Source organism: Cryptomeria japonica, chromosome 5, assembly GCF_030272615.1.
Source record: "Cryptomeria japonica chromosome 5, Sugi_1.0, whole genome shotgun sequence".
Taxonomy (NCBI): Eukaryota; Viridiplantae; Streptophyta; class Pinopsida; order Cupressales; family Cupressaceae; genus Cryptomeria; species Cryptomeria japonica.
Window position 1 is genome coordinate 559,617,301 of NC_081409.1, and position 72,089 is coordinate 559,689,389.

Sequence of the window (72,089 nt, forward strand, 5' to 3'; positions counted from 1 at the left end):
TAAAAGGTGAATCCCCCTAGCTTAAATGTTCATCCTATGGCTCGTGTACGTCTACCAATCACGATTGTGAAAAGAAGCCTAAGTGCGGAATAACGCTTCCAAATGCTAAATCTAACAGGAGAAGTGATGCAAAAATTTCTTACAAACTTTTAAACAATTACAAATTAGATAAACAAATAAAAAATCAGATTTCACAAATAAAACCACAACACCAAATTTACATGGGAAAACCCTTTTGGGAAAAAACCCACACTCCAAAAGCCAGACTCAATTGTATTATTCAGCAACAACAACAGATACAATGCAATGCACAGAGCCAATGCTCTTCAAGAGTAGTTACAACAGAGATTTTGAGAATAATTCCAGCAGCATAACAACCCTTCAACTTGTCTCATACAAAACCACTAAGGCATCAACATATTTATAGAGCTCATCACAAAGTGGTTTGTGCACATGGTTTCCAAAACCAACTTCAAAGCCCACGAGGTAAGTTGCGTCACAAGAAACACCTTGCTAATCCAATGACACGTTGCACATAGCAACTTCCGAAGCAACAATACCTATCTCTTCCATAATGGTCATCTTGTCAAATGTAAGTACAACATAGAAGTTACCATGACCAAATAGGTCCATTCCTTACCTCACACCACTTGTCAAAAGTGAACTCAAATAATAAATGCAAACTGCCAAAATATAACTCTCCATGACTCTTTCACCGAACTAGAAACCGCCATAATCATAATAGAAATTTTATCATAAACGCAACATAGCAAAAAATGACACTAGTTCTCAAAACTTCAAGTCTTCCAAAGTGGAAAAATAAAACAAATAATTAAATTAGCAAGTTTGGACTCAAAGGGTGAGACACCTTAATCCCAACATTCTCCCACTTGTCGAAGACCTATCAAGTGTCAAAACACTCTGCCAACTGCTCAAGGCCCCAAGGCCCATAGAACTGGCACACCATCTGAACTTCTCAGTGCTCATTGGCTTTGTCAGTGCATCTACAACATTCGCCATACTTTCAACTTTCTCCACCTTTACCTTTCCATCTTCCACCATATCATGAACAAAATGAAACTATACATCAATATGCTTTGTTCCGGCATGGAATGTAGGATGTTTCGCTAAACATATAGCACTCTGGCTATCACAACAGATAGTAATTTGTCCTGCATCAAAACCAATATTCGAGCACAATCTCTTAAGCCAAATGGCTTCTTTGCAAGCAAGTGTAGCTGTCATGTACTCTGCTTCAGTTGTAGACAAAGCGACCACAGCTTGTCACTTGCTCATCCAATTCATTGCACCACCAAACATCGTGAACACATATCCACTGGTGGATCTTCTGCTATCTATGTCACCTGCCCAATTAGAATCAACATACCCATGAATACTCAAGGAATGTCGAGGTCCAGAAGGATTACCATGGAAACAAAGGGAATAGTCGGAAGTACCCCGCAAATATTTGAACACTCTCTTCACAACATCCCAATGCACCTGTCCAGGATTAGCCATAAACTGACTAAGGACTCCCACTGCTTGTGCAATATCTAGTCTCATACAGACCATAGCATACATCAAGCTACCAACAGCACTTACATAAGGAACTTTGGTCATGCTAGGAGACTTTGGACAATCTTCCACAGAAAGCTTCATCCCTTGTAGAACAGGAACAACTAAATGTCTGCAATCTGTCATGTTGAATCTCTCCAACACAGAGTTTACATACTTTCTCTAGCTGACCCAAAGCTTTCTGTGAGATATATCCCTTTTGATCTCCATTCCCAAAATGTACCTAGCTGCACCTAGATCTTTGATCTCAAACTGTGTTGACAACTGAGACTTCAAATCTGAAATCATTCTCTTCCCATTTCCAATGAACAACATATCATCAACATACATGACAATAATGAGAATATGACCAATCTCATCTTTGTAATAAACACAATGGTCAGATTTAGATCTCAAAAATCCCAATGAAAACACATAGGTGTCAAATTTTTGGTACCACATTCTAGGAGATTGCTTAAGACCATAAAAAGATTTCTTCAACTTGCATACCAGATTCTCTTTACCTTTCTCCATGAAGTGCTCTGGTTATGACATGTAAATCTCCTCCTCCAAGTCACCATGAAGGAAAGCTATCTTCACATCCATCTGCTCGACATCCAAATCATAAGCTGCTACGAGTGATAACAAAAGTCGAATGGATGTCAGCTTAGCTACATGAGAGAATATCTCTCCATAATCAATTCCCTCCACCTGGGAATATCCCTTCACAACCAACTGTGCCTTGTACTTCTCAACACTGCCATCTAGACCAAGTTTCTTCTTGAACACCCATTTACAACCAACGGGTTTCCGTCCTTCAGGCAAAGCTACCACATCCCATGTAGCATTCTTCTTCAATGCAGCCATCTCTTCATTCATGGCTTTCATCCAGGAATCTGCATCACGCATACCCATAGCCTCTCTAACAGTCCTAGGCTCGTCAGTGTTAATAATCAAAGCATAAATGCAACTAGAATCTAACATAGAATATCCAAACCTTTCAAATGAATAGCCATATCTGTCAGGTTGTTGCCTTTCATGCAGAGACCTCAAACATTGAGGTTGAGGATCTTGTTCCTCTTCTAAACTTTCCGAGTTGCTAGAGCCCCCCTCATTATCAGGTCCCCCAGGAGTACGTAGTTCAACTCTCTCAAAAGTGAGTGGAATCTGAACTACCTCCTTTTTATGTTTCTCTTCCTTCTCTGGCTGCAAATCTATTATGGAAGGTTTTAACTCACAGAAGATAACACTTCTGCTATAGAGAACCTTCTCTGCAATTGGATCCCAAAGCTTGTACCCCTTCACACCGATACCATAACCGATGAAGATACATTTCAATGTCTTGTTCTCCAATTTAGATCTTTTTTCACTAGGCACATGAGTATATGCCTCACAGCCAAAGACTCTAAGATGTCTCAACGAGGGCTTTTGCCAGACCATGCCTCCATAGGGGTATTTTCAACAAGCGCCAAAGTAGGAGATCTGTTAATCAGATAACATGCGGTGGCTACAGCCTCAGCCCAAAACTTTTGTTCAAGCCTAGCACCACTCATCATACTCCTAGCCCTCTCCATCAGTGTTTTGTTCATCCTCTCTGCAAATCCATTTTGTTGTGGTGTATACGGAGTTTCCTTATGTCTTTCAATCTCATGATCCTTACAAAACCTGTCGAACTCAGCAGAACAAAACTCACCACCATTATCCACCCTCAAACACTTAATTTTTCTACCAGTCTGATTTTCAACCAAGGACTTAAATTCCTTAAACCGACTGAAAACTTTAGATTTACTTCTGAGGAAATAAACAAATGTCCTTCTAGAATAGTCATCTATGAAAGAAACAAAGTACACAGATCTATTTAATGAAGGCACATTAACAAGACCAAACACATTTGAATGAACATTGTCCAAAACCCTGGAAGACTTATGACAACTGGAATACAAAGAAACACAGTGTTGTTTTTCATATACACAATGTTCACAAAAGTCTAACTCGAGATTACAATCATCAAGGCCTTCAACAAGGCTCTTATTTTTCAAGGCTTGTAAGCCCTTTTCACCTATGTGGCCAAGTCTTTGGTGCCACAACATTGTCTTCACAACTGGGAGCTTCATCTCCAAAGCATTAGGCACCCTTAGGTACCCAAAAAGCACGACCATCAGATGTTGAAACAACAGTCTGCTTTTCTACTTGATCTGACAGTGAGGAAGAAGAATCCAAAGCCCTTTTCTTGGACTTCATAGAAGCACTATTGTACTTGTAGAGTCAAAAATATCACTCTCATCACCTTTATTGGCAATTGCAACATGTGGCACCTCCCCCACGTTGCCTGGAGGACAAGTTCGCCAACTTGTCCTTTTGTCCACCGAAGAAGTCCATGTCAGCTTCCCCGGAGGCGTTACCAACTCTGTTGATCTAACATATTCGCAAGACGCGGACGTGGCACAGAGACGTCTGCGCAACGCGCTACTATCCTGCCAACCTGCTAGATAGCAAGTGGCTGTTGGGAGGTTACAACCCGCGCCAGGAAGGAATCGTAGTGCCTCCCTGTGCAGCCACCAACATTCAAGATCGTCCCTTAGCCTATATCCTTGGTTTTGGGAGATTTCCAAAAGATCTTTTGGCAGACAAGAGACTTACTCTTGGAAATTGAAGCTCTTGGAGACACCACCACCATTGTTGCAGCATCATCAAGCTACCAAGTTCATCAAGCATTCCAACACTTGCCAAGCATTAGGGGAGTAATCTAACTCTATCTTCCACTTCCAATATCTCGTTTATTTTCCAATTACCAAATAGCATAGCATTGTCTTTGTATTTGTCTTTACATTCTTCTTTATCAGCTTCTTCATTATCTTCCTTTCCCGTGGCTTTTTGGGTTGTTCGTGGAGGTGGAAACACCAAAACGAGGATCTGACTTAGACAGACTCCAAAACACAACCCCTAACATTTTCTCTCTTGCATCTGTGTAGGCACAGCTTCGCGAAGAGGAGATTATCTTGCAGGAGGCTTCACAGCGTGGACCGGTTACGGGATTTTCCTATCCTTTAGCATTTCCCTTATTTTGTTTCGTAATCTGTGTTTTCCATAATTTCCAATATTGTTTAGCTGGTTTATAAGTTCTGTCAGCACGTCCAGGACTTTCTGCTCGGACTCTGCACTTCGTCTGTACAGGACAACAGCACGCCACGCTGGTGTCCCAGCTCTGCGCGCTCGTCCCAAGGACAAAGGCTCTGCAAAGTGATCCAGAGATGCTTCTCGGGTGGTTGACGCTCGTTGTATAAATCTATTATCCCCTAGCTCATCTTAGCGCCAGTTCACAGAAGTAATCGGAAGGACAATTTGTCCTTGAGGATTCGTCATCCTTGAGGTGACAAATTCCCTCCAATACATTTTGGTGAACCCGACGTGAAAGGGGATTCGTGTGTGTTTGCTTTTTCTAGTATAGCTTAGTTGCTTTATCTCATTTCCTTTTCTAGTTTAGTATAGTTGTTTTACTTTTCATCACATACATTCAAAAACTTTAAACTTTACATTTAAAAATAAATAAAAATTAAAGAGAGAGAATAAGACAAACCAACAACAGCAAACATATTTTTCTCTTTCACGTTTTTTATCTTAAACACATCAAAGCAAAATAGTCCTACATCTTTTTCTAAAGACTTGCATAGGTATCCTTGTTTTGTGATTTGGTTGTCGATCAGCTTATGAGCTTTACGACCCAGATTGCGACAGGAGTCGTAGTCAAGAGGTCGTCCAGAAGGAGCTTCCCTCTTGATCGCTACAATCCTCCTCTACCCAACACCATGCAGGGTGAACAGTCATCCAATCCCAATGAATTCTTGACCTCTCATAGTCTAAAATCTATTCTAACTGGGGGGGCTTCCCCTTCTAATTCGCAACCTAACTCTCCTAGAGGTTCTACCTCATCTTCCCCTCCTGCTAATGATCACGATTCTGTTGTCTCTATCGATTTTGAGAAGATCAATTCTTTAGAGCAGAATCTGAGAGATTTTGAGGGATTCCTGAACCGAGAGAACGTCCTCCCCCAGGCCGAGAATGTCGTCAGCATGTTGAGAGACATGTTGATATCCGATAGGATAGGCCTGGAGATGCTGAGGCCCCTATCCATGATTGTTAAAAACCATGTGCCCCTAGCCGAGGTACCCCTTGTGGACACCCAGTTTGATCCATTCGGGTCCCAGGTCGGTGTTAGCATCTCGAGGTTGGGAACCCACACGGTGGATTCCACCATCCCGAGTATCAGTGCCTCCTCTGCTCCTTTAGGTTACACAGGTATGGCCAATGACTCGACTGCTATTTCCGTTGTTGCCCATATTGCAGTTGTCTCTGCTAGTACCACATCAGTCGACATGTCATCTAGCAAGGGAGTTGGCACAGCTCCACCACCTCCTCCGCCCACGAACCCGGTTCTGAATACAATACTGCAAAACATGGGCCAGCTTTAGTTGCAACTCACTCCTCTAGCTTCGGCTTCCAGCCAATCATCTGCACCCGCGTACTATAGGAAGAGCCCTATAGACATCATTGTCCTGAATACCATCCTTTCAACGGCCGCAAAGTCGTTGAAGTTTGATAGGTTCAGTGGCGATGGTGACCCAAACACTCACATCGAATCATTTATGACCATGTGCAGTGACTATCACAGTGTAGACTTTGTTCTCCTTAAGTTGTTTGCTCGTTCCCTCAAAGGGACTGCGTTGGAGAGGTACAATTCTCTATCTGAGCACTCCATCCACACCTTTGACTAGCTGATGGATCTCTTTCTCAAGAGGTTTCACGCTAACATAGGCAGCAAGGTCACTATATCCGACCTTGTTCATTGTAAGCAGAAACCAAATGAGAAGGTGACGAATTTTATCTCACGATATCAGGCGATCTCAACTAAAATCCCCTTTGCCCTGTCAGATAACGACTTACAGCGTATGTTCATACGCAACTTGCAACAGAAGTTGTCCCTAAATCGTTATCAGAACTTTGCCACCATGTGCTCTGCCTTGACCGATTATAAGCACACTGTGACGCAGTTCGGAGACTCTTCTTCGAACCCTCGTGGTGGGTCCTTTCTTGGCACGTCCTTAGATGGGTCTCGGAGGAATCAGTCATGGCTAATGTAGCGGCTACTCCTCCGATAGCTGCCTCTCAATCTTCACAAAACTGAGTCTTCACAAAATTGAACAACTCTTATTTGAGTACCATGCAGCAGTTGTTGTGAGACAACCTTATCACCCTACCTAAGCCTAAACCTCTGTCAGATAGCCGACCCTACCCCCGTTGGTTCGATGGGCCGAAGTATTGTCATTACCATCGTGTGCCTGGTCACGATACTGAGAAATGTTATCGTCTTAGACACATTGTCCAAGACCACATCGACTGTGGGCCTATCAAAGTTGACGCAAGGAAACACAAGTCCGTAGATAAAACCAACAGTGACTTGCAGATCTATACCAACCCGTTTCCTCCGCACTCGACAAATGTGATTTCTACATCCGATCCGGCCTTGGATGGTGGTCCATATGTCAATAATGTGACCGTCACCCCTATCATCTCCCCCCTACCCAAATGGGGAAGGTATCTGCATTCTCCTCTCATTCACATCGCTCGATGCCCCATATTGCAGAGAGCCTACTCCTCTCTATATCCCTGCTCGATTGAATGGTCAAATTGTCACAGGTGTGATGGTTGACCCCTTCAGCAGAGTCGATGTAATCACGGAGGAGACACTCTTTGTGAATGGATGGCATAGGCCAATCTATGACGAGTGTCGCACTACCTTGCGGACCCACCATGGATTCTCTATCAACCCATTGGGCAGCATCACCTTGACAGTCATGGTAGGTCCCAAGGCAGTGTCCTAGATTTTTACTATCATCCCTCAATCTGATCTCTTTCGAGTCAGACTTGGGATCCAATGGTTGATCGCCATGGAGGTGGTTCCTTCTGTGGTTCACAAGTACTTAAAGTTTCCTCATGAGGCCACAGTGCATGTCGTCCAGGACACTGGCTATTGACCGTTGATTGCATGTGGGGACTTCTCTTTAGATCACTTATGGCTTGCCCCGATTGGGCCCATGCTTCCTCGTGGTGACCTTTTATACCGTGTATTATAAATACAAGATGGGGGAGTCGACTTCTACGTTGGCGTAACCTGTCATACCTTTGTCGCCTCCTACATCAACTTTTGCACCCGAGATCTCGGTCTTGGAACGAGTTGTGCTACATGTCCCTCCATCACAGGGGGTCGAGGCTAAACCCACTCCCACACTGATATTTCCTCGTCCGCCTAGGACCATGCAGACCCCAGTGGTGTCCTATGTTCCTGCGACTGCACCTAGTGTAGCCAAAGGAAAGGCACCTTCACTGCCGAAGTCCACGGCCTGCCCACCCTTCAAGCTTCCCATCATGGCCGATATCCCTAGGCCATCTCGCTATGTGAAAGGGAAGCGCTCGTCTCGTGTTCCTTCGTCTCTACTAGCATCTACATCATAGACCACATCGACGCCTCCTATTCCTCCACCTGCTCCTCGAGCGAAGCGAGATCAAGCGCTCGTCGTTGTGAATGTGGTGCCCATTCAGGATGTCCCTCCTGTTTCATCGATTAGGCCTCCTCTCCTTGAGTCGATCTCGGAGGCCTCTCCTATGGAACATGATGCTCCCGATCCATCTCAGACTGTGGTTGGTGGTCCCCACCATCAGAACCAGCGTGCGCGCGAGCGTAAACAGTTATGACGGGCCCAGGCTCGAGCGCTTGACGTTGCCTTACAGTCCGATGGTGCATCCTCCAGCGTTGTTGTTTTGAAGCCTGTTCCTTTGGTGGCTCCCGCTTCTACATCAGTTTCAATTTTACTTCCCACTGCTCCAAGGACCTTTGATGACCCTCCCCCTAAGTAAATGCAGGTCTTCATCAGTCCTTCCTTGGAGCCTCCGCTTATCAATTCTCTATCGGACACTCCGCCCTTGTCAGTGACTTTGGATATGTCACACATACAGGTGGTTTCCAACGCAGCTTCCATTGCTCCACCTGTTCTGCCACCACTCTAGCATCTGAGTTTTCTCAAGGTCCTTCAGCCTGCTCCAGTTGATAGGAGGCCTGACACTCTTATCCTATGTAAACACAAGTTTGAGTAGGGCCCTGTTTCGAAGTTTCGACGGCGCAAGTCTTCACAGGTATGTTCTTCATCCCTTCCCTCGCTTGTCTCAGTGCCTGTTGGTTTGCCTGTCTCTGTTTGCATGATCGAGAAGGCCTCTCCTTCTCCCGAGTTCGTCATTGCCCCTCTTCCCGAGGTCGACAGTCCTGCCCTTGTTCCATCTTCTCCAAGTAAGTCACATGCTACCTCCTCGGAGGCCTACATGTTCGACTCCTTAGAAGACATTCTGGCCTCGTCTACGATCTTCACACGATCATTGGCCCTCACCTCCTCTGAGCTTGCAGACGAAGACATTGTTGTTGCTTCGTCTGTCTCATTGTTGGTGAGGCACCCGGTGCGGCCCTTGCAATAGTCCCTCTTCGAGCTCGCCCACCCTCTCCCTATGACCTCAATTGGGAGGACGAGGCTCTTCTTGAGGACGATGATCTCCTGCAGTATGATCCCTTCCTAAGGGTTGATCGTTAGGACTTTTCTTTTTCATCTCCATCTACTTGCATGTGTGTGTGGTTGTGTTCCCCCATGTTTGGTTTATCTGTTTCTTCCCTCCCAGAGGACCCAGGTCACTCCGTAAGTACTTGGATATGGGAGGTTGACTGATTTTATCCGTTGTGCTCTCCTGAAGGACCCGACTTACTCCATAGGTGCTTGAATACAAGGGATTTTCCCTCATACACATTCCTCTATTTGTCCTCCTGCATTGCATCTTTTGATGTTGTGGACATTTATGTGTCACTATCTCTTGGTGGCATTCCACGGAAACATCTCGCTATGTTGACGTGCCACAACTCTTCTTCTCCTTAGAATGACATGCCTTCCATGCATATCATTCTAAGAAGGGGAGGGGGGGGGGATCATATCATCATTTCTACAATTGTGTCTTTATTTTTATGCGTTTTCATGCATTTGATTTATCATTTGCGCCTAGGTGGTGGCCAAACCACTTGATCTGTTCCAAAGATTGCCTACATAGGAGCTAAACCATCTTTCCAATCTGCATCATCTTTCTTGCCTTGGTAGAGGCCAATCTACTATGTTCCAATTCCAAATGCCCTATCGCATGGCAATCTAGCATGTGGCTACCCATGTCGGTCAACCAATCTGCCCTATCATATGGTTATCCATATCGGCGTTCTAATTTGCCCTATCGTATGGTCATCCATACCGACTTAGCACGCCCTATCATATGGCTCTCGACATGGCGCATCATCCTAACCATATCGGCGTATCTTGTACCAATGACAGTCGCCCTATCTTGTATCTTTTCACCATCAAGGACTTTCCTCCACAGTGAGGCTTGTTCTTGTTGTGCTTTGTTCCAACTTCTTTATCATATCTTATCATCCATCAGGCTAAACTGTAGCTAGAGTGTTGTCGATGTTCCAAGGACCGATTTCTATTCCAAAATTCTAGCATCATATCGTCGAGGGCAAGTTCATCGCGATATTTTCTCCTCTTCACCTCTTCTACCTTTCCTACTTTAGCTTTGCATCTCTTAACGACGACATGCTTGCTAAAGTAAAGGCAAAATGTAGAGTCAAAAATATCACCTTTAGTAGCAATTGCGACATGTGGCGCCTCCCCCACGCTGCTTGGAGGACAAGGTTTGCCAACATGTCCTTTTGTCCACCGAAGAAGTCTATGTCAGCTTCCCCAAAGGCATTACCAACTCTGTCGATTTGACAGATTCGCAGGACGCAGACGCAGACGCAGACGCAGAGGCAGCGCAGAGACGTCCGCGCAACGTGCTACCGTCTCGCAAACCTGCCAGCCAGCAGGTGGTCATTGGAATGTTACGACCCGCACCAATAAGGAATCGTAACGCCTCCCTGCGCGGCCACCGACATTCAAGCTCGTCCCTTAGCCTATATCCTTGGTTTTGGGACATTTCCAAAGGATCTTTTGGCAGATGGGAGACTTACTCTTGGAAATTGAAGCTCTTGGAGACACCACCACCATTCTTGTAACATCGTCAAGCTACCAAGTTCATCAAGCATTCCAACACTTGCCAACCACTAAGGGAGTAATCTAACTCTATCTTGCACTTCCAATATCTCGTTTATTTTCCAATTACCAAATAGCATAGCATTGTCTTTGTATTTGTCTTTACATTCTTTTTTATCAGCTTATTCATCATCTTCCTTTCCCGTGGCTTTTTGGGTTGTCTGTGGAGGCGGAAACACCAAAATGAGGTCTGACTTAGGCAGACTCCGAAACATAACCCCCAACATTTTCTCTCTTGCATGCATGTAGGCACAGCTTCGCAAAGAGGAGATTATCTTGCAGTAGGCTTCACAGCGTGGACCGGTTGTGAGATTTTCCTATCCTTTAGCATTTCCCTTATTTTGTTTCGTAATCTGTGTTTTCCATAATTTCCAATATTGTTTAACTAGTTTATAAGTTTTGTCAGCGTGTCCAGGACTTTCTGCTCGGACTCTACAATCCGTTTGTATAGGACGACAGCGCGTCGCGCTGGTGTCCCAACTTCACGCGCTTGTCCCAAGGACAGAGGCTCTGTAGAGCCATTCAGAGACGCTTCTCGAGTGGCTACCGCACCTTGTATAAATTTGTTATCCCCTGGCTCATCTTAGCGCCAGTTCGCAAAGGTAATCGAAAGGACAATTTGTCCTTGAGGATTCGCCATCCTTGAGGTGACAAATTCCCTCCATTATAGCACTGAACCGCACATGCATCCAGCTTATACAGAGTGCCAATCCGAACACCATTAGCAAGAACCATAGAACCTCTAGTCATCTTACATCCACCTTGTGAGAAAACAACCTGCACTCCCACATCGCTCAACTTGCTAACTGAAAGGAGGTTTCGTGCCAAACCAAGGATATGCAGGACACCATCAATCCCCTTCACTCTACCATCAGGGAATTGAATCTTGACTCTTCCATGGCCAACAACCTTCAAGTGAGAATCGTCACCCAAGTCCACCTTCCCATCATCATATTCTTCATACTTCGAAAACCAATCGCTGTGAAAGGTCATGTGGAAAGAAACACCTAAGTCAATCAACCATACATCTTCTGATGCATGGGTTGTCAAAGCAGCGACAAAAGCATCCACGTCATCTTGAGAGGATTTATTGAAATCGGAATCAGAGGAATTCTTGTTTTTCTTTTTCTTCTCCTCTTTACAATCTTTCGGGAAATGACCGGATTTGCCACAGTTCCAACATTTAGCCTCGTTCTTTTTACCAAGAGACTTAGATCTCCCCGAAGACTTTGATTTACCCTTGTCATTTTTCTTGTCTTTCTCCATCGTTCTACCACGAGCAACTAAGGCAACCATCTCAGAAGATTTCTTCGCATCTCTTCAAATAACAACGAACCAACCACATCCTCCATTTTGAAAGTGGTTGTTGTGCTCTTAATGGCCATCACAAAGTGATCCCATGAGTTTGACAAAGAACATAACAGAAGAATGCATTTATCTTGCTCATTAATCTTATCATCAACAAAATTCAATTGAGCAACTAGCATATTGAACGCATTTAAGTGATCTGCAACAGACCCTCCTTCCTCCATCCTCAAAGAATACAGCTTCTTTCTCAGGAATAACTTATTTACCAAGGATTTCCCTTGATAAATATCACCAAGCTTCTTCCAAAGTGCAGTTGCAGTCTTCTCCTCATGGACATTCAGGAGCACTGAATCAGCCAGACAGAGTCTTATCAAACCCTTGGCTTTTCAATCCTTTTTGTCCCATTTATCTTGCGATGTGTTTGGGGGTTTTGTCGAGGAAACTGAAACCCATAGATCTCTATCCACGAGCATGTCCTCCATTTTGAGTTTCCACAACTCAAAATTGTTACCATTAAATTTATTCATCTCTATTCTGCTGGATGTACTTGCCATATCTAACTTGCAACAAAGTTATGAAATTTTCCACTGCAAAACTCCCACTGAAACTAGATCAACACAAAAATCCCGTCAACCCAACAACAATAATAAAGCTAACCAGATTCTGATACCAATTGAAAGGAAGCCTAAGTGCGGAATAACACTTCCAAATGCTAAATATAATAGGAGAGGTGATGCAGAAATTTCTTACAAACTTTTAAACAATTACAAATTAGATAAACACATAAAATCAGATTTCACAAATAAAACCACAACACTAGATTTACGTTGGAAAACCCTTTCGAGAAAAAACCCACTCCAAAAGCCAGATTCAATTGTATTATTCAGCAACAACAACAGTTACAATACAATGCACAAAGCCAATGCTTTTCAGGAATAGTTACAACAGAGATTTCGAGAATAATTCCAACATAACAACCCTTCAACTTGTCTCATACAAAACCACTAAGGCATCAACATATTTATAGAGCTCATCACAAAGTGGCATGTGCACATGGTTTCCAAAACCAACTTCAAAGCCCATGAGGTAAATTGTGTCACAAGCAACTTCTTGCTAATCCAATGAAACGTTGCACATAGCAACTTCCGAAGCAACAATACCTATCTCTTCCATAATGGTCATCTTGCCAAATGTAATGTAAGTACAACATAGAAGTTACCATGACCAAAAAAGAGTCTTTCTTACCTCACACCACTTGTCAAAAGTGAACTCAAATAATAAATGCAATCTGCCAAAATATAACTCCCCATGACTCTTTCACCGAACTAGAAACCGACGTAATCATAATAGAAAATTTATCATAAACTCAACAACATATGACACTAATTCTCAAAACTTCAAGACTTCCAAAGTGGAAAAATAAAACAAATAATTAAATTAGCAAGTTTGGACTCTAAGGTTGAGGCACCTTAATCCCGACAGATTGCAACAACAAGCCTTTGACCACAAGCATATTTAAAGGCATGGAGTTATGCTGACATTTCTATGGTCTTGAGGTGGCACTAGGAGATGTGACAGGTAAATTTGATAGGATCAACCCCATGTCACCAAGTTTGATGAATAGCCCATTGGTCATGTGTGCTTGCAAGTTTCTATTTCTTCATGGTGTTTCTCAAATGTATGTAGTTTACATTCTCAAATTTAGTTATCCCTTCGGTCTAGATTGTGGCTTACTTTACTATGTGTCTAGGCTGTGACCTTTATGGACAGTCATCTTTTTAAATACTTAAGCAGTGATCATAATAGAATCCTTCATTCAACTATCAAGAACGTATTAGGCAACAAAGCACTTTGATAGTAAATAACAAATCGCTCCACTGACATGCTAATATTCCAATTCACTAGTATCATAAATACATCCTTTACATGAATTTTTTTCCAATACTACATCCTTTCCATGAACTTTTTCCAATACCATATAAATTGACCTTCAAAATTTCAAGATAAAATAACCAACGGTTAAAGCAATTTGTAAACATTAACTTGCATCGTAGATTGCTTCAGAATTACCATACAAATAATGTTGGTAATTTGTAGACTATCCTTAGATCAAGTAAAATATAGTTACCATACAAGTAACGTTAGTTATTTGTAAATTATCCATAGACCAGTAAAATAATTGGACGAAATCTCTGGAGAGAAGCTGCATCACATAAGCGGTGCCTCATCAAATCAGTCTCAAATTTAATTACAACCTTGAAAAGAACTACCAAATGACTTAAAAAAATTGATTGTGTTTCTAAAAACCATTTTTCTCTTACCTTTTAAAGCTTTTCTTTCAAAATGTTGAAAAAGAGAATACGCCTCAAGTAAATGTAAACATAGAGAACAAAGATAAGGGACCCTCACTTGAGATTATATATGTAAAACCAAATGGGTGTTCTATCAATTACTGCATTCTTACCAAAGAAACAGAAATATATCCCCAAAAATATGAATTTGATTTTGGTTTCATATCTCAGCAAGTATCACAGACCATTTCAAAGAATTGCACAAGACAAACCATAGGCCCTATATAAACAAAATACAGCACATTAACTCATCAAACACATACTTTGTCTCAAGATTCAGGGAGATTTGTCTTCCTCTTCTTTTTCTTGTGCTTTTTCTGTCCTTCGCCATTAGCAAGCTGAACAGATTGTAGAGGAGCTGCAATGTACGACTCTGGCCCAGTATCAACAGCATTTTGATTCTTACCAAGGTCTTTGGCCTTTTTCTGCAAAAGAGCATAACTCAAAAATTCAAAAAGTAATGAAATGCTACGGTAAATACCATGTTTCATATGAAAAGGGAACTCTTAAGGATAGAGATATATACATGACAGAACTGTTGGGCAAAACAAAGTACTCGAGACCATGCAACAATTACTTTAAAATAAAAACCTTTTAAATAGGAAATTCTGAAGGATAGAGATATATACATGAAAGGAATGTGTGGAACTAAACAAAGTACTCGATAGACTATGCAACAATTACATTGAAACAAAAGGCATCAAACTATTCAATAGACTAATAAGATGCCACTAGACTGTAGAAAGAGATTACTTGCAATTTCATACAAGTATTTACATAGCTGGTGAATCTTTCAGCTTTTATTAAATAAATAATTGAGAGCATAAAAATCTGTTAGTCCTTGCAATTTTTGGTGGAGATCCATTTTAAAATGTTTCAATGGCATGGGCCCCAACAGATACCCAAAAAAATAACAATCTAGAAAAAAGGCCAGAGGAATCAAAATGGAAGCCAAAGATAACACTACAAAACAGAAGCTAACTTACAAAAGAGAATCTCTGAAAGTTACCTTTACAGATGCTGTAATGGCTTCCATTTCTTCCTTTGAAATCTTAGCAGATTTATTGGCATCGGAAAGCAATGCTTTTGAACTGCTTGGCTCCTGTATGAACAAAATGTATTTAGAAGCAATTCCGAGAATATGCTTCCAGACAAACATTGTTCATTATTGGCATAAAAGTAAACTAATGTTATCAGACCTTTGGAGGGACAAATGCTGCCTCCCTCTTTCTCTTGTTTTCTGCTGTCTTCTCTGATTGTTTTTCTTGCTTCTCATGCCACTTCTTTGCAGCTTTTCTTTCTTCACTCAAAAAATATTCTCCACTTTCTAGTTGTAAGTCAATCTGCAAAAAGAATCAAGATGCTCAATATAAAAAGTGTGTACAGATCTTGCACACTTGCATGAGGTGCAAAAGGTATCCAAAGAAAAGAAAGAGGTGTTTCATAGACAGATTATAACTAAAGAAAACATTACTAATTCGTATCAGATTCAAAATTTAGTATATCTCGATATTAAGCCACTTACCTTGACATATAACAAAGACTAGACAAAACTGAAACGGTTTCATAATTTAGTTCTATTTGCTGTGCAATATCTGATAAGAATGTCCATTCATGGTTGGCACGTCAACCATAGTTATTTAGTTATAACTCATAAATTGGGCAACTTAATATGCAAGTGGATTGGTGGAATTATTCAGACTAAGGGTTGATAGAAACAAATTAAAAGGAACGATGAAAAATGGAATTTGAAAATAGGCATTGAAAACATTAGATGTCTTTGTAATACTTCTATACACTTCTCTCATGTAAATAAATCATTCGAAAATAGAATTCATTCTCCTCCTTGGTAAACATTTGTTTGTGACTGTGGATAAGAGAAGGTGCAATTTCTTGGTTCTTTCAAGATGTTGTTTTATACTTCACTTGTGTCTGCTCACTACACGTATGGTAAAGATCTTGAATTCTAATATTTTTACTTTATAACACTCCAACCCACCTTGCTAGGTTGCTGTGGTGGAGGGAATGGCGTGTAAGGCTTCTTCTCTTTTTGCTTCACCTTCCTTTGCTTTACATTTCTCCTGCTTGAGGGAAACATGGATATCATTAAAATCATTACTACAAGAATAAATACATAATTGCTTAAGATAATGGTATCTTGACTTAGAAAATAGAAGCTCATCTTAGTACAACATCCCGACTCTGCAAAATCTAGACCACAACCATAAAAACTTGTGAGACAGAAAGGGATTAAAACAACTCACTTCTTAAACTTAGGCAGAAACCTATCCCAATTCTCTCCTGCAAGCTCTGCGTTCTTGGCAAGTTCCCGCTTGATCATGAGTTCCTGATAGCATAAATATGCCACACCAATAATCAGGATATAGTTCAACAATTTTTTATCAGTTCTATACCAATTAGCAACTAAAAAATTAAGAAGCTTTTGGAACCAAGATTGTGTTGTTACCTTGATATGATAAATAGGATGTATATTACGAATGCAATCTTCAACAATTCTGCGGACTTGTTTCAATCCCTTAAATGATCCCATAGCTGCAACAGTGTTTCCCTGCAGGATAATGTTGCATTTACATCACTTAAAGAAAAAAAAATCTACTAAATTCAATAAGTTAATTTTATAACAGCAATGAAGAGAGATTACCATTCACTAGATTAATCAAATGAAAGAACCTATAAACAAGAAAACAATCAAAAAATATCTCACCTGAACAAGAACATAGCAACCTGTCAAGAGCTCAATAGCCTGTAGCACAAACAAAATCCAGATCAGATCTTTAAAAAATCAAATTTACATGTTAATTAACTGCTCATTCCCTCCCCTGATTATTGCCACTGTTATAAAATTGAGAAACATATGGAGACCAAAGCCATATTAAATTCAGAAGAATATTATAATTTACTTTACCTTGAGTGTTGAACCATTAGGACCCAAGAGGCGTTGCCGACGTTTAACAAATCTTTCCTGAGCAATCAATAAAAGTCTTTTTCAGAGCAAATAGACAAAACCATCATCATACCAGTACTCTGAATTATAAAACCATTTTCTCTTGAAGACTACTACTTTGTTCTTAAAAAAGTTCTTGATAATTGGAAACCTACGGGAAACTTATCTGAATTGATAATAATTAGAGTAATTACCATCAAAAACCATTCTTCAAACTCAGTCCTATGAATTACATAACTTGTCCATGATACTTTGGAGACAAAGGTGTTTTTCAATATTGTTTTCTGTATACATAAGCTTTATTGGGTCCAGAGGAAGAAAATTTGTTGATATCAATGAACCACCAAAATATGTTAATGGGACTGACAATCCAACAAGCTATCACAGAAAAAGTAGGTGGTGCCTATAACATCATCAACAGGAGGAAGCACCAAAGCAACTATAAAAGCGATAAACTGAGGTACTCAGGATGCAATCTATTAACCCTAAGAACTACAAGGTACACCACAGCAGCTAAAGGAGTACATTCCACATGTGATAGAAAGCAAAGAAAAACCCACATCTTTTATCTTCAACCACAACAGGGTACATATAGCTACAAACCATTGCTTAGTCAAAATTACTGAATCTAATAATGTCTTCAGGAGAGTGACAGCAGTGGAGCTATCATTGGGGATTAAAATAGCACTCTGCATTATGTAGCAGAAATTGCAAGTAATCACAATTGCTCGGCATTTGCAAGGTGCAGCAAACTGAGTCAACTCAAATTGCCTATTCTTTATAAAATTGGGCATGAATTTTGAGGCATAATTTAATCATCACACCAATATGCTTACAAAATCTGATTTTTTTTCATTTTGTGCCTACAAGGCTAATAACTTGAAATCTAGTTTATTGTCATCCTATTCATTTATTGAGAATTGTTTGTTGTATCATCAACAGTCAACATTGCATTTAAGGTCTTCAGCAACTTCACAATTTGCATCCAGTAAATAAAGGCTAGGAGCTTTTTTCTTTTTTTAATTAATTTTAAACCTTCAAGATGAAAATTTTTAACATTACTGAATATCCCTAACTATTAAGCTTTTTAACATTGCAAACTCTAAAGGATTTATAACAATAAAATTAAACCCTAGGGCCTAACCTAATAATCAATCCAAAAGGTTTTGTGTTCAATTTTTATGGTTTTTATTATATAAATCTGAAGTTCAATTTTGGGTTAGAATTTTGCGTAGAGGGTTTAGCTTTAGCTTTTTTCTTATATTTAATGTTAAGGTTTATAATTTGAAAAACGGGAACAATTTTAAACCCTACTATTAAACATAAATGGAAAACCTAAAGTTAAACCCTAAATTATTGTTAGTTTAGGGATATGGTTGGGATTTTTATTTTAAACATAAACTATAACCTTAAACTAATTTTTTGGTCTAGGATTAACCATTATGGATTTTTGTAAATTAGTACCTGTTGACGTGTATTTTGTACACCATCATACACAGAATAAAATACCAATAGGCATCTTATCCTCTCTTGAGAAAATAGTCTCTAACTGCTGAAGATTCGCGTAAAGGATCAGTTAGGTAGACTCCAAGGTTCTTTTAGTAGGGTCTCTACGTGTGGACAAGCTTCCAGCGGTATGATGTGATTTGCTGTTTCCTCCAAGGGGCCTTACGTATTCCGAAAGCTCAAAAATTTTCTAAACTAAAGGAACTTTCAAAAAATAACAAAAGGATAGGGTTTGAAAGAAGTCTAATCTAATCTAGCCCTATGAATGACTTAGTATGGACGAGACTTGGCAAGATTCAACTAACTTCAATTTTGCCATAAAATAACAACTCAATTGAAATTAGTGCGATCTTCTAAGGTAATAAAATGATATTCAATGCCTCAAAGATCAAGGACACTACCACGAAGGTACATATCCAAGATGCGATAACGATTGAAGATTAAGGATTCAAAGTCTTTTCCAGTCGACCACGCAAGGCGTTCCTACAATCAGCAAGAAGCTAGTGGTTTGGAGTACGAATCCTACCAAATATCAAGTCTCACACTTAGTCTTTCAAATTAACAAAATACTTTGATTGAGCACGATTCAAGTAGATCAAACAACCATGAAGATAACTCAAGAAATTTGCAACAAAACACCATAACTTCAATATTTCATTGATTTCCAAGTCATCATATACAACAATTGCTTGAATTTCTCTCTTCAAAGCTCAATCTTACTACAAAATAAAATTACTTCTAACTCTAATCTCTCTTACATCAACTATTAACTCTCACACTATTTCACTATTTCTCTATTACCAAATGAAATGAAAAATGGGGGTATAAATAGCATCCCCAATTACAATGAAAGGTCTAGATTGAAAGTAAATCAATGGACAAGATCATGACACCTAAACCCTAATTAGGGTTTGTTACAAATGGCCTCCTTTTTACTGAACAATATTAAATACATAGCCAAATATTAAATTTGGCACAAAAACCTAGGAGGCATAAACCAATGAGAAATAAGATGTCATGTCATCTGTAACAACCTTTCATCCAGAATCTTATTCCCTTTCCAATTCTCTTTCTTAGCATATGCAATGAATTTTGTCACGATTCCTTCGATTTCTGCGATTGGAATCTCGGGAAGATTCTTCATACTCTCTTCTAAGTGGATGACCTGATCGAATGCATCTAGAAGAGCTGCGTCCCAAGTAGATTCAAGTTCCTTCGTCCTCTCAATCAGGAGCATGATGGCGAACATCTGATCATACTGCTCATCTGTAACATTTGCGTCCTTGCAAAAGATGACCTTGATTCTATCCTCTAGTTCCTGCATATCCACATCTGTCTCGACCTCGATCCTTCTGCCAAGAATGGTACGAAGTACCTCAAACACTCTGTCCTGGATCGGATTGATCACCTCCTCAACTTGGCTACATCTAGTACTGATGTCCTCAAAGAAAACATTCTTCATATGGAGTAAGGTTGACCAATGAAACAAACTGTGAGGCTCTCCATCCAAGATCTTCTCCTGCGCTAAAATCTTCCTTGATGTGTGTCTAATAACTTTCAAGACAGGAATGATAACGTCCTTGGTATGGGCGAATGCAGCTACTGTTATCATCAAATTGTGGATCATCTCGAGAACCTGGATAGCTTGATGAATAATCTTCATCATCCTTGTTACAAACTCTATGGCCACTGTATGAGATCTATCCATCCAATTACTTGTACGCTGGACCATGTTCCTAAATCTTTCTGCTTCATTGATTGACTGAAGTGGAAGTGCCTGCACTGGTGATCTAACTGGATCCTGACGTCCCAAAGGTTCATTGATGTGACTGAAATATGTCCTCCATGCACCGACCTCTCTCTCTAGCTTTCTATTCTTCTCCATTTCTTCTCTAAGCTTGTCTTTCAATGCTTCAAATGAATCGATAGCATCATCTAAAGTCTGTTCTGCTGTAGGTGGTCCTAACTCAAAAGTCTGTATATCATATTCTTCTGCTAGGATCTCACCCTCATATTTGTCTGCTGCCGGTGTAGCTATCTGCAATTTCCTGGATCCAGTCTCATCTCGAATCATCTTGGACATCTTGGTAGCCTTTCTCTTCTCTGTTACTTCGTGTGAACGTCCAACAAGGCTCTCTAAATCAATTGCATTGTCCTCGTCCTCTACTACGATCACCTTGGTTAATCTTTCCTTCAACCAATCTGGGATAATCGATCTGGTTTCTTGAACTTGAATCTCTTTATGCACTATTTCTTCTTGTCTGGGAGGAGATGTTATTTCATTGTCTTCTTTGTCTTCATCTAACTCATAGTCTTGGAGAGATCCATCGGGTGAACCATGTTGTGCCTGTCCTTCTTCCTGCCTATCGTTCTGTACCATCGACTCCATGGATTCTTCCACTTGAATTGTTCTCTTCTCTGGTCTAGAAGAAGTACCGGATGATCGATCTCGGTTAGCCTCTTGTTTCTTCTTGGAAGATTCTCTCTTTCCAGGTCTCTCTTTCCTCTTCGAACCTCTTGAATGGAGATTGCCCTCACTGGCACATCGAAGGTTACCTTCACCTGAATTTCTAGGGTTAGGATTGCCTTCACTCACACTAGCTCCACCTTCGGCTGGTTTCTCTTCCAAAGTGAAAGACATAGCTATGCCTTGTTCTCTCAACTTCTGATGTTGTATGTCAACCCATCTGCGAGTACAAGACAAGACTGGTGCCATCAAAGCATCTAAATCCACGACCTCGGGCTCATTCCAATCTAACCTTATTGTTTTGCTTTCTCTATCATAGGAAGACTGGATATGTCTGCCACTGTCCTGAGCTTGGTCGGCCACTCTGTAAATCCTGCATTTCCTGATGAAATCCAAAGGCAATCTAGAATGCATTTTCCGTTTCACTTCAAGATCATCTAAGAGATTCATCATAAAATCTTCAATCTGATACTCATGTCTAAACTTCCTGCCGACTGTCTCCTCTAAATGTCCATGTGGATCAAAGCTTTCTCTCAAAGCAAAAGATGAAAAAGAATACAAGGCTAACTCCTTCTCTGCGTCATCCATAGCTAAAGCATTAGGACATACCTCAACTGAATTACCCAAAATGATAGGTACTGGAACTCCATTCTGATGTCTGTGTCTGAATGCCTTCACATATGCTGCCAACTGTCTTGTTACTTCAAGTAACACAATTCTGTCTGTCGGGTATCTCGGCAACATGTATGGAGGTAAAGGACATCCATGCACTCTAATATAAGTGAACTTGGGAAACTGAATGAACCAAGCACCGTACCTCTTTATGAATTCTTGTGCATCCTGAGATAACCTGTTGTGGATTCCACCTTGCAACGTCCTTGTGATGTTCATCGTGAAAGTATCATTAACCAACTTATAGTTGCTCCCTGGCGGATGATGCAAGTAGGCATAGGAATCACAAGCTCTGACCTCGCCGGGTCCTCTTCCAATCACTCCTTTGTGAGGTAGTCCTGCGTATTCAACACTCCTGATCAAGGCATAGATGACATATGAACTCATGTGGAAGGACTTAGTAGCCTTGAGTCTCCTCAACTGTACGTCTAAGCAATGGCTAATCATCCTAGCCCAATGTATTGTACCTTTCCCTTGAACAATCACCTGGATGAAGTAAAACATCCACTTCTCAAAATAGAAGGCATGAGGGGCTCCTGTAACTCGGTTGAGCATGGTAATCAAATCTCTGTACTCCTCCTGGAAATCAATCCTGTGCGGTGTGTTCGGGACCTTGCTTAGACAGGGACGGCTCTTGAGTAACCAGTTCTTATTGATAATGCTTAGACAAGCATCTGGATCATCTTCGTACATTGATCTGGCTCCTTCTATGCTCTTGTATATCATGTCCCTGTGCTCTGGAAGATGGAAAGCTTCACTTATAGCTTCCTCTGAAAGGTACGCCAAAGTGTTACCCTCTTTGGACACGATCGTCCTGGACTGTGGATCATAGTGACGGGCACACTCGATCATCAACTCATGGCACTGAATAGCTGGAGGAAAGCCGGCCGCCTTAATGATGCCACTCTCTATTATTCTCCGGGCGACAGGCGATGGCTTGCCAATGTAAGGGACCTCTCGAAACTTCTTCGTGCTAAAGTTACCCAAGTTTGTATCTCCAATGTTGCTCCACTTCGACACGATCTTGGTCTCCACTTCTTCGGTCCTCTGATCTTCTTTCATGAGAGCTGAGCGACTGGTGGATGCTCCCGTCTTCGGGGTCGCCATACCTACACAACATTTCATAATGAGAAGCTAGATTTTGCAATAAATAACATAGATTAGAGAGTATTTTAGGAAACTTCATGATAAGTCTTTGAGTTATCATTTCCTAAAATAAAACGATTGAGCTAGGAATTCAAAATTTTCAAAAATTCAAAATTTAAAATATGACGATGAATAAATAAAACAATAAAATCAAATCGCCATACCTCAATAGAGAGCTAACTCTAGAATGCAAAAAGGACAAAATTCGCCTAGGCAAAATTAAGGTATAAATGATCTTCAACGTGATCTTCTCAAGAAATCAATTTCGCCACCTTTGTCCTTGACGTGATCTTCAAATATCGCCTTTAACGTGACCTTCAAATCTTAGCAAATTCGCTCAATATAGATCTTCAAATATCGCACCACCTTGGAAGTATTAGCGCCACCTTTGGATGATATTCGCACTTCTTCAAACACAATTTCGCACCACCTTTGATTGGGATGAAAGCTCGCACTTGAATGATAAAATAATGATGTAAAAATGATAGTTTTCACTCTCCTTTTATAGCGCTCACCTCTTCCATTCATTAAGGCCGACTTGGTGATATAAATCAATTTTCAAACGATTTTAATTAGATAATAAAGGCCGACCTCCATGTCAAAGCGCTCCATTCGATTTTTTTTTATTAATTAATTAATTATTAAATGCCTTTGATTTTTAATTAATAAATTTCGATTTTTAAACAAGGCAAAATAATTAATAAATGCCAAACGCAATTTTTTAAATGCTAATTTAATAGGATTTTCAAAACTCATCGATCTTAGCATTTAAGGTAAATTTAAAATGTTCATTTGAGCGCCAAATTTTGAAAATGGAGTAGACGTACCTCATCGCCCTGGTCCCTTGGAGAGGGACAGGAGCGATTCACCATTTTTGTCATGATTCTTGTAACTTCCACGTTCAACTTCTTCATTTCAACGTTCAAATCAACCATTTTGTCGGGTCCTTCAAGTTAGATCGCCTTGCATGTGCGCATAAGTGGCTTTGGATGTATCATCGCCCTTGTCCCTTGGAGAGGGACAGGAGCGATCCATTCTGTTCTCCTTAATCTTTGTAGCTTCGAACTTCAATCTTCGTTGTGATGGACAAACAATGTCATTCCTTTACTCCACGCTCATTTTGCTTGAATTTTACAAGGCACTTTGGTGTTTAAAGGATCATCGCCCTTGTCCCTTGGAGAGGGACAGGAGCGATCCTAAGGTTTTCGCTTGAAATTCTCCATCTTGATATGAACTTTTCCTTGTATCATCTTCCAAATGCCATTTAAAACCTTGTGCGTCTTTATCTTAACGTGATTTTCAAAGGATATCATGTGTTTTGGCTAACATCGCCCTAGTCCCTTGGAGAGGGACAGGAGCGATCTCCATGTCCTGGCTCAAATTCGTAAACATCTAACCTTTGTTCATCGTTTATTGCCTTCCAAATAGCGTCCTTTACCTTGTCCATCCTCGCCTTGTCTTGATCTTGAAGGAGCATGAATGTTTTTGATGAAATCGCTTTGGTCCTTGTCCAAAGGACAGGAGCGATATAGACTCCTTAGCTTGATCGATAACATTTGGACGTTCCAAACTTTGATATATCACCTTCAAAAGACGCCTTGAACCTCGTATGACCTTGTGAAGCCTTGTCTTAACGTGATTTTTGCATGAATCGGTCAATACATTCAACATCGCTCTGGTCCCTTGGAGAGGGACAGGAGCGAAGTTCAACATTTTAAGCTTGTCTTTACCTTGTTCAACTTGCAATTGTCTTCATCGTGTAGAATGAAGCCCTTTCGATTCCCTTGGATACTTGGGACGTGATCAACTTTCAAATTTCATGTCCTTATACAAATTTCGCTCTGGTCCCTTCCTGAGGGACAGAAGCGAACTGGGAATTTGAGTGCAAATTCCTTCAATGTAATGACCTTTGTAACTTCGTGCTTGATTGAAATGCCTTGAAACGTCCTTGCCTCCTTGTTCCTTGTCTTGGAATGTCTTGAACTTGAATAAGAAGCAATATAACCATCATATCGCCCTGGTCCCTTGAAGAGGGACAGGAGCGATTCTAGCTCTGTAAGCCTTATTTCACTTCGTCATCTTCAAAATTTATATTCAACGGATTCGCAATGTTCCATTCCATTCATCTATGCCTTGAGGCCGGTTGCAATTTAGCAAGAAAATCATCTATAACAAAAATCGCTCTGGTCCCTTGGAGAGGGACAGGAGCAAACTAGGCATTTTGGGACCCTTGTTGACGTTTCAAAATCTTCAAATTGTATTCAATGAATTCATTTCACCGTCTTTCTTACCTTCAAACACAAACTTGACTTGATCTTCACCTGAATCTCGCCCTATGAAGAACATCGCTCTGGTCCCTTGGAGAGGGACAGGAGCTACAATGTATTTCGCCCTGGTCCCTTCCTGAGGGACAGGAGCGATTTTGGCATTCTGGACCATTTTTCTTCATGTTTGCTCTTCAAGTTATATTCATTTGATAAAACATCTTCCCTTGACCTCTTCAAATTGTCAAGTCGTTGAAATCTTGCAAGGACAAAGCAAAATTTGATTTGTAGCTCCGGTCCTTCACTAAGGGACAGGAGCGATTTTGCTCCTACAGGCCAAAATATCATGATTTTACACATTTTATCACTTCACACGGCGAAAACAAATCATTTCCAATGCCCGGGGTTAAAATCAAAAAGACTCAAAATTTGGTCAAAATTGGTCAATTGGTCAAAATTCACATTTCATCTTCAACAATTAGACAAATTTAAGCTCTGCATTCAACATTCCAATTGAAAATAGACCATTCTGGCGAAATCATTGCATTCAAAATTGCATCCTACGAGAGGAAGCTCAAAAGCTCTCAAAACTGACTGGATTCTGGCTTGAAAAGACGTTAACGAAAACCCTAAGGCTTAACCCTAAATCCAAACAACTGACTGACTAACAAAATCCTAAAAACGAAAGCGAAAGGCGAGCAAAAACGAGCAAAAAAGAGGGGGTCCCCATTTGCAATGGGGCGATGTGTGAAATGGTCACAACAGTACCCTAACTCTAAACCCAAAAATAATGGCTCCACAATTTGGATTAGGATTAGGGACTTTATTCCTAGTATGTTCTAACATTAATCCTAAAGATAAACCCTAAATTCCATAATATCATCCACAGCATAGAGTAAGCAAGCTAATGTTGCATGGCCAGACTTTGAAAGATCTTTCCAAGTAAGGTGAAAGACAATAGATAGGGAGATCAAAGGCAGCAGACCCAGCATGAGAAGAGGAGAACCAAGACAGCAGAAGTGGTGACAGCAGTAGTATGAGAATCACATAGCAGCAGATTGTATTTTTCCTTTACCCAAGCATCTATGTTAGGAAGTCCACCACTCTCTACAAGAAAAACACAACTTCTTCCGTGTGACTTCATTCTTCGCCTCATCCAGCTTGCTCGGTTTTTGGGGTAATGCCTTAGGCTGAGAGGTGTTCTTATAGGGAAGCTTATGTTGCAACATCAATGTTGCACTGTTGCACTCTTGGAGTAGGATTTTCTTTTGATCAATGAATCCTCCAAACCCAGGATCTTTTGATGGCTTCTTTCAGGAAATTAGGATCAATGGCCTCTTTTCAGATAGACCTTCTGCCAAAAAAACCTACAAGTCTCCTTTTTGTCACAGCTAGAACCATCACTGATAGATCAAGGAGAGATAGGCATCCAGCTTCTACAACTATGTGATGGTCCAACAGCCACTCAATCCATCATATGTGGTATATTAATCTTTCCGAAGCAATGTTGGATGTCCTTACAAGGTTGCTCATACCCCCTCTTTCTCTCTCTCTCTCTCTCTCTCTGCTTGTTTCTTTTCTTCATCTCATAATACTCAACAAAAGACTTGTCTTGACAAATGGTAGAATCCATAGCATCATATTCAGCATGGCGCTTGGCCACTTCCTCATATGGGCATATATGTCATTATCCTTCCAGAAGTTTTGTCTCATTTCTTTCTAGAAATTTGGCTCTAAATGTTTTCGAAGCTGGCTCAATTGAAGATGCTCAATAACTTCCTTCCACCCAATTTGGAGTAGGTTTCCCAATGACCCCTTGTTGATGCATCTCTTTCAAGGTCCTTACCATCTCTGCCATAGTTTCCCCCAGTTATGATTGAAATTCTCTAGCCAACTCTTTGTTTTCAATTCTGAAGACCTCTCTAAAGTGGGCTTCTCCATTTTTATCACCCATAGTTGCCTCTATCTCTTTTCCCTTTGCAAGTACCTAATTTCCCTATCACTTATTTGCATAAACCTAAATCACCACACACTCACAGGCTAGCAAGAAAGATGCTCTGATACCACTGTAATGTCCCTTCCCAAAATTTTAACAAAAAACAACAAATTTGCAATATAAACACAATCTTCACCAATAATCTCCAAAACAGCAACAATTAATTGTACTTAACAGCACTCATAAATAGCTTGACAATCATACAGATTTGCATAAAACTGGCGCTTGCACCAAATGGAGGTGCAATGGTTACGCCGATGGTAATATATGCTAAGTGTTTTGAAGTTCTAAATATAGTTGGGCGTAAAGTTATTTACAATATAAAATATGAATCATTATATCTGTTCTAGTGTCAATGCTCTTCCTTCGAAGACCGCGTTGCATGATTTCTGCTTTGATGTCAAAATAATTTAAATGAGTTGACAACAGTTGATATTGATCACTAATTTTTGTTAGAGAGACAGTTGTTGTAATCGGTATTCTTCTTTCTTATAATCTTGTATGGATTGTTTTACATTTTAGAGTACCTCTCAAGAGAGAATGCCGGTTTATTCACTCTTTTCAAAATAAAAGATAAAAATGAGTATAAAGAAAGTAAAACGGTGAGGGAATTAATAACACAAAGAAGAATCACAAATGGCAGATGTCTATATGTTAATATTGTACAAATAAAAAAATTTCAAAGATTTTATAAATAAAAGAAAAAAGCTTACTATATATTTAAAATATGAAAAAAGTAAGTTTTATATAAGTTAAATGTGGGCTTGTGCAGCCACGTATTGTTCCCTTTAATTCCTATTTTTCTTATCATGAGAAGAGGCCACATGCCCGGTTTGCAGTTCCACAATTTGGCATTGCAATAGCAGAGGTATTCCACGTTTCTAAACTGTATTTTTCCTCATTTTGGGAAACTTCTGAAGTCAGGCATTTTGAGAAGGAATAACATCTTGTGACATCCACCATCATTTTTATGCTTGCAGTAATAAAATTTCAGTCTGCTGAAAACTATTATATTCATCCAACTTTCAGTAAGTCCAAATTAATATCTTGTAGTATTATGTACAGTTACCTATTTATTAAATTTTTAATTTAAGAAGATAGAACCTACAAACTCCTGATTTTTAGAAATTTCTTCAATCTGAAATATTATAATACTCTAGATAGCTCTATCCTATAAAGATACTGGCGTATTAATATTGATATATTTATGTGATGTTATCTCACCTTCAATAGTTAACTAATTATTTTTTCGTTTTGTCTGTATGTATGTCCACTTATGTCAATGTTGGGAGCAAGGGAATGGTCAGACAAGTTGTAAGGATGGGAGAAAGGTTTCATACACAACGGTGGAGAAATATTACCCCCTCAGATACAATCTGAACGTAAATGTAGACAACTTTGACTGGATCAAGCCATCAACTTTCAACTATCAAGAGAGTAGCCTGATATAAGCTGACTTGGTACTTGTTAGCACAGATTTTCAGTCCTTATCAACATTTGGAGTTTCTACCATCTAGTTTATGGTTCTGGTTACCTGATGTGCAACATTTATGTAAAGATGCAAAGAACATCAATTTAAAAAGAAACATAGAGATTATCGGGCATATAAATTATGATTTAAAAGAATAAAAAAAAACGAATACATTAATGATTTAACATAAAGGAAAAATCTGGAAATAGTAGTTCATCTTCAGTATTCACTGCCGGTGTTGCTATCTCCTCTTCACTATTCACTTCCCATGCTATCCCCTCTTCATGCTTCATTTTCATTAAGACATAAACTGGTTGAGTAGAATTAACTATTTCAGAGTAGCTCGCAAATTCTAATGCAATGGTTCTCTCGGCATACTTGCTAAAACCAGCAAATTGTACAAGTATGGCAGCGACCAGCAGATATCCTGTAAATACTGATACATATATGACATATACTGCAAGTGAAACATGGTAGACCATCTAGAAACCATGTCTCTGTAGGGAATACGTTTGAACGGTTCACAATCCCCAGACGCCGCTTCAAAAACCTTATGGCAAAATGTTTCCAGCACGAAATTTTCTGGCATTTATTCTGGTTCCGGCGTGAGACACTTCCGGTGGGGGTTCCTGTTGTGACGTATTCACACATCGCCCCATTGCAAATGGGGACCCCTACTTTTTGCTTTCTAGGGTTTGTTTTCTTGGTCTTTTAGGTTCTTGTCTATTGACCTTTTGCATTTGGAGGGTTGTCAGAGGGATTATTTAAATAAAAGGCTCTGCTTGAGCTAGGGTGAGTCAGCAGGTGGTCCAGGTCAGGGTCTCATTGAATGCCTTCCTTAGGTCAAGTTTTGCTCTTGGTCAAGTTTTGCTCTTGTTGCTAGTTGTGTCTTGTTTGAGTTTGAGGTGGTCAGTGAAGTTTTGTGAGTGAGTATCATCTTTTGAGGGTTTGAGATTGGTCCGATAGATGAAAGATGAAGTCCTAGGCATAATTTGATGTGACGCTGACCTATTTATCCTCTGGGAACGCCTTGGACAAGGTCAGACTTGGTGAGATTGATGAAAGGAGGTGTGAAATGAGCTCAAGGAAGAATTTCGCTCCTGACCCTTTCAAAAGGTCCAGGGCGAAATTTCACAAAAGACCCAAGATTTCACCTAAAGTTGTTGAATGGTTGGATTGATTTGCAAGGGTATGGAAGGAAATGTATCAAGGGTTGAGTCTAAGGCGAAGTCAAGTCAGTTTGAAGGTGAATTGAGCCTAGAATAGGAATTTCGCTCCTGACCCTTCCAAAGGGTCCAGAGCGAATTCCTCCATAAGACATTTTACCTTGCCCTAAACTAAGAACTAACTCATTCCCAGGCATCATTGAGGGCAAAACACTTGTTTGGATAAGGAAATGTGGGTGAGCCTAGGTGCAAATTTCACTCCTAACCCTTCCAAAGGGTCCAGAGCGAAATTCTTGTATGAACTTATTTCCTCACAAAATCTTGAAGGGAAACGCCAGTTTGAGAGCAAATTGACTTGATGATGATAGGAGGAGGCTTGAGAAGTTATATCCAAGGCAAGGAAAGGAGAAAGGAGGTGTGAAATGAGCTCAAGGAAGAATTTCGCTCCTGACCCTTCCAAAGGGTCCAGAGCAAGATTCCCATAACCTCTATGTTGCTCCTTGTTATAACCAAATTTGTTGACTTCTAAGGCATGTTGGTAAGGCTTTGATGCATATTTGCCTTTGAAAGGTAGTTTGAGGCGATGAGGTGGTGAAAATCAACCTAGAACAAGAATTTCACTCCTGACCCTTCCAAAGGGTCTAGAGCGAAATCCTCAACTTGACCCTATATTTTGCCTAATGCATCAAAAGGACCTTGTTTTGAGCTAAGTGGATGGCAAATTGACTTGATTGTGGTGAAGAGAGATGGGTTTGATCAAGTTTGAAGGTGAGTTGAGAGGAAGAAGTGTGAAATCAACCCAAAGTGTGAATTTTGCTCCTGACCCTTCCAAAGGGTCCAGAGCGAAATTCTCCATAGATACTATTTTCTTCCTTGTTTAGACCAACATCCTTGTTCCTTGGACATAGTGGGGGTGGATTGATATACTCTTGCCTTAGGAAGTGATTGAAAGTAAAGGAGATGAAGAATTTTGTCCAAAAGCATGAATTTCACTCCTGACCCTATTTTATTAATTCCAATCCACCTCAAAAGGCAAGAATACATCACTCCACCCTCAACCACGCCATAAGAACCAAGGTTTTGACCTCACACAAGGAGAAAATAGGTGGTTTGAGGAATTTCGCTCTGGACCCTTTGGAAGGGTCCAGAGCGAAATTCCTCAAACCACCTATTTTCTCCTTGTGTGAGGTCAAAACCTTGGTTCTTATGGCGTGGTTGAGGGTGGAGTGATGTATTCTTGCCTTTTGAGGTGGATTGGAATTAATAAAATGAAGGAATTAAGCCTAAATCATGAATTTCGCTCCTGACCCTTCCAAAGGGTCCAGAGCGAAATTCTCGAAATCTCCTTTTTCTCCCAATTTCATGTTGAGCCAAGTGTTGATTAGGGTGAATTGAGCTTGAAGATATCCCTAGGCATGTATTTGAATGGGTATTGATTCCAAAAAGTGAAGATTTTGAGCTAGAGCATGAATTTCGCTCTTGACCCTTCCAAAAGGTCTAGAGCGAAATTCTAATAGGTCCTGTCCTTGGCCATGGCTGGAGTGAATTTCTCCTTTTAGGCCTTCTTGAGGGTCAAACAAGTGTTGCCTTCATGACAGAGGGATCCAAAGGTGAGAGCCAAAGGAAAACGAAGTAGGAAGGATAGAGCCAAGTGAGGGAAAACAAGGAAAGTATGAATTTCGCTCCTGACCCTTCCAAAGGGTCCAGAGCGAAATTCTCAAAAAAAAACACCTAATTTGCTCATGATGGAGGCCAAAATATGAATTCCTAGGCATTGGTGGAGCAAAGATTAATGTATACTTACCTTGAGAAGCAATTTGGAGCAAGGAAGGGATGGAATTGTGTCTTAATCATGAATTTCGCTCCTGACCCTTCCAAAGGGTCCGGAGCGAAATCCTAAGATAGCCTAATTTCTGCCAAAAACACTTTAAAATTGACATCACTTTAAGGGCTAGTTGCGAGATCATGATGGGAGGAGGTTTGAAGGTTAAGTTTAGGATTGTGAAATGTTGAAAATAAGGTCTAATTGAGCAAAATAGCAAAAAATTGCTCCAGACCCTTCCGAAGGGTCCAGAGCGAAATTCCTATAGGGCCTGTCCCTAGAGAGGATCCTAAGCGAATTCCATTTTGATGACTTCTTGCTAATGATTTAAGGTGAGAAATATCATGTTAGAATGAATATATCATGTGTACTTAATCATCCTTTGTTTGTTTTACAGATCAACAAGACCGGGCTAGAAGGAAGAGCAGACAAGGAGGACCTATTCAAGTTTCATCATCACTAAGGATGCCTTGGATGCATGAGAAGGTACTCAAGGTGCTACTAAATTGAAGGACTTCGAATGATCAACAATTGCAAGCAATGTGTTAGAACTATCCTCAAAGAAATCACAAGATGACAGAGAAGAAGGATCTTGTAAACATTTCAAAGCGATGTAAGCTACCAGAGGAGGAGTGACTTGACCGTGAAGAGGCCACATCAAGCACAATAGAGCCAAGGAAACGTACATCGTTTCTCAAATACATCAAGGACGAAGGAGGATCGACCAAAGGTCATCACAAAGGAAGTACCAGACAAGGTGGCATCCCAGTCACTATTCCTCCAGTCTGACAGGTCCACATCAGCATGTCCAGATTCAATGTACCTGACTCACCAATAATGGCACAAATTTCGAGGCACCTACCCCTGTTTCCTATTGGTTCTCAAATTTTAAATGTAATTTTCTCATTGGCTAAGGAGGTTTTGTTGTAACAAACCCTAATTAGGGTTTCTATCTTGTAATCCTAGCCATTGATTGTAAATCAATCTGAGCCATTGAGATGTAAAGAGCTCTCTATATAAGGCTTTGGCTCTTCATTTATAAAGGTTAATAGTTAATAGTTAGTTCATAGAGGTTAGAATAGCTAATGATTAATAGAAAATAGAATAGCAATTAGAGTAGATTAGGAGGAGAAGGCAAGAAATTGTTGCCTAAATTGTAAATGAACTCCATTTTCATTGAAGTTAAGGTAAAATGTGTTCTTTCTTGCAATATGCATGGTTTCTTGTTGAATCTTCATTTTAGATGGTAGATAATTAGATTGAATGGAGAAAAAATTGTTGAATGCACTCGCGTGGAATCCGCCTAGTCCAAACCACTAGCCTCTTTCTGATTGTAAGGGCGCCCTGCGTGGTCAACTGGCATCGAATGAGCTTAATCTCAAGTTGTTATGCGTCTATTGTTCATGCATTAACTTGAATGATGATCAGTGTTTGACAGTGATGATTTGAACATCTTCAGAACTACCCTAGAAGATCGCACTAAGCTGGTGTCGAATTGTTCAGTTTGATGGTAAGACCTAGCCCAGTAGGACTCCACCTAATCGTTCATCCATCTTCTCGCATTCTAGGTCTTAGAGTAGACTTTCTGAGCCCTGTATCTTTTGATATTTCTTTATCTTCCAGCCAGTAGATAGGACTTGAGTTCCAGCAAATCAGACGCTCAGGCATTCGGATGTAAGTCCCCTTGTGAATCCAGCATAATCACATTAGACCAAATTGAGCTTATCCACACGTAGAGACCCTACATATAAGAACCTTGGAGTTGCCTCGATTGATCCTTAGGCGAAATCTTCAGTATTCAGGGAAACTTTGTTCAAGAGAGGATAAGATACCTTGGTATTTTATTCTATGTTCGCATGTTCATAAAAAACACATCAACAGTTCCCCGCGTAAAGAAGCCTATCGGCTAATGAATCAAACATTGGCAACAACTTACATTGATATAGTTCTGATTTCTACAACCAATAGGACTATTATGATAGTCATTACACATCAACAAACAAGCTTTAATGAAACTACTTAACTTCCATGTCATATCTTATTCTCCATTGCACTCCCTAAGTGAGAATGCCTGCAAGAGCCAAAGGGTTTTCATCCTTTGATTCTAGCACCAATGGGTTTTCATCCACAAATCACAATCTCCTATTGGTTCGTCCTCAAAAAGACTTGAACACAAAGTCTCCAATAGATACAATAACATAATATGGATCCCTACAACTGAAAAGTCTTCCTAGTTTTATATGCTACTTACAAGTCAAAGTGTAATGTCTTTTGGGATTTCCCTAAATCTTGCCTTAGATTACTATTCTCAATTGATAAGGGAGGGTTAGAGAGAGGGTTCCTTTATCTTCTTAAAGGGAAAACAGTTTGCCAGTCCCTTTATTGTTTTCTATTCTGCTAAAATATTCTGCCTTTTGATTCTTTTTTCATTTAGATCAGAGTGTAGATCGAACTTCTGTATATATCTGCATATTAATCTATTTGTATGTGTTTTCTATATGCATAAGGAATTCACTGGTAATCATACCCAGATTCTGTTATAAGCAATCAATCAATTTCGGTGTGGCTTTCTGAAGGTATCTTTAAGTTTGATCCGCAGGTGATGTTGATGTAATTCTGAGTGCAGTCTATTTCTTTCCAACTGATTCATGTATTATGGATTAAGTATGAATGTCATACATATTGCAGTCAATATTAATATTACTATTGAATTCTGCATAAGAACATTGTCAGGCTTCATATATTAAGCATACATATTAAGCACATCCCCAACCAAGAACAACGATGTTACTGCCCGTAACTTAATAACAGTTCTGATTTGATCTGATCGATGGTGATCTCCTTGGATGCTTGGATTCCTTTCCTTTATATCTCTCAATGTGAGGGAGGGGTCACACCTCTTCACCATGTATGCCCTTTGGCAAGAGGCACACCCTTTCACCATCAGCACCCTTTGAAAGAGTGCAACTCTTAATTATTTCTGCCTTTTTGAAAGGGACACAACCTTTCACAATCAGATCTGCACTTTTATTTAAATTAGATCTGCACCTCTGATTCCCAAATTATCCCCCTCAAATGAGGTTCTCTTCTCCCTTTTATATCTCATGTTTGAGGGAGTCACAACTTTTCATTTCATGTCTTTGACCATTCATTAACTTAATTAAAATTTAATTATGTACTTTTATATTTTTATTTTTATTTTACTATTATCATTTACCATTAAATTGTATTTCAAAGTGGGACATTACACAAAGTAGTGGGCCAAAGACCAAAATTGGCACCAAGGCCCAAACTTCATACTTTACATGCTACAATTTGGTCTGCCTTACAAGCCTCATAGAATTTCCATTCAAAGATTTGGAATCTTTCTTCCCTCCCAACTTGGCAAGAGTTAGACTGAATCCCTAACCCTCGTTCTCGATATGTCATTGAGTCTACTCCCTCTTCGAACTCTAGCATGGGTTGGATGGTATCGTTAAAACCCCAAACTTCAACAACCATTCGGTAGGCCTCAAGACTTGACCCTAATTCCTGATCTCTGACGACTCCCTGGCATAACCCCAACAACAATCCCAACCCCTAATCACTAATGTCACCCTAGCATGGATCAAGCGACAACCCCAACCCCCAATCTCCAAAAATAGACATGAAAATACCTCTCCCAAGCAAGGCTTGTCCATGCTAGTATAATAATTCATACTCAAAATAAACTTGATGAAACTAAGGTGATACTCCATGTGATCCCACCAAGAGCCATCTAAGATGATCCACTTAATATTTGTTTCTCTCTCATTGTTGTCTTGCCTCCATATGGACCAAGTGCATCTTGAACCTTCACAGGTCATCTCAAGATGATTGTGTTAGAGCCAAAACAAGTCTCAACTTTCAACAACTTATTCAAAAATCAAATATAAAATAACTAAAAACAAACTTTAAAGAATAATTAGAATACATAATCAAATTAAAACTTGAATAACTAAGTTTCAAAAAAAATCCAAGTAACTAAAGTGAAACTAAAACATAAAAATTTATATTTTTTCATTTACCATCAAGAGCTCCAATTTTGAAAATGATCATTATATGTCTTGTAACATGTAATGGTTGGTGATAAACATTTAGATCTCCCCAGTGTCTACATACAACTCTTTAATCCAATCAAATTTATTCCCATTGTTTGTAGCAGAAGATTGCAAAAGCAAACCACAAAATGTCCAAAAAAATGTGTGAATAGCATTCCTCAACCAACAACTAGAAGGTATGTGATTCTTTGCATTGTCCATTACAACTTAAACAACATTACAAGGTCTATCCATTACGACCAGTGTTCCACATAGACGTGTCTACCCCAAAAAACCACGAGTTTCCAAGACGGGGACATTTCTTGGATGGGGAGACGCATCCAAAACGTCTCTTTGTTGCCCCTCCACCTTCGCCACATCTCTCAGCCAAGGAAGAGACATTTCTTCTGTCTAAGAGCGTGAGAGAGACATCTCTCTCAGAAGAGACGCCTGGACATCTCTTGGACACCTAGATGTCCCTCGACAAGGAAAGAAAAAGTGTTTTTAAAATTAAAAAAACATAACTATGCCTTGGTAAACGTAACCCTAAAATGGTAGAAAGCTCATAAAAGAGGCATTTAGTCTCATTTCAGTCATCTGCAACCACAAAAAAGTTTAAAACATCTTATTTGCTCTAGCTTGGAAACCAGAAAGGTGGACTGCAAGTTGAATCAGCAAGCTTGGAAGAGGATTAGAGAAAGCTTCTTCATTCTTGCTGCAAGATTGAAGGTAGGCATTTGCCATTCTAAATTCCTTAAAAGAAAATTTGTTAATTGGTCAAATTTTTTTATTCAAGAACCAAATTACAGCCATTAGAAACAAAGAATTTTAGTAAAAAAATCTTAGAAACTGAAAAAAAATTGTTAATTTACAAACGTTTCTAAGTTCTTTGAAAAACAATATTTGCTTGAAAAAAATTTGAATTTTTTTAACATTGTTTGTTGCAGCATCATTTTCACTGTCAAAATGAGCTCTAACACCATGAGTGAGGATGACGAGGTTGAGATTCATAGTGAAAATGAGTCATCCGATGAACCTAACACAGAAGAAGTGGGGGCAAGTCAAACTGAAAAAAGTTCTATTGGGAGTGGAAATTTCAACTGCCCTTCTGAAATCCTCAAAAAATGGGCCAAGGGTCCCTTCAATCCAAAATCACCCTTAGAACAATTTGCATCCAAGGTACCAGCACAAAATGAGACAGCAGGGGGCACTAGAAAGTGGAAGTGCAATATGTGTAATCTTGAATGGTTTGGCAGCATTACTAGAACTAATGCTCACTTCCTTCTTGTTTGAGGCAAAGGTGTAGAAGTATACAAGAAGGTGCATAAAGACATGAAGTATAGGGCTGAAATGTTGAAGTTATGGGGCTGCACTGAAGACGAAGTACCTACGTCATGTACTTTGCCACATAGGAATAGGGCTTATCAGGTTCCTGCAGTTTCTTCTTCGAGTTTGCAAACTCAAAGGCCACAATTCCATCCAATTCAGGGGCAGTGGAGGCTGGGGGTAAACGTAAGATGGCTAGTGCATCTTCACAACCATTGGCTGATTTATTTAATGTGCAAGCAAAAGATGAGGCAGATGATGTCATTGGCAAACTCTTCTTTGCCAATGGCATTCCATTCCACGTGACCCACTCTACTTATTATAAGGAAGTTGTGGCAAAGATAATAAGGGCATGACCATCATATATGCCACCTGGTGAGACTAAATTGAAGACAACAATCATGGATCAAAACTATTTCAAGATTAATATTTTGATGGAGAAAATGAAGAGAACCTGAGTCACAAGTGGTTGCAGCATAGTCATGGAAGGGTGGACAGACATTGGGCATCGTCCACTCATCAATATCATGGTTACATCTACAGCGAGCCCTTATTTCCTTAGGGCTATTGATTGTTCAAGGCATACCAAGGAAGCTCATTTTCAGTTCCAGATCCTCAAGGATGCTATAGAGGAGATTGGGCCACAAAATGTGGTGCAGGTAGTGACAGATGCGGCCCATTGGTAGATGAGCTTGAGAATGTGGGGTCCAGCAGTTCAAGTGATGAGGACATTGAGGAGTTTGGCGAGGAGTTTGGGGATGATTAGAGTCATTAGACTCTACTTCTAGTGCTATTTAGTATTTTGTTTTTAAGGTTTGAACTTTGAAAATTGTTGAATCTTGATAACTTGATCAGTTCATTGTAATTTTGATGAACATTGGATAGTGATTAAGATGATTATGATATTAAAAAAATTGGAAATTCTTGTTCCAATGTCTGTATTTGATATTCTAACATTTCTCATTTGAATACTAGACTCTAGTTATTATGTCATACATCTTTATCTTTTTAAAACTAATTTTTCAAATACTATATGTATTATGTCAAAGATGGTCAGGCTTTACATCATACGCTACTGACTCAAAGCGGCACGCAAGGAACTTTGAAGCCTGCGCTACTCGTCGAGCCCTATGATGGCAAGTGTAACGACAAAGCCCTGGACAACTTTTTATGGGACATTGAAGAGATGTTCTCAAATATGTCAGGCTTGTCGGATGAAGTGCAACTCAAGAAGGCAGTCACACTCTTAACTAGAGGCGCAAAGCTTTGGTGGAGAGCGCGTGCTTTTGATAAAGCCATTGGAAAGACCATAACCAAGATTAAATCTTGGAAAGATTTGAAGGCCATGCTCCAAAAGCAATTTAGACCTAGAAACTCGAATTGGGTGGTCCAAGGTCAATTTGACGAGCTAAAGAACATGGGAAAGATCAAAGATTATGTCCGTGATTTCTAGATGCAAGATCTTGAGGCACCTAAGCATTCTGACTTTGACAATCTTTACCTCTTCATGTGGAATTTGCAATAGTGGTCACAAATGGAGTTGCATCGACAAAATGTCCAAACCTTGGTGCAAGCCATCGCTGCTGCAAATCGCTTGCTGGACTACAAGGGTGATGTCGCAAAGGTATTTGGTGGCTCGAAGTCAGATGTAGGGCACAAGAAATTTCGCCCAATGAATCAAGAGCATCATGGTGTGCCTTATGCCAAGAAAAGTCAGAGCAATGGCACCAAGAAGCAAGTGGACCCTCTCAAAAGTCAAAACACCGTATGCTGAAAGAAAAGAAGCAAAGAGAGAGGAATTGCTTTATCTCTGGAATGCCCCAAGTGACAGCGGATCAATGCCACACTCGCACAAGATCAGACCATTCCTAACGTCGAAATATTGCAAATGTTGAATACAGTGCACGAGACTCCTCTGAAAAGCTCAATCCAAGACACTTCAGCTCGACATGATCTATGCTTTGTCGAGTCTTTTTCTGACTCGTCAAAAGTCTTGGCCATAATGGCCATTGGTGCGACTCATAACTGCATGTCATTCAAGAAGGAGAAGTCGCTTAACTTGCCCACGATTGAGGGTACCAGATTGTTTTAGTCGGTGAATCGCCCTGCTCAGAAATGCATTAGAGATGTGCATGGAGCCATGATGCGGTTAGGTGCTTGGCAAGGCCCGATCAACTTAGTTGCCATCGAGATGTCCAATTTTGACTTGATGCTCGACCAAGAATTTATCAAACAATCATTTCTTGTGCTTGCTCCGCACGTGGGTTGTGTAATCTTCATGGACCCACGCAAACCCAAGATGGCCTCAACCATCAATGTTGGGCAAGCAAATCAGATCTTGGGCACATTAAGCCTTGGTCGCGCTGCTCGCAAAGACGTCGACGACCTTTATGTTGCAGCACTCTTGGGCGAATGGGATGAAGAAGACGAGTCAAAATCTTTCGACCCTAGTGTTGTGCAAGATGTGATCGATGCGTACAAAGATGTCTTACCTGAGCGGTTGTCGAAGCAACTCCCACCTCGGAGACATGTGGATCACTGCATTGAGTTAGAACTTGGGGGGCATCCACCTGCACGCGCACTGTATCGCCTTTTTGGTTCCGAGATGCAAGAATTGAAGAAGTAATTGGTGGACCTGACTGAAGTGGGTTACCTTCATCCCTCGTGATCTATGCTGCCCCTATGCTCTTTCAGAGGAAGAAGGATGGATAGTTGCGTTTGCGTGTGGATTATTGAGCTTTGAATAAGCTCACAGTGAAGAACAATTTCTAGTATGGTGGAAAGGGAAGTTGAAAGACAAAGCGATGTGGGAACCCATCAAGTCAATGTGGTGTCATGAGGAAAAGGTGCTCAAGTTCCTCCAAGAGAGCTCGGCTCACTCCAACTAAATCCGCAAGATTTAGCCACAGTGCAACGAAGCTTTGCTTGGTGTAGGAGCTGAGCATCGGTGATAAGGGTGTCGCCTAATTTAGGTGGAGGATAGTATAAGGGACTACCTTGTCCCTATGTTGTTGTTGTTGAGCTTGACACACCTCGCATTTGCCACAACCTTGTCCCTGCGATAAAACATTAATGCACAATGGCTCATGGAGCTTGTCCCTACTGACACGATTTCATTACAAGCCATGTTGGATCAAACGCCCACGATCATGCTACATGTTATCTTTGTTCGAGTTAGTTTCGACAAGGCTCTGCAATTTACGAGATCATGCTCCCTTTAATGCGACGCGGCCCTTTAGTGCGACCAGGTGCGCTAGCTTTGTAGAGAAACTTGACCCCTCATTGGTTGTCGAGATTTCCACCCTGAGCTGCGAACCTGAGCCATAGGATTGCCCTCACAAGGTGTCACGAGATGCATTGAGGTGCACCCTTCTGAAAATATCGTTGGGGTCTTTTTAAAGGGGTGCGCTTCTACGAAGATTATCATTTTGTGAGAGTTAAATTCTGCAAGAGTGAAGCTAGATGTGAGTTTGTAATAATTCCTAAGTGTGTTTGAGAGAGCTCGAGATTTCTTTGAGCTGAGTGGCTCGCTACATAGGATTTGTGTAGGCGAATGCTTAAGCTTTCATGGGGTAGACTAAATAATGTACAAATCTTTGCAAGCAAACATTATCGGCTAAGTCTGACCTGCTCTGCCATCCTGAGTTGTTGCACTGTAATTCCTGTGTGTCAAGAATGGACAATGAAAGATTTAAATAATTTCTTTAACCCGATTTCATGGTGTTCTTGTGATTTCTTTGTGCTGCAAAGTTCTTTTTTTGTGCACTTTCTTTATTTTGGGTAGACTTGTGTGGTGCAAATTTCTTTTCCTGTTGTGTAGCATGTATCCTTGCAGGCGTAGTCAATCCCTGTGCACTCCTTGGAGTCTCCTTCGGCGAGTTGAGTCACAAAGATTGTGCTGAAGGTGGGTTGTGAAGCGCAGCCTCCTTATAGTTGATTTCCACACAAATGGGCTTTCACCTAGCTATATGAACCTGAATACCTGATATCACACCTTTTGCAAATCTAAAAAGAGGTCCCACCACCTAGAACCAACCATATCATATCAACATACTTCCAACGAAGAAAACTCAAATCATTTTGAATTTAGGTCAGCTTGTGGAGCTAGAACTAGTTGCAATTGAAATTCATATGACAAGAAATTTTATTAATTTTCAAAACAATAAAAACAAAAAAAAGATATATAAAACCAACTACTTTTAAAATTTTAAGTATAATGATACATTCATAGCAAAATGAAATAGAATGAAAGCAAGAGATTTGTGAAACAAAAATGCAAAAAAAAATCAAAAACCCCAACTCTTTACCAAAAAAAACTTCTATAATCTTCTTGGCAGCAAATGGACACTTGCATATGGGTAGGAATAGCATAGCAACCATAGTGAAACCTTCAATTATCAATCTCCAACTCTCTTTGTTGAAGGACAAACAAGAATGGCAGTGCAACCTTTTGGAATAGTATGTCCTTTGCAATCAAAATGAGCTATAAAGAGTTTGTTCAAGTGTTTGAAATGCTTTTGTTGGCACTTTGAGGGTTAGGAATTCGTTTTACAATGACTAGTCAAACTCAAAAGTAAAAAAAAAATTTAAAAAGCAAAAAAATATTAGTATTTTGTCAAAATTGTGATGGGTTTCTGTTGTGACGTTTTCACACATCACCCCATTGCAAATGGGGGCCCCCTAATTTTTAGGTCCTCTTGGTCTTTTGGTTTTTGTTCTCTGGGTCTTTTCACAGCAATCTCTTTGGTCTCCCCAGTTTGCAAGTGTTTTGAAGAAATTTGATCAAGTTTGCAAGTCGTTTGAGCAAATTTGGCTAAATCTGGAACTCGTTTGGTCCATTTTAGGGTTTTGCCTTTCAAACTTAAGATTTGAGGTCTTTTCCTTAGGGTTTTGAAAAATTTGAACATTGCATTGGAACCAGGACCCTTCAACGAAGCTAACAGTGAAATTTGAGTGAATTCTAGGCAACTTTCTATTTTTCGAAAGTTTCTATTTTTAGGGAGTTTCTCATTGCCTCTCGAATTGTCTTTATTTTGCCAAAAATCAAACTTACTATTTTTAGCAGTTTCTATTTTTAGTAAGCTTCTATTTTTAGTAAATGTCATCATGTCCTGATTTACCCTAATTTTGATGTTTTGAAATACTTACTATTTTTAGTAAGTCTATTTTTGGCAGGTTCTTCATAGGCAGAGGTCCCGACACTGAAGACTGAACATTCTTGAAAATCCATGGCTAAATCCGAAAAGTTGAAAAGCGATCAGTTGATCAAAAAATGACTGTGGAATTCTTTCCTGAAGTGGAAAGGCACGAAAAATCTCCTAAGGCAAACAGGAATTCACTTCAATCCTTAAATGGCATCCCGATCTAGAAAATGAGCAAAAATTAGTTGTCTGGTAAAGAATCAATGAAAAATCCTTACATTGGCAAAATGGGTTCCAAAATGGATGGGCGCCAAATGGAGGTCTTGGAGGAATTTTCCTCCAAGACAAGGAATCCTTCACCCATCGAAAATTCATTCAAAGAGATAGGGCGCCAAAATGGGGTCATGGAGGATTTTTCCTCCATGACAAAATTCCTACACCATGTCTAATTAGAGCCCCAAGTCATGTCATGGAGCACTAAATGGGGGTTGTGGAGGAGTTTTCCTCCCAACCCAAAATTCCTACTACATGGAAGCAGCGCCCAAGTCAGGGAAAGGAGCGCTAGGCAAGGAATTTCCTTCCTAGTAATGAATTCCTCAACGTGATGAAATTGGCATTGAAAGAGGGGCATGGAAATTAAGTCAAGGAAGAATTCAAAATACCTTCCTCCGGAAGAAAATTCGCCCAAGGAACAAAATTCATGAAGAAATTTCAAGGCAAAGGTAAAAATTGATCAACGAGAAAGAATTTTCTCTCCTGAATTTCGGAGCTCAAAATTGAAAAAATTCCTAAAAAATAGGAAAGGTGATGAATTGATCAAAAAATTCTTCCCAAGGAGAAAATTACACCCAAGACAAAGACATTCCAAGAAAGTGAAAAATTGACTAAAGTGTTGGAAATTCCTTCCTTCAAGAAAGAATTCTTGGAAAAAGTAAAAAATTGACTAAGTGTTAGAAATTCCTTCCTCAAGGAACAAATTTCCAAAATTTCTTCTCCAACTCAAATGTGCCCAAGGTTGGAAGCGGGATGTGAAAATCAAGGTTCAAGAAAAAAGTTGAAAATTCAAAAAAATTCTTCCTCAAGGTGTTATTGTGAGCAAGATGATGAATTTCAAAGCACGAAAAAAGTTGGCTTAGTGTGAGAATTTTCTCTACCCAGGACTCAGGACAGGACAAATTTCCCAAACATGGAAGAAATGGTCGGTTGATGGAAGATCTTCCTTCATGACGAGGAATGCATGAGAACACGAGAAAATTCCTTCAAAAAAAAAAGAAAAAAAAAATCTCTATAAGGATTTTCTCTCTCCTCGAATTTTGAACGTAGAGGAATCCTTCAGATGTGGAAAAGATTGTTAAAATTCCTTCAAGAAAGGAAAATCTTCCAAAATGTCTTTTGTGAGCCTGGAATAGAAAGATTCTTGCAAAAGATGAGTTGGCAACATGCAAAGAGAATATTTTGTATTAATGAAGCACAACCCGGAAAATTATAGAAGTTCCTATGACGGCGGGGTCTACTTGCATGTCGAGAATCTATTGAATGCATGGAGGCATAATGGCGCATGCATGGCTGGAAATTTTTGACCAAGTGGCGACTAGGTCAACGCACGGTAAGGTAGTGGAGCATCTTTTTGCATGTAGTTGTCGAATTTAGGAGATGATGGAGCATTTATGGCATAATGAGCGATTTTGCATGGAGGAATCTTTATGACACATTCAGCGAATTTGATGGAAGTGTGGTGCATTTAATGCACAGTGGACGCCATTTTGGGCAAGAAAGAATTTATTGTAAATGGGCATGATGGGCATTTAATGTTTATTCCCACCTCGTTGCATCGTGTGTGTGGAATCTTATGGGTCAAACCCTAATTAGGGTTTGCATGTAATCAAGGTTGGATGCCTATATAAGGGGGTGACCCCTTCAATTGTACGGGGGGGGAGGGGAGGGGGGGGGGAAATTGTATGAAATTGTTGTGATAAGTTATTGAGATAATAACAGTGATGCATTGTTCTCTAATGGTGTTCACTTTAAGATATTTTTCAAAGCTTGCATGGTTTTACCTTCCTCACTTAGAGTAGATTTTTCATTTTCAAGTACGTAGGCGAACGAAGTTGATTGCAATGTTCTAAGGAGAAGATTGTATGCTCGTACCTTTTGTTGGTAGATGATTTCTATCAATAGTCCAAGGTTGGACTAAGCTATTCTTATGTGTATGCTTAACCTGAATTGTTGGATGAACATTGTTCTCTGATGGTGTTCATTAGCGGTTTAGAATCTTTTAAACACATTCCTTGAAGATTGCACCTGTTTCATGTAGTTGTCTACTAGTGGCGAAGTGAAGCATGGTTGATCCTATCCTAAACATTGCTATCTATTGAGTTCTTAGATTTAGCTTAGTCTTCCTAAACCCTTTCCCCTTTAATTTCAGTTCATTTTAGTTGAGTTCATTCGAAGTAGAACCATCACAGAATTGCTATATCTGATGATGAAGTCCCAACCACGGCAAAGAAGTGAAAGAATGATCAAACGTAAGTCCCCTTGGATTACCAACAAACATCTACCACACGAGCCTATATCCACATAAAGTCGCTAGTACACAATTGGAACCTTGGAGTCAATGCATGATCTTCCTGCAATCTTAGCATACATTTGATTTTGATCAAGAGAGGATAAGGTGACCATTGGGAAATTTTATTCTGTGTTGGTGTGGTCACAAAACGCACGTCAACACTTTTCCTATGGACCCATTGGATCCATCTGAATCCTCCCTGATTTTTCCCAAGTTTGTCTCAATGAACCCAACACTCCATCACATCCTACTGAAATCCACAAGGGAACAACACCAAACTGCAGATCCAGTTGAAACTAGACCCAAATTTCGCCAATAACTAGGCAGATTTGGTAACATGGATTAAAAACAATAACTCGAAAGAAATTGAAGCAAAAAGAGATGAAAAATTTGCAATAAAAAAACAAATTGAGGATGTTGTCTATACTAGATTTTTAGGGCACTAGTCCTTCCTGCGGAAACTCGGCTTGGGTTTTGGAGGTTCACAATCCTTGGCAGCAGGAATATGCAAGGGCTTCTATGCAATGTGCTCAACCTTCTTCTACGCAGGGTAGTAGACCAAATGCAAATTTTGCTTCACCTACGCCACCTCTTCATACAATCTTTGCAATCAAAGCTTGTTGTTTGGAGGTCGTTTTGCCAAGCACTTGCTTCCTAGCAGGACGGATAGTTGCAAGGACCAAGTCATTCTGGGGTTCACGCATCAGCCTCCTTTAGGTTCAGAGATGGGTGTGAAGCATGATTGGGATCCTTTTGGGTTGGATAGATGGGCTGTGAGGGCAATTTGGCGTAGCAATTTGAGGGCTTTTGGGACTCCTAAGGTCTTCAGGCCTTTCCATTCTCCGACAGCCCCTTTGATAGTGGAGCTCGGCAAGGATATTTTACTTGAGGTATCAAAAAATGAAGCATTTTTTGCAAAGCATGGACTGATTGGTCAATTCAAAGGGTTCTGGCCAAGCTTGCCTAAGCTCCACAAATGGATTTCAGATACGTGGTACCCAATCTTGGAAGGAGATGTTCAAATCTACCCTTGTGCACGAGGATTTTTTTGTGGTTGTCTTTGATGACATTCGGGATCGCCACACTATCCTTTGTGACTACCAATGGGACTGCGAGCAGCATCTGCTTATGTTAATACCTTGGCATCCCACCTTTGATCCAGCTATTGAATCTTTTTCTGCAATCCCAATGTGGGTAAGACTCCCAAATCTTCCACTTCAATTTTGGTTTGAGTTCTTTGAAGCTATTGGCAACTCGTTGGGGAAATTTTTGTGGGTTGATGAGGGCTTCACAAACTATTTGCATACCACATATGCCCACATATTGGTAGAGAATCCTAGAGATTGATGTCACCAAGGATCTCCACACCAACATCTCCCTTTGCATCAATGGTGGGAACTGGAATCAGATGATAAATTGTGAGGGTATCCCCTTTTAATGCTGCCAAGTGTCATCAAATTGGGCATTTGGCTGCTCAATGTTTCAAACAGAAGACAGATAGCCAAGTTACTTGATGGAGAGATGCTTTTCCCCACCACTATTCAATGGAGAAAGAAGAATCTTATGAGGATGGCAAATCCAATACTGTTAATGGCAAGCCTAGCGGGGACGATCTTCAAAAGAACCCAAACAGGAAAATTCAGGCCTCACCAAGGCCTTCAAATGCTCCCCCTCATGAGGGTAAATACTAAAGATAGTGTTAAAGCTACAATAAAAAAAGATTTGGAGGCGGGAGATCTTTCAGAAAGCACCATAATTGTTTCGGATAAGGATAAATCTCCAGAAAAGCCAAGGGAGAATCAGAGGATCATGGATTCAAAGGGATATTGGCCAGCTGTTAAAAGGAAAAAGAAGAAAAATGAGGTCAGTTTCAACAAGCTTCTTCACCCCCATGCCAAGAGTGGAGCAAAATCTGAGAGTTGATGTTGCCCCCATTTTCTCCCTGTAGATCCTGTTAGGGGGATGTCTGTGTTGCTTTTTTAGGGTTTTTTGTTTTTAATATATGGGTGCAGCCCCTTAGCTGCTATTTAACGATAAAAAAAAAGAGATGAAAAAATTTAGTTGGGCAGACAGAAAATAAGTACAATAAATGTGCAAGAAAAATGCACAAATAAAAGATAGATTAAATTAATTGATATACCACATTTTTCAGTATACAACTTTACACAAACTGGCGGTTAGACGAAAGCAAAATCAATGTTGGCATCAGTGATTATTTGTGACACCAAATATTAAGAACTCCAGATAGAGAATACTTTCGAAGAATGCTTTATTAATTCAAGTATGGCCAACCTATACTTGTGAGCTACATTCATCAAAGGCTTAATCTCAAGCCATTTTCCCATATTTACACAATAATCCATAAAAAAGTATTCATTGTGTATTCTACATATTATCAAACAACGTTTTATAATACCTATAAATAATCTAAAACTGCACAGATATGAACAATACAATGCAAAGACATATGAGTAAGGAAACGAGGTATTTATGATTACTTAGCATAATGATGATAAAATCAGACAAGCTACAGCCCAGTTTGATTGGTTTATGCAAAAATAAAAACAATGACTCCAGGTTGCTCATAAATCCACTTCAATTTCCAAAAGTCAATCTGTGAACCAGTAAAGAAAAACAATACAGATGGCAGATGGCAGATGTCCAATAATAACCAAACATCGCATAGGAGCAGTTTAATTTCCAATAAACCACAGGATAAAAGTAAAAATAATACAAACCCATGTAAAACAACCAACTAAGAAAAAATAAATACCTTATTTCGGATGATGCTACCAATTTTGACAATATCACACTGCATCTCATCATCTAGTATCTTAATTGCCTAACAAAAAATAACAACTTGAAACTCAGTTCACTGAAGACAAGAAATTCACAACAATTATGGTATTTATTATTATATGGACTGATTAATACAATTTCAAGAGTTTCCTAATTTCAACACCATGCATTTGCCTATGATAGGCCAATAGCAGGATTTTGAATTTCTCAACAAAAGCATAATCACTCGGACGCGGCTAAACTAGCTCCAAAACGAGGTTATAAAACTCATGTTATTGACTTTTTCGAAAATTTCCGAATAAACAAAGCCGCAGCTAATTCTGCTGATCACGATCAATGATCTGTATTTTTGACAAATTTCATGTTATTAACTTTTCGTACCATGTTGGAGTCAGTTTAGCCGCGGCCTAATAACTCTGATGTAAAACTTCTGTCTCTAGAATCTGAGCGACAGAAGCTTGACAGAAGATAAAGTTATTGTGTGGCTAGAATATAGTGCAAACTTACTTGTGGTGCAGGTACACTCCTTGACAAAAGTTTTATAAGGTCACGGGCTTTGACAATAATGTATGGATCCCGAGTCTTGCGAGTTGTTGAAACAGTCATTGTTCCCTCAACCTGCCATGCACATTAAAATATGACTGTGAGTTCAAAGCTTTGTAATAAAAGGGCACATAAGACCCTAACATGATTGATTGTCAGTCCAAGATAGAATCATCATATTCAATACGAGATAAAATAGATTGGCGAAAAACATGCAGATAAAAAATAAAATGACTATATTGAGGATTTATGGTTCTTAAAAAATCTTCAAACATTAGAAAATGGCAAGCTGGAACCAAATTCAAACAGAGAACATTTAGGAAGAACAATCTATAAAACAAAACTATCACACAACATGATGTTATTATTTCCTGCGGCATTTAGTAAACTGCATTCAATGAAAAATTGAAAATGCTAAAAATAACTCAACTTTCCAAAGCATTCATGCCCAAGAAAATATAGCATACAGCTAATTCAAAGCCCACCACATAGATTCAAAAACAGAATTTCAATGAGCACAAAAACCACGTCAAAAAGATCAGTAACAAAAATTTCAATCCTTGTAAGATAATAGGTTTTTTTATTAAGCATTTTCAGCTTTTATATACAGCACCACATCAATAAGATCGGAACAATAATTTCACCCTTACAAGATAATAGGTTTTTTTATCAAGCATAATCAGCCTTTGTATGCAGCACCATAACACTAAAACACTTGGTGAAAATGTCTCTTGCATGCATTAAAAGGTGGAGAACAACCCAGGAGGAGGGGCAGTCCAAGGGTGAAGGAGAGGATTAGATTTTTGGTGAGAAGCACACACATATCAAGTCAACTTTAAATCAGTAACAAAAGTTCTACCCTAATATGTGTATATATTTTATCAAGCATTCCAACCCTTGTGCACTGCAGTCTAAACGCTGATAAACGTTTGGTGAAAAGTCTCTTGCATAAATGTCCATGTCAACCTTGTCCCTTTCCCTGAAGTGATATGAGGAGAAAGGTGGTGGACAACACAACACGATCAAGTCCAGGTACAAAAGAGACAATTGAATTTCGGTGAGAAGCCATGCTGGTATCTTAAAAAATATCAGTGCTTGTATCCACAATAGAAATCCTTTGTTCTGTGGTGAAGAGATAAATCCAAAATTTATGTTTACATTGCTATGTATTAATGACTTGCGCAGTGAGTGATGCTGTCTTATATAGGTCCCCAATCATATGAAATAAACTCCAACAATGACACAAATGCCTGCTAAGTTGACTTAGGTAATCATCTGTCATTTTTGTAATAATTTGATACTATTTCCATGAGTTCAACATGGATTTGGAACTAGTGAACCATTATATCTCCATTCTATGATCTGAGAATATTAATCTTTCATATAAAAAAATGTATAATGTGTAAATCTTATGTTGACCGTATAAATCCTTCCAAATTTTAACCACTACTATTTTTTTCTAATTCCTTTAACTTAAGCAATCAGAGAAAAAGTTTGACATTTAAATGCACGTAAAGTTGCAGCATTCATTTTTTCTAGACCTAGAAGACCTCAAATGATATTGTTTGAAATATGACAAGTTTATATACTTTCTACATGTTTCAGACATAATCAAACCACATGTTGTGCAGCATATACCCTAATAGATGAATTCAGTTGTTTCTAAAGATTGCTGATAACTTATGACATTGCTTATAGCTGTCTATAACTTCCAGTGAACTTGGTGATCCCACATCAATGAGGTTGTCAATCCAATTCCCAAATATGTGTTGATACCATGTCAAGGCTAGCCAATAGATTATCAGTGACGCCAAGGCAATATGCTGATATCTTCAAAGCAAGCTCTTGGTCTTGTTTGTTTACATCCCGTGTAACTGGATTCTGCAGAAACCCGGGCTGAACCTACAATAGGTTATCGTCGTCTATAATTCTTCAATGAATTTGGCGATCCCAAATCAATGAGGCTGTCAATCCAATCCCCAAATATTTGTTAATACCATTTTAAGGCTAATCAATAAATATCAATAATGCCAGGCAATGCTATTGTCATCGAAGCAAGATTTTGGTCTTGTTTGTTTACATCCTATGTAACTGGATTCTTCAGGAACCCTAGCTGAACACAAACCAGTCTGGGTTCTAACCTGGAAAATTAATTTTTAAATGGAAAGCAAAAAATTTAAATTAAAAAACCCTAACCCAAATAACAACTTTCCTTGGTATCAATTGAGGATAGGTGGAACAAGGCTGCTACACAGCATCATTTGCATAGTGCAGCTAGTGGGAATGGCACCGGCACTGCTTGTCCTTATGACAAACTAGCTGATGAAATTGATGCTCTTGATGAGGAGCAATATGATGATTTCTGTTGATTTTACACTAAGTTGCATTTTGGGGTACAGGTTCACTGGCACAGCAATTTTTTAGCCTGGATTCAGTATGGCTGGTTATATATACACGTCTTCCATGTTTATGTATATGCATACATCTGTATACAATGATACATATGTGTGTGTGTGGGGGTTGGGGGGGAGAGGGGGGGTGAGCCGGGTGGTAATATACATACATACAGGCATATAATTTAGTTTAAACTTCGAATTTTTACTTTAATATATAACTTAATTATAATAATATAAAACAATTTAATTATATTAATATATAACAATTTAATACAATTATATTATTTATCGAACTATATATTATATTAGAATATGATGAAAATCTCTATATGAGATAACATTATCAAATTAGAGCCACATATATTATTTGCTTAAGGTTAAGACAAATGTATTTCTAAAACACTATTAATCAGACTATGAATTTATCTAAACTTTCCGCTGAACCCTATTATAAACTCATTTACTACTGCCTTCCATACTCTGCCCCAAATATCATTGTCAAAGAAAATATGGCTGCCATCAAATATTTTATTTCCTTCAATCTGGTCAAAGCAACATGGATAAGGGCAACATAGTGACACAAGAATGAGATGCAGGAATGATTGTTGCAATGGTATGTAGCCCATAGTTGAACTACTCGCCAAGGCCCGAAAAAAAAACTCGGCAACTTAAAAATTTGCTTAAATTTAATTAGAAATGGATTTTTTTTTGCAAAATTCAAAGAGGAGATGCATCCAATGAGTCAATAAATGAGGACACCAAAAAACAAGCTCAGTCTAGATATATTTGATTGATTTAAATGCGAATTGGGTACAAAATGGCATCCTCATGTGGAATGCTGATGGCTGATAGTCTGAAATAAAATGAAATAGCAAATTGTCTTTGTAAAACTCAAAGTAAATACTAAATCAAAACATTTACATCTTCCTCTTCCCAGCTCTAGTGAAAACTAGGGGAGAGGTAGAACTAAACAGTCTAGTCCTAGCCTCCTAGGAGTCCAATGTGGCTCCTCCACCTCGCCAAAATGAGGTTGAGGGTATCACCCCTCCTAGGGGTCTGAAGGTGAGAGAAAGAGATAGAGAGATAGGTGTAGACCTTAGGGGAGAGAGAACAGGGTGAGATAGAGAGTGATAGAGAGGGGATAAAGGAAGAGTGATAGGGAGATAGACAGGTCTAGAATTCAAGGCAAATAAAGTAAGAGATATTGTGAGCGAGATAATGCTAATAGGAGCCTACTGAAAACTGAAATTTGACTGAGTCTAAAAATTTAAAAGATCTTCTAAAACCTAGAATTTGTATTACAACTCCTAGAGATCTGAAACCACTCTCAAACATCCTAGCAATATATACATGAAATATAACTTAAAGGAAAGGAAAGCGACATATTGAAATGTGACTTATATTTCATGTATATATTCTGATGAAGAGAATTAGACTGACTTGAAAAAAAATGAGCCTTTTTTTTTACGTAGCCAAGTTTTTGCCTCGAGTTAATGGCATAAATACTCGCCGACCAAAACAAGACTTGCCGAATACTCTGCGAGTTTTCCATTTAAGATCTTACCCATCCAGGAGAAAATAGTATATTTCTTCTTTTTTCTAATATTAATATTTTTCAATTGTTTTTATGCCTAGCAGACCATGGGTCCTAAATTCACCCAGGCCACAGCCATGTCATCCCAAAGGCCATACCTAGGCCATATAGTACAGCGAGAACAACCATTTTAGAAGAACCCAATAACATAGATTTTACATGTGCAGATGCACTAATCTAAACCATTTTCATTTATCTTTAATATTTGACAATTGGCATTGAAATATCACTTTTCAGTTGTATTCTGTATTTAATTTGTGTTTTGTGCAAATACAGTATAACTATAATTCTATATATTATTAATATCAGTTAAATATATTAGTACTGCTGAAACCAGCTGCATTGAACCTAGGGAAAAGTAGGGAAACCATCAATGCTCCCTGGGGATGTGTCCCCTCCTTTTTGCCCTTGTCCGTTGTAGGGTACGTTTCGAGGATGCCTAGAAAATATCCTCCTCCCCCACCCCTGTCCCCTTGAAAAAAAATGGAAACGTTTCCAAAATGTCCCTGGTGGGTTAGGGCACATTAGGAACAGCTCCTCCCCCACCCCCTTCCAGCCCTGGTCCATCTTATTGTCAACTAAGGCAGTAATCTTAATCAATGCTGCGACCCCAAACTTAATGAAGCAGCAATTTAATACAGCACTTCATTAATTTACAGCCGCAGGTCATTAGTAAAGGGGCACAGGTGTAGGGAAATGATTTAATTAAGTTAATAACAATCAGCGATTTACTCAAAGGCAAACACATTGTACTGAAGGTAGCCTCCCTTGGAAGGAAGATGACCGTTGGCAGAGAGAGAGAGAGAGAGAGAGAGAGAGAGAGAGAGAGCAAATCATCCATTCAAGAAGACCATGGCAGAAGAAGATGTTTTCAGAGTACTGAGCATCGATCAGAAAGAGATTGGAAAGTACTTAGCACTCAACCAGATTAAGATTACTGTTTCAGACTGCAACATACTAAGTCAGCAACCCATGTGTGGGGTATGATGTGTATATATGTATTTGGCCTAGTAATTATGCATTATTAAATGTTAGATATAATCTTGCTGATTGTATGTAGCTATTAATATCTTTGCCATATCTCTGCCTGTATATATGTAACAAATATGACAATTTCCTTAAGGAATTCTTATCCATTGGACTATCTCATTTTGGAGGGAGACATGGTACATATGAAGGATTGCAAGCAGCTAGGAAGCCACGCCAATAGAGATACCCCAAGTGGGGCTGGAGGTGAAAATGGAGGTTGTCATTCTGTGCTCCTGGGCTCAGTGGAATGGCTCGATGCAATGGTCTCCGAACTGGTGCTCCCTAATGATGATGAGTTGGTTGGATAGAACTTCAAAGAGAATTCCATATGTACACCTTGGATGTTACAATAGTAAATCTGAATTCTATTTGTTCAATATTGGTTTATATGTTTATTTATCTTGTGATACTAACCTGGTTGTAGGCCCTACATCAGGATAGTGAGATAACAATTTCCAATTCCAAGCATTATTCAAACCCTAATTGAAGAATTTTTGGGCAGATTAGGTTAAGTCCCAGTAAATTACATATTACATTTCTTATTTTAATTGAACTTGTGATTTTAGAGCAAGATTTAGGATCATCCCAAAAGGGCACATTACAAGCAATGGCAATTCTTACCTAAAGCTCTTCAAGATTCTTAGGCAAAACAGTGAGGGGTCTTCTTCCTCACATCTTGATTTCTAAAAAATGTTGTGGCTTTAACCACAATAGTTTACTGCTATTCTTAGGCATGTAGGTACCTAATAAACCACTTGGTTGTGTTTCTCTTTGAGATTATTTACTTGAATGAAGAGCAAAAGTCATTTGATTACAATCAGAGAATACATTTTGAGGCCCTGGTTGTATAACTGGTGGACCAAAGTCACATTTAATAACTGTAACAAAGTTTGAGAGTTAAGAGGTGAAGTAGAAATCTACTAAATCAAAGAAATTGGATTAAGAGAAGATACATCATGAAACCATACCTTCAAAATGTTGTATGAACAACTATAAGGCTGCACGGTAGTTTACAGTAGAGAATAGCATTAGTTGTCTAACTCTTTTCATTGTATTCTACACTTTTTTAAATTTTTTGCTACCCAGATCAAGAAAGACAAAGTTTTACAGGTTCCTTAGCAGTGATAAAATGGCTCCAGAAAAGTATTGCCACCCAAGGTCCATGTGCTGAAGCTCAGAAAGTAACAAGAACGACAAGAATGCTTTCTCCAAAAAACTTGTTATTTCTTTAGTTATTTCTAACGCATAGCATCCATCATAGCATGCTTTGAGCATCACAAGAGGCATTGTAGATATTAGAATTGAAAAACAAAGATATCACAAATAAGGGGAAATTATCCCATATCCTGAACTTCAGACCAAAAGCTTCTTTGGTAAGGGAGGTGTAATCTTGATTAGATCATAAAAAATATGACAAACATGCAAAGACATGGATTTTTGTGAACAATAAATTGGATATAGGAAAGCTATGTGCAGTTGTAGGTGTTGGTAAGATTACAGAGCAGGAAGAAGAGAGAGAGTATAGAGTGATTGCAGAAGTGTCTTAAGCTGTACCACATTTGTAGTTACATCCACTGATAATACATGTGCCAGAATTTGGAATCAAAACTGAACAGTTGCTGTTTCAGCTTCTTGTGTTGATGGATTTTTTTCTTGACCCTATAAGAACCTTGTGGTGCATAGGAACCTATAAATTGGTGGTTGCATTGGCTTGTACAAAGGCAATGGGAGGAAAATTCCATTTTGTGCCTTCTCAAATTGAGGGAAGAGAGAACAACTTATAGTTGTATCTTCTTCTTTTAGAATTAAGCAAAACAATTATATGTAGCTTTTCAAAGAGATGGGAGGCAAAGGAAAGGAACATCAAAGCAAAGGCAAATATACACCTAATAGAGCAAGGGCCTGATTGTATCCTGTAATGTCCCCACTTTGAAATAGAATTTAATGGTAAATAATAATAATAAAATTAAAAATACAAAAGAATATAATTAAATATAGTTAAATTTTATTAAGTTAATGAATGGTCAAAAGCCATGGAATGAAAAGTTGGGACTCCCTCAAACATGAAATATATAAGGGAGACGAGAACCTCATTTGAGAGGGGGGTAATTTGGGAATCAGAAGTGCAGATCAGATTTTAATAAGAAGTGCAGATCTGATTGTGAAAAGTTGTGTCCCTTTCAAAGGGCAGAAATAATGAAGAGTTGCGCTCTTTCAAAGGGTGCTAATGGTGAAATGGTGCGTCTCTTGCCAAAGGGCATACACAATGAAGAGGTGTGACCTCTCCCTCGCATTGAGAGATATAAAGGAAAGGAATCAAAAGCCTCCAGTGACATCACCATCGAACAGATCAGATCAGATCAGAACTGTTATTAAGTTACAGGTAGTAGCATCCTTGTTCTTGGTGGTATGCATGGGGATGTGCTTAATATGTATGCTTAATATATGACGCCTGATAATGTTCTCATGCAAAATTTAATAGTAATATTAATATAGACTGCAATATGTATGAAAGTCATACTCAATTTCATATATACCCATAATACATGAGAATTTAGTATACTCGTAGCCTAATCCTTGCTTTTCTTTTAATGCCTATGCTAGGATTGGATATGGAGTTGTTAGGGAAAGGCGGTATTAATACCTTGCAAGGTAGATAAGACCTGTGGTGGAATGGCCACGTGCTACATCATACAAAGGCAATGGATAAGGCATGTGGTGGAATGGGCATATGTTACATCATACAAAGGCACTACTTGTAAAGGATGGTTTTCTAGCGCCCTAACAAAGATACTTCCCAATCTCCGCTAAGATTGATCATTAGGATTGATTAGGGATTAGAACTGGCTATGTTGATTATCCATTGTATGATGGATGCTAATTGTTCCCTAGAGCTAACAAATGCATAATAAAATATAATAAGTATGATGATATGTGTTTAATTATTGGAAAATAGGCTATCTCCTAATAGGGGACATTACACATCCATAGCCAAGGTCTTATTGAATGGAACAAGAGGCAGATTGTATCCAATCATTTGCACAATCATTGACCATATATGCATATGCTTTGAATCTAAACTTAGCTGTAAAAGTTGGCTTTCATCATCCGATTGAGCACAGATCATCTAGATTCGAACATATTAACAGAATATGTGTCAATGAACATTGACTTCAAACTATACAGAAATGACAACACATTATTACATAATTTGATACTCTACAAAAACACCATTTAGTACATAATATCGAAATCTTGTTAGCATTTAGTGATTGTCTCATATGACTTGAATTTCCTGAAGGAATTGAAAATTTCTGCTAGCATTGCTGGGGAAGGCGTGTTAGTCTGCATATCTTATTTAAAAAGCCCAAGGTTGAATAATCTACAGATGTCATTGCATTTGTATGTTCCGCCTCTAGCCTGGCTCTAATGTTGACTATACTTTTCTAGTAATTCAGATACTCAGATTTGCCATGAGTCTTTATTATGTAGTACAAGAATTCTGATAAACATCCATAAAGTAACCAGAGATAATTTTGAAATCTCATAAGAATAACCAACATAACCAAATGATGTTAACATCCGGAGCAAATGAAACAAATAAAAGCTAGCTTCATAGAAAGGTGAGATATGTGAACTTTGAAACAATCCTCTCCTATTGCCAATCACACATTAAGAAGCTTTGGAAGATTATATCCCATGAACTACAACATCGCTGAGAACTCCTAGGTGCCAAATATGAGTTAAGATAAAATCAAAATAAATGTTTTCTACAACATTTATACAATTGATAGGCACGATATGGGTTGATTCACATAACATAACCCAAAGACAACACAAAATTGACAAATATTCAAAATAATATAAATTTCAAAGAGCTTTTTTAATAATTAGCTACAATACTATGCATTGCAGGGCAAAGGTAGATTGGATCCTAAACACAAGGGCCTTTTCAACATTATTAGCCAGATTACATGGGATAACGCCAAGGGCAATGATTTCCTGAATGACATTTTGAATCCTAGCTGGATCAGCTTTAAGCATAATTTAGGGCAGGTGTGAACTCTATAGGTAATTAAAATGTGGTCATTACAGGAAACTCAAGTCCACCAATCAATCCAAAGGGTACTGGCTTGCACCAAGACGGTGCCATGATAATCCTACAATATTGCCACCCAAAATCCTAGGTTTCAGATTTCAATTGTCATCACATTCAAAACAAAATAGAAGAAAAGTGCCACACAAGAAAATCTTAAAAAGTTCAAACCCCACAATCAGAATATAAAAAAATTCATATTGTAGAATTTCAAACCATAAAATTTGAAACCCTAACAAGATCAAACCCTAAAAACTGTCAATTCAAACTGTACAATTTCAAACCCTAAAAATTGAAGTCATAGAATTTCAAAGCCTAAAACAACTGAGGCCCTATAATTAAAATAATTGAAAACTCAAGCATATTGAGAATATCTATCTACACCAAAATTGTAGTGGTTTCAATATGAAGGCCTGTGATTTCTCAATGGCAAATGAAGCAAAGAGGGATATATGGCCAACAAATTTGGCATTGCTCCATTCAAGAGAGTAGTAGACATCTAAATTCTCCACCTAATTTCTTCATTCCTCACAATGCTCCAAGTGCACAACCTTCACTTGAAGGTACCACTTTGAATTGAGAGAAACAAATCGTAAGGCAAGGATGGCAGCTGCAAATTTTGGTACTAAGATTATATATCATTCAATGTGGCAAGCAGTGCATATTGAGATGTATTGGCAAATGTGTAAACAATTGCTGGTGAAAAATTTAAGATTCAAACTTTGCACAATTTTAGTGGCCCACTGTTAGAGGGAGACATTGAAAATGCACAGCTTGTAAATAGATGATCAAAGAAAAGTATGTCAGAAAAAGAGCTGTAACATTTTACTGGATGGATGGGCAGATGGCAAGAATAGGATGGTGGGAAAAAATTTAGAAGCTTCAAGTGGCATATTGGTGCTCTTTAAGTCCATAGATGTTTCGCATGAATGAAGAATGCTAACATTTTGTGCAATTTGTTGGAGAGAGTGATTCAAGAGTTTGGGGTAGAGAACATTGTCTAAATTACCATAGATAATGCAGCAGCATATGTACCCACAAGCAGACTTATTCAAAAGAAGCATCTCACAATTTGTTAGAGTCCTTGTGCTTCCCATTGCCTAGTGTTGTCAGATAGGAACTGGAAACAGGAAAGACTAACTTACAGTCACTGCAAGGCCATTGCAGCAACATCTAATGATGTGTGGCACCATTTAAAGGATAACTATGCATGATCACATGCAGGAGGACACATCCCTACACTGATAGGAGGCTATATTAGCACCAATTCCTACCGTAAGAAGGGAGAGCATGGGATATGAGGAAGGAGAAAAACAAAACAGAGTGGAGAGCAAACCAAAGAAATATACATATATAAAGCAGAGGACTACCCAAGTACATGTGATGTTTATATCCATGCTTGTGGTATAGGATGTATATTGCACAAAGACCATAAAATGTGAATATATGCACAGAGTGATCTTATGGTGTCCATGAATGTGTAAAATTGTTTTCTTTGTGTTATATATGCATTATCTTTCGTGCTATTCTAATTTACTTGTGGGATTAACTTCTCTGTAAGTGAAGCTGTGTAGTATGAAGCAGAAAATACACACAAAAGAGTATACCAGGAGTGCAAAACCACAATGCTGTAAATCAGTGCAGCAATGCACCCTGAAATCTCGTCAAACAGCACAATATGATAGCCAGTAGTCTCAATGCCAAAACCCAAGCCCAAAAATCAAACCAAAATATAATGATGCCTGGGAAAAAACAACTTACAAGATTCAGTTCACAAGCTATGCCATGTTCCTTCAAAGCCCGTGTCACAACAGGCCATGCGTCTTGCAAGTATTTTTCTGCAAATATGTTTCAAAAACAGATAAGAAGAGAAAAGAAAAACATGAAACAAAAAATAAAGTTAAATTTTCACGGATGTACATTCTTTATTTTATGATTTCTGGAATCACCAAATCCTTTTTTTGTCTAAACGAGTAAGGAAATAACACGGTAAATCCATAAACTCGTATAACTAAACCCTGGGTACTGAACCTAAAATCCACTAAATACAAAACTCTTAAAACTAAAGAGAAGGAAAGTTTCTGTAAAGTTGTCTAGAATCAAACCAAAAACCTAACATATATAAAACCCTGAAAACACTAAGAACTATCTGAAAAAAAAAAAAAACCTTAAGACTATCGATATCCTGAAAACTCTAAACAGACCGGAAGGAAGACTCTAAAACCCTTTTAAACCTTTAAATTTTAACGCCCTCGAAAACTATTAAGAATCCTGAATGCCATAAATATAATTGAAAGCCTTAAAAGCCCTAATAAGTAGGTAGGCATTGTACCTCTGTATTGGGGAAAGAGGGTGGAGAAGGAGCTGACTTCAAGCATGCCAGCTTCATTCCAGGAAGGGTCAAATTTATCAACTTTCCAATGGTCAATGTCGGGGGTATCCCATGGCTTGGGCTTATCATGTTTGCCTTTGTATCTAGGGGGCCTTGCCTCCTGTTGCTTCTCTTCTGTCTCTTCCATAGTCCTATAATCTCACACAACCAAGGCCTTCAATGTAGAAAGCAAGTGAAAATACAGACTGACAGATTAAATTCATAAGCTCATTTGATCGCACACTCTAAGCATTGCTATTGTGCTGTTTGGCGACTTTTTTTTGTCTGCTGCTCTGTCTAGTCTTGATCATATATTGTCTTTTGTAAGCCATTCTTCATTTCAATCTTACATGAAAGAAAAATAAGCGTCCTGCGTATTATACGATTTTATGTAGATGCATCGGTAGAAGATTTAATTCATATTCAGATAAATGTAAAGACGGTTTGGCTCGCGAGTAAATTACAGTTCTTCAATTCATCTTTCCCCACGTTTAGAGCATTGTTTTTCAAATTGACAAATGAATGTAATTTAATATATTTAGTTCTTTCCGTAGGTTTTGCTTTTCTGATTATTATTTTATTTTTCAAAATATCATTTTTATAAAAAGTTGAGATTTATATTTTAAAATTTGATATATTCTAGAAATTATTTATGTACATTATTATTGGTTTAAAATATTAATATTATAAGAACATTTTTTTACAAATGATATAATTTTTACATTTCTTTATATTTTATAAAGAAAGATTTAACTAAAAATGGTGCAAGCGAGCAAGAGTGGGAGCGAGAGTAGGATAGTGCGAATCTAGGAAACAGAGGCAAATAGTGAATTTCAAAGAGTAACGAAAATCTGGCAAAGAGAAATTCGGTAAATTTGGAGGAATTATAATTCCCTAAATCGAAGGAGCGAATTGACAAAGAACCACAGAAGGGCAACCACATTCTGCAATGGGTGTTTGAGAGGGGTCGTTGGGTGGACAAATGCACACCTGAAGACAGGCGATCAAGGCAGAGGAACTCGCAACAAAACATCCCTCTACCAAACAACATGAAACGTTATAATACAACATGGACATGAATGAAGGATACAGGGGAGATTGTGCATCAAGCGGGATGGCAAAACTCTCAGCAAAGAAAAATTAATGGGAATAGGCATGACTTTAGGAGAAATTGGTATGGGCAGTTTTGACAAAAGAAAAGATTGTCGGTGAATGTATCGAAGAATTGACGATCATGTAATAATGGAAATAGAAGTGGACATCAAGGTTTCAGAACAAGTAAACCTTGGAGGGGCAGAAGGCATGATATGCAAGCCAATCATCATATCGGGGAAATGCAAGGTAGGACTCCAAACCCTATTCCCTTGGAGGGTAAAAAATCCATTAGTATTCAAAATCCTCAGGGGCAAAGAGTAGTCGTTAAGTTAAAGGAAATTGGGATGTTTCTTAAATGGGGGAAGGAATGGGTTTCAATTCATAAGATATTGGAATGGGGATTAGACAAGTGGGGAAATACAATCAGAATTATCACTTTGGCTAATAGATTCTTTCTAACAGAATTTGGCTCTGGTGAGGAGAAGTGGGAATTTCTCACCAAAGGTTGCACAAGGTGGGCATTTATACCAAGGACTGGTGTCCTAATTTTAATCCATGGAAACATAAAATTAGCGAGCAACAAACTTGGATTCGCCTATACATTATCCCCACGAAATATTGGGCAAGGGAGACCCTAGCAAAGATAGGCAATAGTTTGGGATCCTTTGTGACAACAAAATTAAGAAAGATAGCTTTCCAGGAGGCTATGCCCGGATTTGTATCAACATTAAGGTGAATGGCAACATCCCGAAGGAAATTGAGATTTAAATAGATGGGGAAAAGTGGCTACAAGGTATGGAGTGCGAAGATAATCTCAACCTATGCCAAAAGTTCAATTCAAAAGTTCATGGATGCTCGGAGTGCAAGAATGATGAAGGAATTCACTTAACCAATCAAAAATTGATAGGGCAAGGTTTGGGGATCACAAAGGTTGGTCAGGAGAAGGATAGTGGAGCCCTTGGTGGGGACAAAGGACCAGACGAGCAGACCATGAAAAATGAGGTGGTGAATAGGCACAAGCAGGAGGCATCACCAGATTTTTTAGGTGATCAAATCTCTTACCATGAGGATGACCCAGGTAATACCATGGACAATAGCAATGGGGATGAGGGCTACATAGCTCAGGGGAACGGAAACCTTCATGGGGGAGATTAGGAAGTGAATCCAAATTGGGAAGAGGTAGAGATCCCAAATCAACACACGACTGTCATGGTAGAGTCTCCACAATTAGAGGATGAGAAGAAGGAAATGGATAGCATTGCTCTAAAGGTCATTTCCATCCAAAATATGGAGGAGGAATCTCTCATTCTAAACATTCTCATTAATTCATTGGTTGAGCCTGAAGAAGAGGAGAAGCAAGAGAATGTCCCAAAATATGGAGATGACTTGAAGGATGACACTGATATGGAAGACTATTATGAGAATGATCAAATAGACACTATAGCTGACAGGGGGATAGAGCATACTAAATCCAAGTTGAAGAGGCCCAATATAAAAACTAAGCAAAAAAGAGGAGCAAAATCCAATAAGGCAAAATTGGTAATGATTGCTAAGGTGAAAGGTCAAATGGAATTAAGTGTTGGTGTAAATAAATATTCATTTTGGATATTATTACACTTTACTTAAGTTAACTTAGGATAATGCATCTCTTCGTAGTTTGGATTTGAGACACTTAGGGAAGTGTGCACATAGGGATAGAGCTTGTAGGAGAAATTCCACCTTTTGTGGTCTTATTTTGCTGTTACACTCCACATTCGGTGGGTCATCCACCTATTGTGTAATATTATATTATTTCTCCTACCTACCCCTAGTATTTCTTACCTACCCTTATTTCTCATTGAGCCACATGTCATAATTGTGTGCTTGTACATCCATATGGCCTTGCCTATATAAGCAGGCCTATATTCATTGTATTGGTTAATCCAGTTGATCATTTTGCATATTGATGAGAATACAGTTTGTTCTTGTCATTCTATTGTCTCTCTTTTTATGCTTTTCATTGTGCCCTTGATCTTGGCAAAATCCTACATGGTATCAGAGCTATTGGGGCTTCATTGATTAGTTTTTTGGAGACATTTTGGAGGCTTCTATTTTCGGATTTGGGGATCTTCATTTTTTGTGGCATCGTATAGCGATTTGGACATCACCGTTGAATTCGGGAGGCCGTTTCCATAAATTTTGACTATAAAGTCGACCTATTTTGGTGAGAAATTTTTTTTCCCCATTTTGGCTATTATCGTACGGATTTCGAAAAAAAAAAATTCAAAAAAAAATATTTTTCAAAAAAATAAAAAATAAAAAATTCAAAAGGGCGATCAAAATTTTTTTAAAAAAAAAAATTTTGGGGGGTCCGCAGACCCCCCCGGTGCCCTTCGTACCCTGCGCATGTTGCAAGTCGTACCTGTTGTCGGAGCTGTCGAAGTGTACCCGCCACCGCCGTGACCCGTGTCGTCGAGACCCGCGTCGCCCTGCTACCGCACCGTCGGGACCCCGCCGGCCGCCACCCACACCTTCCGTAGAGCCCAGGTCTCCCGCCGCCGGCTTCCCTCGGCTCCCGGCCCTTCCCTCGGCTCCCGGCCCACCGGTCTCCGTCCCTCCGACAGCTCGCTCCCACCTCCGGTGACTCCGGCAACCCACTCCCGCCTCCGGCAACGCCATCCTCCCACCGACGGTTACTAAACAGACAGACCCGCGCCCGCCACGTGGTAGGCGCCCACTGGCCCGCGGTCACCACCATACGCCCAGTCATAGAGCCACGTCATATGTCCGTACAACCAATTAGCTTGCACAATCAACATGTCCATACTGTACGAACGCCACGCAGGGGGGATGAAATTTTTGTGACGGCCAGACGGGCGTCAAATTTAAGCTCATGAATTGCTTACGTCAGCGCCACATCAGCAGCTTTTTGAAATTTTTTTGACCCCTCTCCATTGAGCTTTTCAGTTTTGCAGTCCAACTTTGAAAGGCCATATCTTGCTAATTTTTGCTCCTTTTTTGGTGCAATTTTTTTTTGAAATGGGCTAAAATTTCATGATCTTCGCAGTGGTGTGGTTATTTTCTGATTTTGGTGCACAGGTTTTTCGGAATTTTTGGATTCTCTCAGTTGTACCTGTCCAATCCTCAATTCTGCAACTTCAAAGGCCTCGTTTGAGCTCATACGACCTCCTTTTCAGGTGCCATTTTTTTTGAAAGTGCATGTTTTTTCGTCTACTTTCATAATCTATAATCAAATTTCATAGATTTTGAGTGGAAATTGTACTTTCAGACATTGGTCTTATTTGGCCTATTAGGTGCTTGTAATGTGTTTGGATCTTAGTTTAGATCTCTTGCATTATCAGTTTGAGTCTTTTTTGGCCTTATTGAGGCAGTTGTAAAATTGTAATCAAAAGTCCACTTTGCCATTTTTTACAAGTGGCCCATTGTATACGCACTAATTATAAAGTGCCAAATCATCATTTTTGGGGGGGGTTCTTTGATTGAGTGAATTTGGGGGGGTGTCTTGTGTGATTGTGCCTCTCTTTGTGCTCTTTCATTTTTTGTTGCAATGAGTCCTAATAAATTTCCACCTTTAACTCCACATAATTATGCATCATGGAAAATTAAAGTATGGAGTAAATTAATGGAAAAAGGTCTCACACATTACATAGATGGAACAATAACAGCACCACCTGATCCTAAGGCTGATCCAAATGCTCAATTAGAATGGCTCACAAAGAATTGCATGGCTCTTGGAACTTTGCGCAAGTATGTATCAGATGACCTCATTTTTCACATTGAGAAGTGTAAAACAATCAAAGAGGCTTGGGATATGTTTCAGAAATTGTATGGTCAAGTTGATGAAATCAGAGGCTATCAGATTGACAATGAGCTCACCAACTTGGATCCCAAGATTTTTTATACAATCCAAGATTATGTCACCAAAGCAAATGAGCTAAGAGCAAAGCTTAAGGATTGTGGAATTGACAAAAAGGATGCTCAATTGATATTCAACTTGTTGGATAAGCTTGCACCAGAATATGCAGCATTTGTGTCTAGCTTCCAAACTCATCGTTTGACAGTGGGGAGTTCCTATGTTATGCCTTCATTTGATGCTTTCACATAAATGTTGATATTGGAACAATCTAAGTTGTTGAACATGGGGCTTCTCAAGTCTTCAAAGTCCAAGGCTTTGGTGGCTAATCAAGGGAATCAAGGAAGTCAAGGCAAAGATTCCAACAAAAAGAAGAAGCACTCCAAGTCTAAGCCACACCAGGAAAAAGGACAATCATCCTCTCCATCACAAGGCGATTTTTCATCCTCTTCCAAGAAGGGGACACCACCTAAGAAGGATAAACCAACTTGTGCATATTGCAAGAAGTATGGTCATGATGAGCATTGATGCCACACAAAGCAAGTTGATGAGTTAACTAATCTTCTCAAGAAAAACAATATCAACTTGCCATCCGCCTACACAAAGAAGGATTCATCTCCTTCCTCTTCCTCACAGTCTAAGGGAAAAGGGCAAGCATTTGTGGCTACAACAGGTTCTTCACAGCAATGGATACTTGACTCGGGTGCCTCATATCACATGGGTTCTACAGAGGAGCGGTTTTCTTCATTGGAGCCATCTAAGGTACCTCACATTTACATAGGTGATGATACACAAGTAGAGGTTGAAGGGAAAGGTTCAGTTGACATGGATGATGGAACATTTGAGAATGTTCTCTATGTTCCTAACTTGTCTACCAACCTTCTCTCCATCTACCAAATCACTCACTTTGGGAATGGGAAAAAGGTTGAGTTTACACCAAATTCAGTTGTGGTAAAGGAACTTGATGATGATGCCTTGGTAGCAGTGGGACAAGTCAATGACAACTCAAGGCTTTATTCATTCTCCCACTTTGTGCCAAGTTCACCTTCTAGGGCCTTGCTTACTCATTCAAATTCAGAAAGTAAGCTATGGCATGAGCGGTTTGGTCACCTCAACTACCACTATCTTTAGCAGCTAAGCACTAAAGACATGGTCACAGGTCTACCTCGAATCAGTTTTTCAGAGGGTGTATGTTCAGGTTGTTCCAAGGGCAAGCATCCCGAAGAGAAGTTTGATAAGGGGAAAGCTTGGAGAGCTTTGGAAGTTCTTCAACTTGTTCACAGTGATGTAGCAGGTCCATTTCCAGCACCTTCATTTAGTAAGGCCTGTTATGTTCTCACCTTCATTGATGACTACTCTCGCTTCACTTGGGTCTACTTTCTCATTCATAAGAGTGAAGTATTTGACAAATTTCAGGACTTCAAGACTCGTGTGGAGAAGCAATCAAGGAAAGTGGTCAAGATTCTTCGCACAGATAATGGAAGGGAATATGTGAACAAAAGACTTGAGGATTTTTGTACATTTGAGGGGATTGATCTTCAGCATTCTGTTGCATACACTCCATAGCAGAACGGAGTTGCAGAACGCAAGAATAGAACTCTCAAAGAAATGGCTAGCTGTATGATACATGCACGTTCTCTTGATCCTGCCTTTTGGGTAGAGGCTATCAGTTGTGCCACACACATCCAGAATCGGGTTCCTCACAAAGCTTTGCAAGGTATCACTCCTTTCGAGGCTTGGGCTGGTAGGAAACCGATTGTGAGACATTTCAGAGTCTTTGGGTGTCCAGCATGGGCTCGCATACCTCCGCAGAAACGCAAGGCATTGGAACCTCAGAGTCGGCCTTGCATATTTGTTGGATATCCTAAGGGTGTAAAGGCATACAGATTGATGGATCCAGAGACACATGAAGTGTTCATTGAGAGGAGTGTTCACTTTGAGGAAAGCTCTCCTAGCTTAGCCTCTTTACCTCCTCCACCTTCCTCCATTGTGGATAGTGATGTTAGTGATTCAAATGATGAGACTCCTACAACTCCGACTCGCAGGGTTACACCTCCGCAGGGTCCACTTGCAGTTGAGGAGCCTCGTTCTCCACCTCCACCTAGACCTCGTTGGGCTCGACAGACACTTGAGTCTGCAGGTTCTCTTGTTGGGGATCCTTCAGATACACGGAGAACTCGATCACAACATCAAGATCTTCCACATGCATTCATTGCTACCGCTTCCGATCCACAGACATTTAGGGAAGCATCAGGGGTTCCTGAGTGGGACCAAGCTATGGAGGAAGAGTATAGTTCCTTGATGAGGAACAACACATGGGATTTAGTCCATCTCCCTAAGGGGAGAAAGATGGTTCGATGTAAGTGCATCTATCGGACCAAGTTTGCAGCGGATGGTAGTGTGGATAAGTATAAGGCTTGGCTTGTTGCGAAAGGTTTCTCTCAAGTTGCAGGTGTTGACTATACTGAGACCTTTGCACCCGTAGCCAAAATGAACTCCATTCGTTTGACACTTGCTATTGCTGCAGCTCATGGTTGGGCTGTACATCAGATGGATGTGAAGAGTGCTTTTCTTCGTGGTGATCTTGATGAGGAGATTTATATGGAGCAGCCACAGGGTTTCATCTAGGATACTTCCTTGGTTTGCAGACTAAGGAAATCTCTTTATGGCCTTAAGCAGGCCCCCAGGGCTTGGTACACCAACATGGATTCCTTTCTTCTCTCCGCAGGGTTCACTAGGTGTCATTCGGATCCGAATGTCTACATTTTGCGACATGATGACTCTCACTTGATACTTGTGCTCTATGTTGATGACTTGATCATTACAGGGAGTACTTCATCCATCATTAGCAGGGTCAAATCTGCTTTGCATGACATATTTGCTATGACTGACTTGGGTCTTTTGCACTACTTTCTCGGGATAGAGATTTCGCAGTCACCTTTCGGGATTACACTATCGCAACCCAAGTATGCTCTTGATCTACTTGCACGCTTTCATATGGCTGATTGTAAGCTGCCCCGACTCCCTTTCTTTCAGGAGTCAAGCTCGAGGCTCGGTGTTCTTCTCCACCAGTTGATGCCACTTTGTATCGTCAGCTTGTGGGTAGTCTCATCTACTTGACCCATACACACCCTGATATTTCATTTGCAGTTGGCATGGTTTCCCGCTTCATGCAGGAACCACATGAGCTTCATTGGAAAGACGCCAAATGCATCCTTCATTACATCCAAGGTACACATCACTATGGGATTCACTATGCAGCAGGCACAGGACTTCGGTTGGTTGGTTACACAGACTCTGATTGGGCTAGCGATCTTGATGATCGTAAGTCTACTTCTGGTTACAGTTTTCACCTTGGTTCGGGCCCCATTTATTGGCAGAGCAAGAAGCAACATGCTATTGCTCTCTCTTTGATTGAGGCTGAGTATCGAGGCGCTGTTAACACAGTGACTAAGACCATTTGGCTCCAGCAGATTCTCACAGAGTTTGGATTCACCACTCCACGGCCGACAATTCTACAGTGCGACAATCAGAGTGCTATTGCAATCTCGAAGAACCCGGTCCAACACCAGCGGACCAAACACATCGAGATTCATATGCACTATATCCGAGAGCTCATCCAGGAGCAGGTCATTGATTTGCAGTATTGTCCTACAGCGGAGCAGGTTGCTGACATATTCACCAAACCTTTCACCGAGAGTAAGTTCCAGCAGTTGCGATCTCTCTTGGGCGTGCGGGATGTGTCATTAAGGGGGGTTAGCTGACTTCTCCTTCCTCTCTTATGGAGGGGATTTTTTCCTCTTCGAGGTTTTGTCCTTCTTCTTTGAGAGTCTTTTGTACATTCATCTCTCTTTTGGGGGGGAGTTTTTTCCCACTGGGTTTTCTCCCTTTCTCCGTTTGTGAGAGATTGCATTGCATAGTTTTGCTTGCATTTGCATATTGTACATGGGTACCTATCATGGCCTAGTAGCCGAGACCCATCTTGCATTGTTGACTTGGGTCTTCATTCCCCTAAGTTACACTTAAGGGGGGGTGTTGGTGTAAATAAATATTCATTTTGGATATTATTACACTTACTTAAGTTAACTTAGGATAATGCATCTCTTCGTAGTTTGGATTTGAGACACTTGGGGAAGTGTGCACATAGGGATAGAGCTTGTAGGAGAAATTCCACCTTTTGTGGTCTTATTTTGCTATTACACTCCACATTCGGTGGGTCATCCACCTATTGTGGAATATTATATTATTTCTCCTACCTACCCCTAGTATTTCTTAGCTACCCTTATTTCTCATTGAGCCACATGTCATAATTGTGTGCTCATACATCCATATGGCCTTGCCTATATAAGCAGGCCTATATTCATTGTATTGGTTAATCTAGTTGATCATTTTGCATATTGATGAGAATACAGTTTGTTCTTGTCATTCTATTGTCTCTCTTTTTATACTTTTCATTGTGCCCTTGATCTTGGCAAAATCCTACATTAAGAAATGGGAAGGAGGTCATCCTTCCCAAGGACCAATGAGGCTTCTAACCTGGAATTCTAGGGGCATCAATGCCCCTAGCAAATGTCACCTTATTCGGCGTCAACTAGAACAAAGCAAATTAGATGACATTTCCTTGCAAGAAACAAAATGGAGCAAAGAAGAATACCAATTCAAAATGAAAGATTGGTGTCAGTGGGAGGGTCTTTTGTGGAATTAGCTAGTGCTTCAAGTGGCTTAGGTATGACATGGAACCCTCTAAGTATTGTTTTCTCTCTGATTATTGAATGTCCCAATTAGATTACTTCTAGGTGTAGATATTTGTGTAGGAATTTAAGTATTCTTGATCATTAATGTCTATGGACCTATTTCCACTATTACCAAAAGAGGACTATGGGGTGAAATAATTCACTGGTTGGCACAAATGAATGGTGAATTTGGGGTGATTGGGGGATATTTTAATGTCACTTTAGGCAATTTAGAAAAACAAAGGGGGCTACAAATCATTGCAAGAGTGCAGCTTGATTTCAAGCCTTTGTTGATGGCAATAACTTGAGGGACATTCTAGCAAGAAACGGGAAGTTCACCTGGACAAATTGAAGGAAGGATTACACAAGTATTGTGGAAAAACTAGACCATTTCTTTCTCTTTGGAGATTGGAATAATGATCTATTCAATTATGCACTTGAGATTCTTCCATATACTAGCTTGGATCACTTCCTCGTCCCCGTTCTTTTGAAGATCAAACCAGAGGATCCCAAAGGAGGTAATCCTTTCAAATTTGAAAATATGTGGCTAAGGGATCCATCTTTGAAGGATTTGGTTAGTAGATGGTGGATGGAGATCGGGGCTAGTAATCAATCTAAATCATATCTATTTAGTAAGAAGCTTGCTCGTGTCAAAACCAAACTCAAGGAGTGGAATAAGGATCATTTCACGAACATTCTTGCAGAAAAGATAGGATAATAGGGGAGTTGGAGGCTTTAAATAAAGCCATTATTGAGAATGGGATGGGGTTGGAAGAACATGAACTAGAGAAAAGGTTGAATTAGGAATTAAGTGAGATATTGGCTCGAGAAGAGTGTCATTGGCGTTAGAAATCAAGAGAAACATGGCTCAAAGAAGGAGATAAAAACACTAAATTTTTCCATAAAACAACAATTGCTAAAACATGCATGAACCAAATGGTGGAGATAAGGAGAGAGGATGGATCCTTGACACAAGCAATTGAAGAAGCCAATCAAAAAGCGATGAGATACTTCCAAACAATTTTGAACCGAGACGCCAATCCACAATTGAATTAGGGATGATGTTTTGCACAAGATTCTACCAATAATTGGTGAAGATGATAATGTGGAATTGTATGGAATCATAACCAAGGAAGAGGTTCATAATGCCACTTTTCAACTAGATACAAACAAAGTTCTTGGCACAGATGGATTCCTAACCAAATTTTATTAGTATAAACTGGGATATTGTTGGAGATGATGTGCATAAGGCTGTAGAGGAATGTAGGAAGAAATCCACTATGTTGGGAGTGTTAAACCATACCTTCTTAGCACCAGTGATTCCAAAGAAGAAGGATGGTGTGAGTATGAATGACTATCAACCCATTTTATTATATAATACTATCTACAAAGTGACAACATAAGTGATTGCTAGTAGATTGAAGAAGGTTTTATAAAAAGTTATTTCAGAATAATGGAGTGGTTTTTCGCTTAGAAGATCTATAGTGGAAGGCATAATTGTGGCTCATGAATTGATTTATATATATAGGAAAATAAGGACCCCCAATATGGTGATCAAGTTGGATATACTTAAGGCATATGACCTAGTGGATAGACAATTTCTACTACCTGTTTTAAGAAGGTTTGGAAATAGAGGCAAATGGATTGAATGGATAGGCAGTTGTATTAGCACTCATAAGTTGTATGTTCTAGTGAATGGGGTAGCACGGGAGTTTATTGATTCAACTCAAGACATTAGACAAGGCGACCCCTTGTCCCCTTTTATTTCCATAATAATGGAAAAAGACTTGGGGAGATATATCTCCTTTGTCAAAAGGGAAGGCCAGTAGAAAGGCATTGAAGTGGCACTTGGTATAGATTTTGCATCCACCAATAGTTTGCAAATGATATTATTCTATTTGGGAAAGCTTGCACAGTTGAGGCTAGAAACATCAAAAAGGTACTAGATGAATATGGCAAAGCCTCAAGGTAAAGTGTCAATAGGGGGAAATCATAAGTCTTTTTTCTTGAATGTCCAACCAAACCTACAAAGGGAGATTGCTCAAATTTTGGAGTTGAGGATTGTTGATTTCCCAAGAAGATTCCTTGTGATGCCTTTATTTGTTGGTATTAATAAAAAAAAATATTGGGAAACATTGATCAATAGTTGCAAGAAGAAATGGAGATGTGGAAAGGTAAGTGGCTTAGCTCTACAGGTTAAAACCTCATGTTAAAAGTGATTCTATCAACAATACTAGTCTATTCAATATACTATGTGAAGTTGCCTAGGGAAATTGAGGACATTTTGATTCAAATCATGAGACATTTTTTTTGGAATGGGCTAGATGAAGCACAAAAAGTCTCTTTGATTCCATGGGAGAAAATATGTAGACCACAGGCAGTTGGTGGAGCGAGACTAAAGTAGTCGAGAGTTATGAATTTAGCAATGGGGGCCAAGCTAGTATGTAGCATGTATAATAAAGGCAATCAAAAGTGGGTATTTCCGTGCTTGTGAAGTGTGGTACCTACAGCTGCAACACAAACACTCAATAGATCATTACAAGCATGGTTAGCAAATTAAAAGAAAATGAAAGATAAACCATGACAAAGTGACATATCCCCTCCTAAGAGATGCGAGTATGGATTTGCTCT

The 72,089-nt window shown here is 39.4% G+C and overlaps 2 protein-coding genes across 2 annotated transcripts; both read right to left on the reverse strand.

Moving 5' to 3' along the window:
- Nucleotides 1-1,284: 1,284 nt before the first annotated feature.
- Nucleotides 1,285-1,701, reverse strand: LOC131875974 (secreted RxLR effector protein 161-like). The gene has a single exon (XM_059220722.1). It carries the CDS (start codon nt 1,699-1,701, stop codon nt 1,285-1,287), a length of 417 nt encoding a protein of 138 aa, XP_059076705.1.
- A 12,726-nt stretch (nt 1,702-14,427) lies between these two features.
- Nucleotides 14,428-60,273, reverse strand: LOC131077720 (KRR1 small subunit processome component). Its single transcript, XM_058015258.2, has 12 exons — nt 59,739-60,273; nt 59,168-59,244; nt 48,256-48,366; nt 47,723-47,791; nt 17,310-17,366; nt 17,109-17,147; nt 16,851-16,952; nt 16,648-16,730; nt 16,383-16,464; nt 15,583-15,726; nt 15,393-15,485; nt 14,428-14,808 (listed from the first exon to the last, which is right to left on the reverse strand). The coding sequence occupies exons 1-12, from the start codon at nt 59,923-59,925 to the stop codon at nt 14,653-14,655; spliced, it is 1,200 nt and encodes a 399-aa protein (XP_057871241.2). The 5' UTR covers nt 59,926-60,273; the 3' UTR covers nt 14,428-14,652.
- Nucleotides 60,274-72,089: the final 11,816 nt, after the last annotated feature.

Coding starts and splice junctions, on each gene's coding strand:
- LOC131077720 (XM_058015258.2), bottom strand. CDS start 59,925: ATGGAAGAGACAGAAGAGAAGCAACAGGAGGCAAGGCCCCCTAGATAC. Junction 17,367..47,722: donor GTAGCATCATCCGAAATAAG/GTATTTATTTTT, acceptor TTGATTGCTCAG/GAAAGATTTGTTAAACGTCG. Junction 14,809..15,392: donor CCATTACAGCATCTGTAAAG/GTAACTTTCAGA, acceptor GCTCTTTTGCAG/AAAAAGGCCAAAGACCTTGG.
- LOC131875974 (XM_059220722.1), bottom strand. CDS start 1,701: ATGACAGATTGCAGACATTTAGTTGTTCCTGTTCTACAAGGGATGAAG.